The sequence below is a fragment of the Scomber scombrus genome, chromosome 9 (assembly GCF_963691925.1).
Source record: "Scomber scombrus chromosome 9, fScoSco1.1, whole genome shotgun sequence".
Classification (NCBI taxonomy): domain Eukaryota; kingdom Metazoa; phylum Chordata; class Actinopteri; order Scombriformes; family Scombridae; genus Scomber; species Scomber scombrus.
This window is the reverse complement of record NC_084978.1, coordinates 600,113-672,201: the sequence shown is the minus strand read 5'-3', so window position 1 is coordinate 672,201 and position 72,089 is coordinate 600,113. Positions and strand designations below refer to the sequence as shown.

Sequence of the window (72,089 nt, the reverse complement as noted above, 5' to 3'; positions counted from 1 at the left end):
AGTTCGCTGAAGCCCCGCCCCCTACCGAGTGTCACCTGTCAATCAAAGTCACCACCTCTAGCAAAACAGAATTAGCCAATCACAAAAAAGTAGCTCAGTTTCTGCCCAGCAACAGGTTGCTAAGGGCAGCTAAGGTACTACGGTTGCTACGGCGATGTGAGAATCTGCTTGGAAATTCTGAAAATGACTCCAGATTTTGGCTTCTGACAAGGTCCTGAACAATTGCAAACTGTGAGAAAACCGTAACTCCTGTCCAAAAACCGAAAGATAGATACACAGAAGCCGGCAGATTCTGACAGCGTTTATTTTATTCATATATTCCTTAAAATGAGCGAGTAAGCTCAGTGCGAAGACAGAGTGAGATTCTTTTGAAAAATAAGACGATTACATTAGGGTCAATGGGGAGCGAGACAGGTATTGCCGCCGGTCTCGGCCCCCCCGTTTAAATTTTGTGCAGACCCCGCCTGTCAACGTCACATTTTATGAATCCCAACACCTATGTCTACATTTTGATAAGAAATTATTTGTCTCCTTTTCATGGTTTGGCCGTGAGCTCGAGTTAAAAATAAAAATGAAGGTTATTTTTTACTGCTTCTCACACTCAAGCTAACTGGCGCTTCCAATGTTACTTTTCTTATGTCTAATGTAAACAACTATAAGTACATGGACTTAAACAATAGCTTAGAGTATGTTACATTTATGGGGGTTACAATTATATAATACATTTTGAACATTTATTTTACATTTTGAAAATGTCCTCCACATTGTCAGAAACTAATCGTGGCAGAGAAATACAAAATCTATTTACAATTTATTTAAAAGGGAATTTAAAAGAATGAAACAGAAACATAACAGATAGAAATTCGACAAAATTCAATAAAAAGATGTAAAAATGTGCTGTGTGATGAAAGATATGATATGAATGAAGAGTCCCAAACTGAATGTAATAAAACTCCCTGAGAGGTTTCAGACCTGATGAGCAGCTGTAACTTGTATGTGTGAGAACTTGAGTGCTGAGGTTCACATAGTTTTTAGCTTTGAATCTTCTGACATTTACACATTTTATTCAGACATCATCATCATTTACAAATACACACTGACAAACATCTTCATGGATGTACAAAGACTCACAGGCTTTGAATGATTTCTGAACATCATTTCACAAACTCCTGAACAGTGCAGGATGCTGTTGTAGTTTGTCACTGTGGCCACCAGAGGGCGCTAATATTCCTCAGCATTTATCATGGTATCTCTGTCAGTATGAACCAAAGGAATAAACAGTGACACCTGCTGGCTTTAATCACACATGACAGCTGAGTGCTGATGATGCACAACTTGTTTAGAAACAGTCAGTGAACAACAGCTGTCAGACTGAATGTGAGCTAAACACATTAAACTGACACTTTAAACAGTCCTGAAACTGGGAGCACTAGTACAACTCAAACATACCTTCAATCTACTGTATGAAATGACATGAATTAACATGCACACACACACAAAGACATGGAGAAAACTAACATCAGCTACTTCTCATCATGAACTTTATTCTCTACACAGGAACTAAATAAACTAAATACTTACTGTATGTCAAAAACACACAACAGCTCATGGACTTCTCCTCTCTAAAGCTGTGTTCACATCATATGGGATGGATAGTAGAGACGGGAAACATTCCCATGTTTACAACGTGTGAGCGTTCATGTCACAGAACAAATCAAGATGCTGCATGATTACAGAGTTGGTGGAATGAGTTTAATAATTAAGCTCAGGTTAATCAGGGGGCTCCACCTCCTTACTCAGGAGGAACAACTCATTCATTAAATGATTCATTAATACATCTCAATAAATCAATACATTTTGATAAATCAGTGAAATGTCTGAATCCGTGGTTCCCTGCATCACTTCAAAGAAAAGACAAACAACAATTAAGTTCATTTAAGGATTTTATTAACCAAGAAAATACAAATAAATGTGATGCTGAACTTGCATTACAATATGAATTCAACAGATTGTTATTCAATATAACAGCATGAATGAAAGATGGTGAATGATGAATTTAATGAAGGAAGCTAAGTAACGTTTATGTTTTACTGAGTTTTAAAGAAACTTTTAATGAATGGATCTGACATCAACCCTCGATTAAAGCCAATCAGATTCATCCCAGCTACCTGTGAGAATCTCATTTCCAGCTTTTTACCTCAAATGTTTTCATCATAATCTTCATTCAAGTCATTTGATCCTGATTATAAAATGCATAATATAATATAGTAACACAGAACACAGGATGCATTGTTCTGGCATTGATATGACATCAGCTTCATTCATTAAACATGAAAATAATAATTATGATCAAGCAGAACACGTTGTTGCTCTGCCATGTATGATAGATAATTACCATCATAAAGTAAACATCCTCCTACAGAGGACACAGAGAGACTGAGGAATCAGGCCAGTAGACCCCAAACCCAGCATACAGAGGTTCAGTGAATGTGGTGTTGAAGGTGTGGAGGTGGATCAGTGTGTCAGAGGAGACTCTGTAGAAGGACAGAGTGCCAGCAGCACAGTCCACATACACTGCTACTCTCTTAGAGACATAGGAGGAGGAGGGGGAGTCGGCCCACATAGCAATATCATCCCATTCATGATCATCACTCCATTTGTAATTCACTCTGTTACTGTGAATGACAGAGTAACCTTCATCAACATAGCACCTCAGACTCCAGGACTGATCATTACATCCAAACAAACAGTCAGCACTGTCTGCTTTCCTGTTGATTCCTCTGTAACTCACTGATATATCAACTCCTCTTCCTCTCCACTCGACCTCCCAGTAACATCGACCAGTCACATCATTTCTACACAGCAGCTGAGGAAAGTGATCAAATCTGTCTGGATCATCAGGATATGACTGAACCTCCTCCATCACATGTGTCACCTTCTTGTTGTTATCAGACAGTTTGAGTTTTCTGTTCATTGTGTTTGGATCCAGTTCCAGTTCACAGGCATCTGATGGAGAGAACGAGACACAATACAGCTGCAGTTATTGATGATGACATCATCTTCATCCTCAGTAGGATGTGAATGAGTGATGTCACAGTTTGATGAATGAAATGAAAAAACACACTTACACTTCCTCAGACCTGGTGTCAACCATCGGACTCCAGCAGGCTGCAGGCTGAAAGGAAGAGGGGGGTCAGAGCAGCAACACAACCGTCAATCACACATGACAATATCAACAGCAGCTACGTTCAGCCAATCAAAAACAGGCATCTCAACATCAAATCATGTGAGGGTCCACCTGTCTGTCCATACCTGAGAGTGTCCACCTGTCTGTCTCTACCTGAGAGTGTCTACCTGTCTGTCCATACCTGAGAGTGTCCATCTGTCTGTCCATACCTGAGAGTGTCCAGTCTCCAGTGTGGATCCTCCAGTCCAGCAGACAGAAGCTTCTCTCCTGAGTCTCCTGGATGATTGTATCTCAGGTCCAGCTCTCTCAGATGGGAGGGGTTGGAGCGCAGAGCTGAGGCCAGAGAAGCACAGCCTTCCTCTGTGATCAGACATCCTGACAGACTGAACACACACAAAACAACACACATGTCACATGATCTGAGATCACTGCAGGACTGGAAGCTCCTGTGTTTATTACTGTCATCACCAATGTGTTTCTGTCATCTTTACAGTTAAACTTCATACTTTCAGTCATTACTTCTCAATTCAAAAGGCCAACCACTGTAAAGCTTTTATTGTGAAGTACTTCCAGCTTCCTGTAACCTTAGTCAACTCTTCACTGCTAAAAATAGATGTACATAAAATAATACTCATTAGAAAGCAGCCACAGTGAGCTGATTAGATGAAGAGCTGCAGGTGACAGACTCTGACTACAGTTTGTATGAACATCAAACTTCCAACACGTCACAGAGGTAAATGACTCCGTCTCAGAAGCTCACAGTTTAATACAGAACAGGAATCACAACTAATGTGGCAAATAAGGACTGAACACTGGAAATAACAGTAACAAATAACAGAAACAAACATTTCTGACTCCTTCATTCAGTTTCAGTGATCATCCAGTTTTAAGGTTGTTTGAAACTAAAGAAGAATTAAATGGTGGTTAACCAGATAACAGCTGAGGTGAAGTATCATATCACCATGGTGAGTAACAATCACTATCATCCCAGCACAGATACTGCTCTGACATTAAAAGAAACTACAACTGTTACCAAAAACTGTTCACTGAATAACTGTCTGTGTGTTTTACTTTGGGCCAGTTACAAAGTTCTTCATTCAGTTTGTGAATCTTAAAACTCCTCTCTGGTATTTCAGGTTCCAACAGCAGAGACACAACAAAACTAATAAATATATATTAATAGAAAGTTATTCTCAGGGTCTAAACACATGCTGAAGATAATCTGAGTAGAGAAAATGTCCAGGTGTTTATCTCCTCATATAAATCAAAGTTTAAATGATGATCAGTTGAACAGGTTGATGAATCCTGACCTGAGAGTTTCCAGGGTGCAGTGTGGACTCTCCAGTCCAGCAGAAAGCTGCTTCACTCCTGAATCCTGCAGGTTGTTGTTACTCAGGTCCAGATCTCTCAGACTAGAGGACTGGGAGCTGAGAACTGAGGACAGAGCTGCACAGCTTCTCGCTGAGAGGTAACAGTGATTCAGTCTGAAGAACACATTTAGAAAAATATTTAAATAATAGATATTTTTCTCTCCTCTTGAAAAAATATGTTTGAGTATCTTCTGAATCAAGCAATCAATGAATACATTAATCTGGATAATTCTGTGTTGACTCTATTTGTGTACTTACAGAGCTTTGTTGGAGGCTTTGACCACTGGCAGCAGCCTCAGAAGAGCCTCCTCTGAAGCAGAGTATTTCTTCAGGTCAAACATGTCCAGATCTTCTTCTGATGACAGTAAGATGAAGCCCAGAGCTGACCACTGAGCAGGAGACAGGCTATCTGTGGAGAGACTTCCTGATCTCAGGTACTGTTGGATCTCCTCCACCAGAGAACGATCATTCAGTTCATTCAGACAGTGGAAAAGATTGATGCTTCTCTCTGCAGACAGATTCCCACTGATCTTATACTTGATGTACTCGACTGTTTCATGACTGATCCACCAGGTACTTCCTGTCTGTGTCAGCAGACCTCGTAGGAGAGTCTTATTGGTCTGCAGTGAAAGACCCAGGAGGAAGCGGAGGAACAAGTCCAGGTGTCCATTTGGACTCTTTAAGGCCTCGTCCACAGCACTCTGGTATAAACGTGTTGGTTCAGGTTTGTCTTTAAAGACTTTAGACCACCTGGATTTTTTTTGTTCTTCTTCCAGCAGATTGACTCCAGACTTGATGAATATCAGATGGACATGAAGAGCAGCCAGAAACTCCTGAACACTCAGATGGACGAAGCAGAACACCTTGTCCTGGTACAGCCCTCTCTCCTCTTTAAAGACCTGTGTGAACACTCCTGAGCACACTGAGGCTGCTCTGATATCGATACCACACTCTGTCAGGTCTGATTCATAGAAGATCAGGTTGCCTTTCTGCAGCTGCTCAAAAGCCAGTTTTCCCAGATACTTCATCATCTTCCTGCTCTTTTTATTCCAGTGTGAATCTGTCTCAGCTCCTCCATCATACTTGATGTTCTTCAGTTTGGCCTGAACCACCAGGAAGTGGATGTACATCTCAGTCAGGGTATTGGGCAGCTCTCCTCCCTTTCTGCTTTTCAACACATCCTCCAGAACTGTAGCAGTGATCCAGCAGAAGACTGGGATGTGGCACATGATGTGGAGGCTTCGTGATGTCTTGATGTGGGAGATGATGGTGCTGGCCTGCTCCTCATCTCTGAATCTCTTCCTGAAGTACTCCTCCTTCTGTGGGTCAGTGAACCCTCTGATCTCTGTCACCATGCCGACACACTCAGGAGGGATCTGATTGGCTGCTGCAGGTCGTGTGGTTATCCAGAGGCGAGCAGAGGGAAGCAGTTTCCCCCTGATGAGGTTTGTCAGCAGCACATCCACTGAGGTGGACTCTGTTACATCAGTCAGGATCTCATTGTTGTGGAAGTCCAGAGGAAGTCGACACTCATCCAGACCGTCAAAGATGAACACAACCTGGAATTCTTCAAACCTGCAGTTTCCTGCTTCTTTGGTTTCAGTAAAGAAGTGATGAACAAGTTCCACCAAGCTGTACCTTTTCTCTTTCAGCACATTCAGCTCTCTGAAAGTGAATGGAAATGTGAAGTCTATGTCCTGGTTGGCTTTGTCTTCAGCCCAGTCCAGAGTGAACTTCTGTGTTAAGACTGTTTTCCCAATGCCAGCCACTCCCTTTGTCATCACTGTTCTGATTGGTTCATCTCTTCCAGGTGAGGCTTTAAAGATGTCTTCTTGTCTGATTGTTGTTTCTGGTCTGTCTGGTTTCCTGGATGCTGTTTCAATCTGTCTGATCTCATGTTCATCATTGACCTCTGCATTCCCTCCCTCTGTGATGTAGAGCGGTGTGTAGATCTGATTCAGAAGGGTTGGGTTTCCTGCTTTAGCGATCCCCTCAAACAGACACTGGAACTTCTTCTGCAGGTTAGACTTGAGTTTACGTCGACACCTGCCAGCATGAGTTCCTGAATGAACAAACACAAAAAAAGAATATGCACATATTTCCCTCCATCTCTTGAGACTTCAGTAAATGTCTGATTTGTCCATCATGTTAAATCTTTATAGAAATCCTCTTACTGCTCTGCAGACAGTCAGCCAGCTCCTCCTGCTTCATTCTCCTCAGGAAGTGCAGTGTGATCTTCAGAAATGCCTCTCTGCTGCGCCTCCTCTGCTCTTCCTCCTCACCGTCCAACACCTCCTCATCCTCCCTCTGACTCTCTAAGCATTCTGGGTCATCTGGACTCAGAAGCTTCTGCATCTTCTTCAGCTCGTTCTTCACAAAAGTGACGATGTTCTCCTCCAGCAGCTGGAACAGAATAATATATGAATGACACAATCAAACTAACATCATGAAGCAAACATCAGATCCATGTTGGACACACTGACAATCCACTGGTCTACAAAGTGCAGCATAGAGATGATTGTGAACACAATAGATGTAAAAGTAGTTGTTGTACATGTACAGACCATAAATATGGAGTCCAGGTGTGTTTTATGCTGCTGGGCAGACTGACCACTGGGAACCTCTGAGCTCTCCTGGTCCACTCTGTGGAGGAATCATGAAGAATGAGCTCACATTATGTCTGTCCACACAGAGACAAACACAAGCTAAAGGTCCATCAAGTGATATTTGGATGTGAACAGAGAATCAGATGAGTCCCTGTAGTGGTAAAGCTTTACTAGTCCTGCTGATCCCACTGAGAATCAACAGCTCAGTCTGTTTGTAGCTTTCAGCTCAGTGTTTGGCTTCATCAGTCAGTTTGGTTTAGTCCCAACAGCTCTGAACAAACCTCCATACAGCTCTCCCTCCCTCACTGTACACTGCTGAAGTGCCCTGGAGCAAGGCAGCTACAACCTGCAGCTGCTGCAGTGGAGCTGCTCAGTGTCTGCTTGTATCAGACTGGTTGAACTGGGCAGCTCCCAGTATGAACATGACATTGAGGTGTGTGTAAGTGAGAAAGTAGCATAGACTGTATATAAAAATGGACGTAACGTCCGTGACGTCATCCATGGGTTTGTGGACTGCTGCTTGGAAGCGAATAGTTTCGGATCTGGGCAGCGCCATCTTGAAAATTTCAGGTGCATGCTGGGTAAAATAAAAAACAGGGATTCTACTTATATGGGCATCAGGAGGAGCATGAGGCGCCCTCCTGAACCTGTGAACCAATCAACCTGTCAATCACCACGTAGCCACGCCCTAATGCATACCCTGCTTTATCGTCACATATAAAGTCAGGGAGGCCAAAATGTCCCAAATGACCATCATACTGCATTGAAGAAGGCTTTAAACTAGCGATTGAGACCATAAACACATTTTGAAAACGTTTACTGAGGTTAGAAATCAAGTGAGAAGTTGGTGAATTCTCCATTGACTTGTATAGAGACGGAAATCCTTTTGACAACAAAACGGACGCCCCCTGGTGGCCTTTTGATAGAATGCAGTTTTAAGTTACTTCCACGTTGGCCTCATTTCAGAGGACCGGAACTCCCCGCCTGGAAAGTAGGCAGGTGTCATGTCTGAGGTGTTTGAGCAGGTTGAGTATTTAGTCAGACACAGTTTGTTGTATGAGCTTCAGTCTGGCTTTACAGCAGCAAACTCTACTGGCTCCTGTCTTATTCATGGGATGATTTTATGAGTCAAACCTTGATGGAGGAAATGATGCTGACTTGCAGAAAGCTGTTGAAACAGTCAATCATTGAGTGCTGTTGTCATAGTTACAGTGCAGGTGTTTGGACACACTGCTGTAAAATAGTTTTTTTCTTACATTACAGGAAGAAGTGAAGTGTGTGATGTTTAAGTGGTTTTATCAGAACCTCAGGATATTACATGTGGGATGCTCCACACTTCTATTTGATCCTCTTTTATTTCTTATGTATATAAATAATACGACAGCTGCTGTGACATCAAGCTGCTGCTGTGATGATTCTGCATTACTGCTATCTGGGAATGATGTCAGTGAAATTCACAACTCTTAGTAAAGAATCAGAAAGTGTCAGAGAGTGGCTCATAGATAACAAGCTTTCAATACATTTGGGTTAAAGCCAGTCAATCCTGTTTGGAACAAAGACGTCAAGAACAAATACATTGAAAATATTTTGTAATGAAACTGAAATTTGATGATATTTTGTCTCATATTTAGGAATAATATTGGACCAGTCACTGCCCTGTAAATCTGTTGTTGTTAAAAAGTTTGCCATCAAACTTCACTTCCTGTTTCACAGGCAAAGGCTGTTTTTGACTTTTCTGTTTAGAAACTTCTCATGTCCTCATTGGTACAGTGTCAGTTTGATTCTGATGTTCTGATTGGTTCAGTGGTTTAACATCTAAATTTAGGATCAAACTGCAGCTGATATAAAATAATATGATTCAGTATTAATGAAATGTTTCCTCTTTAACTCATGTTGGTTGTGATGAATTCAGAAGTGTAGGACTGCTGCCAGTACAGCTCAGAGTAGAACAACAGAAGCTGCATCATATGTTCAACATTATCAACGGCTTTGATCCTCAATACTTGACAGATAACGAAACATCCTCAGCATGGCTGTAACACCAGGGCCAGTGTGTGTTCATATAAAGTCCCTCCAGTGAATAATGGAGGAACAAGTTCCTTTTTAAAGCTGGTGCAGTGTTGTGGAACAGCTTCCTGTTACACATCCAGCTGTTAAACATGAGAGGAGCTTATAGAAGTCAGGTCAGGACTTATTTATGGAACAGGCTCACAGCTTTATAATGACATCTATCTTGTGTTTTGTCTTTTAACATCTTGGGACGATGTTGGAAATAAGTGTTCTTATCACTTTAACATGTTTTTTATGTCTGTAATGTATAAATAAATAAATCATGTCACTTATCATATGAACTGAGTGAAACAGCATGAATGTGTTCCAGGAGAGACTGTGTGAACATGTGATGTGTTATCTCCATATTTAAATGATCATCACGTCTCCTCTCTATGACGGCCGGCTTTTCACTGACGAGGTCGGACAACACGTCATATAAACCAGTTCATTTCTAACCCAACGTTTACTGTTAGTTACAGCTTACATCTGATCAGCTGGAGGAAAGATTGTTCAGTGTTTGCAGCTTTACATTCTTACCTTCCATCAGCTGGTTGTCCAGATTTAAAATTTATAGGTTTCCCCATGGACCGGTCACTCTTCAGGGACACACAGCTGGGTTCAGGTCCAGGATATTCTGGTCTCTGCTGGATCCTGAAATAACAACAGCTCTGATAAATGTGTATGTTGGATAGAAATGAAAAGTGTGGCGCACCCTGGTGGTTGAGTGTTAGAGAGCATGCCACATGATCACAGCTGCAGGTCATTCCTCTCTCTGACAGATACTGTATAAATAAAAGGCAACAACCTGAAAAATAACTCTTAAAAGAAATGAAAAGTCTTTACATTCTTACCTTCTATCAGCAGGTTGTACAGGATTAAAATGTATAGGTTTCCCCATGGACCGGTCACTCTTCATGGACACACAGCTGGGTTCAGGTCCAGGTTCTTGTCCAGCAGAGTCTGGTCTGTGCTGTTTCTTTGTTCTTCAACACAACACACACAGATGTTTGAGTGTGAATAATGATGGTGGAGTGATGTGAGTGGAGAACAGTGATGGACAGTTAGAGATCCTCATCTCACCTCTGAGCTTTGGCCTGGCTGTCATGTTCCCCACACAGAGAGCTTTTAGAGGGAGGGACTCCCTCCTCTCTGTCCTCACACTGATCCATAGCAGAGAAACACCTTCACACAAACACAACAACACATTATTTCTCTTCATTCCTCTCAGTCACATGACAAACACACACAGCTCTGACTGGAGGAAAGCAGCTCATTCACCTCAATACTAAATACACACATCTGACAGTTTCCATGTTGTTGGTACTTTGAGCTGCAGTGTCATATCCAACAAATCACTTCCACAAAGCTCACAATGGGCTTCATGCAAGAAGCACTCCAACCAACACATTTGTTCTTAAGTGACACGTACGAGTGATTTCAGAGACTTCTCTCTGAGGTACGAATGAAAGTGACGAGTTCAGAGCTGTCGTACGAGTCCTGAACAGACAGTCTGACTTTCTCACAGTTTAAATATGATATAGAAACCAAGTCAAATCAAATATAAATCTTTATATATAACAGAGGTTTAGGAGAAGACAGTAAAAAAAATGTGCAGCAAGCTTTTGGATGGTTTGAAGACTAGAGGGAAACACTTCCTGTTGCTGATCTTTGGCTTTCTTTGGGGATCACATCACTTTTCACTTCTATTTGACAGACTTTGAAAAGCTCTTCAACATTTGAAATGTTCCTCTCTTTCCAAGTCTACTATATCCAGTCAGAGCAAGCAGCAGCTCGTCCAATAATCCAAAATCAATCATGTTACCTGGACAGATGCTGCTGGATTCACATCCACATCAGCTCACAGAGACTTTCTACCTTCATCTGTAGAGGAAACACAGAGAGAACAGCTGAACGCATCAGTCCAATCACTGATCAGCAACTGAACAGAGATCATCACTCATTCATCCTTTACATCATTTCTGCTGGAAAAATACTAAATATCAGCTGCTTGTCCTCTGATTGGCTGCTTCTCTCTGCTTCATATCAGCTGAATCTCTCTGAGTCATTTGTCATTGGTCAGCCAACAGGAAGAATCAGAAAGCTGCAGCCAGTAATGTGACAGATCAATCCCTAAACTATCAATACCGATACTTGATTTGAGTATTGATACTCCTCTCTATCTCTGTGAATTGATCTAAGTAGAGATGTTTCTATGATTTATGGTTGAATGAATGGAGCATTGAACGTTGTTGTTGCACATTACCAAAATCATCTACAGTAAAGATTAAAACAGAATACGTTTCTATAATGTGACATTTATTTGATACTGATATAATATAAAGATACTGAATGAAAGGTAAACTTTGGTTTATATTGCTGCAGCTCTTAGTTTGGTTCAAATACTGAATATCATAAATGAAAAGATGTTTTCATCATTATGTCTGTGATATAGTTATAAAAGGTTTCAGAGAATATTATTTAATTAGTTTTTATTACCTGTTAATCATTAAAAGAAACAAAGGCTTTTTGTTGGACTAACAGCATGATACTGATTATTAAAACATAAACCAGTTCAAAGGTTTATGTCTGAGTTTATTTTATGTCTAACTGTCAGTATATGATCACATGACACAGTACTAGAGAGACTATGACACTAAATATTGGAAACATGTTTCTAAATGATGAAGTCCAGAACAACGTCACCTCAACCACAGAACCAATGAACCAGATTTTAATCAAACTTTTCTCTACAGAATGTAACACTTATTACATCACTGTTGTATTTCATGGTATTTTACAGGTGTTTCTATTTTTCTGGTCACTTAGTGTGTCAACAGACTGAATTATGACTAATCAAACGTTTCCAGTTTCCTGATGTTTCTGCTGCTGATCAGCGTCTTGTTAAAGCTAATTACAGTCAAAGAGGATTAATGAAGCTTCCACCAGTATTCAACAAAGCAACATAATAAATCTCTACTGCTGACACTAACATGATGAAACCTGCTGCTTACGTTACCTTTAGATGCTGAAAATCATTTTCATCAAGCTTCAACCAGGAAACCAAACGTAGGAAGAACAAACATGAAACTCACAGCAGGAAGATTCAACTCTGAATTAATCTTCAACCAGAAGTTCACTTTGAAGAAATATGATCAGCACAGCGCTGACCTTTGGAATAAAATACCTGGAGCAGCTAAAGTCAAACATTAACAGACTGTATTCATCTGTATCAGATTTAATCTTTATTGTTCACATCACAACCCTGACAGGAAACCAGGAGCTTTATTTTGGTAGCTACATTTTATTGTGAAATTGAAGTATACTCACATGTTGATGTTTTTTATGGTACAGGTACAAACTCAGTGTGATGACATTTGACAGCCTGTTTATTGACTGATTGATGGGCAGGTGCACTGAATGACTGGTGTAATGATGGTTTCTCAGTGTTGTAGTGAGTCAGTGTGTCCAGTAGGGGGCAGTGATCAGCCATTGTTCTAGTGACAGCAGCACTCACACCTTCAACACAAACATTCATGCTTCATATTAACATGGGTGGAAGTGGACTGTTAAAGTGAATCACTGATGAGTCTGACACCAGAGTAATGTTTAAGTCCTTCAACTCGATGCTTTATTGAACCACTAAATTATCACCAAGAGAAATACACAGGACTGCTGCAGTGTCTCACAGTAAAATCAGTCAGACTCAACAGTTACAGTCATACACCGACAGAAAAGTAACAAACAGACCAACTCAACTGTTTCATTAATCAGTACATTTTATTTCTCAGAGCGTAAACACATATTTTTGAATGCAGGATTTTTATTTGTCAAGCAGTATTGTACTACTTTTACTTAAGGATGAATTTGATCTGAACAGTGTGAAACTTAATGTAATGATACAATTATGTCACCACTACTTGTAATGAAATGCCAAATTAATACTTATACAAATATCTCACATATAGACCTTAAGGAGGATGATTTGTGAGATTAGTGAAAATAGAAAGAAGGAATTTATTCCAAACAGGGAAAAAATATGTAAACCAAGATTTTACCTTTTGTGTGTTAACTTAGATTTGGCCAATAATAATAAAAAATAGACCAATTTAAATGTATCCTTTTTTCAGAGCTTTTCAAATATTAAACAAAAATAAACAAATTAAATTGTCCACCCTTCAAAGTCTTGATTAAAACCCGAGTAGTATAACATTCAATTCAATATCGCTTTATTGTCCTTTATTTCCTCCTCAGTTGCAAATCGTTTATTTTCCTTGAAGGTTTAGTTCAGTTCAGTTTGGTCAGTAAGTTTCTTTTTTCCACAGTCAACTACGTAGTTTCAGTTCAGTTAGCGTCTCCTTTTTGTCTTTTATTTTGTTTGAGCTGATCTGAAATCCAAGTGGAGATCCAGAGAGTCCCAGTAGAGCAGCGTCTAGGCTCAGACTCTCCCACACAGACAGCAGTGGTGGTTGATGAATGTATGCAGATTAATATGAAGATCTTACGGTTATTCTCTAACCCTTTCTGAGCTTATTGCTGGTTTAAATGTTCACAAACAGAACATAAAAACATTCCTCACCGGAGAATTAGTCATCAAAAACACGTCTAATAGTGATCCTCCTCCATCCTCTGGTAAACTACTATATCCTGAACCAAGCTAAGTCTCTTCTGGACAACTTTAACACTGAACTTCAACAAATAGAACAAGTGTTTCTCTCTTTTTCTCATGTTCACTCAGACACACGCTGGACAGGCTCATTCTACAGGTGTTTACCGCCACCCTGTGGACGTTTAGTCAAACTACAACAATAACAATTAACAACACAGGTAACCCCAGCTTCTTACAAATAATGTCGCTGGAAAAGCAAGAGTTATCATTAAATTGGTAGACTGTCATATTTTATCAAATTTGATCAGCCTGACACCTGACACGAACTGCATCACCATTTCACAATTGATATTACAAGGATGAAGTAATCATAATTGCAACTACAAAACACCAGGGTAATGTTGAGTGCCACGGGGCTGCTGCCGGGACGAGTACACGATTCATTTCCAGTGTTCAAAAGTCACCCTGATCATATTCTGGTTTCGAGTATTAAGTACATCTTACTAGTCAGTATCAAGTGTAATGTACTTTATTCTCAACTTAACATCCCTGAAATATTAAGTAAATGTTAATCATATTTAAGCATAAATAATATTTATTTAAACTAATTAAGTAAAGTCTACTTCATTTTCTCAGAGACGGGAACATCACTGTTATGAAATTATTAAGTAATTCTTATCATTAATAGAGTAGATTTTATTATACTTTTTTATGACTGGAAATCTGCTTGGAAATTGACTGGAAATAAGTCCCCCTGATCATATTCTGGTTTTGAGAAATGTCTTGTTATATTGTAACTATAGCGTCCCCTATATATATATATATATATATATATATTACATTAATACTCTTACTTCACTTTTTCACAGATAGGAACATCACTGTTATGAAATTATTAAGTAATTCTTATCATTAAGAGAGTAGATTCTTTTATACTTTATTATTTTAAATGACTTAGTTGTATGAAATTATATTACTCATTATAATTATGTATGTTTTATTTCATCTTCTATTGATAAATGTAGAATCTTTTTATACACCACAAATCATACAACTACAATACAAAACAATACAATACAATAAAACTATTTATTTTGTCCACAGTAAACATGAATTAATCACTCCATTCAAATGACCTGACACAGTCACATTTATGTATTTATTTATTTCTACATTTATTTATTCATGAATTTATTTCTACATTTCCAATTACAGTCCGTGTAAAGTAAGAATAATGCAAAACAGAATTAGCCAATCACAAAAAAGTAGCTCAGTTTCTGCCCAGCAACAGGTTGCTAAGGGCAGCTAAGGTACTACGGTTGCTACGGCGATGTGAGAATCTGCTTGGAAATTCTGAAAATGACCCCAGATTTTGGCTTCTGACAAGGTCCTGAACAATTGCAAACTGTGAGAAAACCGTAACTCCTGTCCAAAAACCGAAAACACCGTGAGAGACACAGAAGCCGGCAGATTCTGACAGTGTTTATTTTATTCAGATATTCCTTAAAATGAGCGCGTAAGCTCAGTGCGAAGACAGAGTGAGATTCTTTTGAAAAAAAAAGACGATAACATTAGGGTCAATGGGGAGCGAGACAGGTATTGCCGCCGGTCTCTGCCCCCCCGTTTAAATTTTGTGCAGACCCCACCTGTCAATGTCACATTTTATGAATCCCAACACCTATGTCTACATTTTGACCAAAAATTATTTGTCTCCTTTTCATGGTTTGGTACGGAAGCCCTAAAGGGCCAGGTCCGTATAAATTTTTTTATTACCGTTTTCTCGTGATAACGACTTATTATTTCATTATCTCAAGATAACAAAGTCCGTTTTCTCGTGATAACGAATTAGTTTATTTCGTTATCTCGAGATAACAAAGACCGTTTTCCCGTGATAACGAATTAAATTATTTGGTTCTCGGCTTCCGTAGGCTACAGGAGACTAGCTTGGGCTCGGGTTCAACTCAACTCAGAGACTCAGGTGACTGCGAGCGAGGTGCTCCAAGTCAATCGTCACGGCTGGCTGCAGGCTGGGAGCACACCTTACCGGTAAGATACCATTTGTGTTAGTTTGTTTACTGGACCGGGTTTTTGTTTAGTTTAGTTTTTACCGGTTAGCCTAAACACCTACCGCGGCGCCACTTTCCGGAGAATGACGCTGGGTGTCGCCATGACACTCCATTCCACCGTAAATGTATTGTTGATAGCATAGACTGGTTGATAGACATTTGCCGTGATGACTTTATGTATAGCTTTATGTCACATTTTCACGTCACTATATCACCGTTGCGACTAATGTTTATGAAGTCTATAAAACGAATTGTTGAACAAACATTTTCGATTAGCTGGGCTAACCGTTAGCTGTTAGCCGTTAGCAGTGTGTTAAATAACTCAATAAACGGCCCATGAAAACAATATTTTCTCCAGTGGATATCCTAGTCTACACAGACAAAATCCTAACGAAGGCTAGTGCTAATTTAGCAAGATGTAGCCTGATAAAGTGTTTACTAGCAGTGATGTGATGAGTGTGTTTACATTATAGTGCGGCACAATACATTACAGTGACCAACTTAAAATGTGTCTATTAAATAATCAGAGGAAGTATGTCCTTTTGTATTTAAAGTTAATGAAGACACAGCCAAGACTTTAACAACTGTGTTACAGACGCTATGTTCTGACTAACGTTACATTTACTGTGTTGACTCTTATAGATCATCGGTCACCATGGACAATTTTCTCTCAGCCTTGAGAGAAAGGGGCGTTCCCGAGGAGAACCTAACAAGAATGGCAGAGGACAAGGTGAGGGAGATGAGATGAAAGTGACCATTGAAGAACAAGTAAATGATTTTGGTCCAATTTCATTTTTAGGTCAGCTTTGGCTACAGTGTAATTGGTTTTAAGCTGGTTGACCTGGTGGCTCTCTTGATGCCCAACTTAAACCAGCCCATATCAATTCTGTTCTGTTTTTTACTTACTACTCTCACAGAAATAAACATAAACTCAAAATACTACTCTAATATATGTAGACGCGGATGGTTAATTTATTCAAATACAATTCTCAACTCGGGTGTAAGATTTTTCTTAAAGTAGTGAACTGCACAGTAATATGCTGTTGCTGATTTTGGTCACAAGGTGGCAATATTGAGCCATATTGTGTTCATAGATTGCATATAAAAATGGAAGTAGGTTAGAAGTCACTTTATGTGCAACACCAGCGGGAACCGCTGGGGGCTGTCTTCAAAAACTACACATTCAAAAAACATCACTTTCAGTCATTAAATACTCACTCAATTAATGCATTACATAACTGATGACGGTGTCAACAGCAAAGGTTCCTCATCCTAACATGTTTATTTTTCTGTTCACATTGACGCCACACACTTTCAGGGTGAACAGAAAAACTGACTATGACTATGGATTTTTAAGTAGGTAACTTCATATTTCGGTTTTTACATTACGTACTGGGATTCAATTGTAATGAGTATTTCTTTAACTGATTTACCATAACATTGTGATCAATGTAATTGGTTACTTTGACAAATTAATGTTTTCAGTGTCATTAAAATTGATAAGTTGACAAGAATCATCAGGAAAATAGAAGCGCCATATTCTCCATTATGTCTGGATGCTTTCTTGTCCTTTCAAGGGAGATCTAAGTTCAACCACTTTTATTTTTCTTGTTGGTATTTAAAGCAATTACTGATTATAGCATTGTGTGGTGGTCTTTGTGTTGCTGTTAAAATTCGTACCAAATATGCTCCACTAAACCCCCCCCCCCCCAAAGCAAATTGTAATAAATAACGTAATTTCACATTTGAACAGATCACATAACCAGCATTGAATAAACCGACGGAAATCAACTGTCTTGTAACTCAGTCTTGGGGTTTGATGACCATCACCTTAAGGCAGGAAATGTGTCATTATTATACAGTACAGATGTTGTGACTGGCTAATGACTTTGAATTTTATGGCAAGGCCCATTTTTACAAGCAGTTTGTCTCAAAGGGCTTCATATAGCATCATAACAATGTTCTCTGCTCTTAAACCATCACATCACCGGAGGAAAAAACCCCAAGAAAACCCTGAACAGGGAAGGGAAAAAAAGGGGAAACCTTTGGTGAGAGACAGAGGAGGGATCTGTCACTTGTGTTTTATGCCCCTCAATGACCACACTCTTCCATCTTCCTTACCCTCCCAAGTGCTAAATATGAGAGCCACTGGCCACACTAAGCCACTAATACATTATTTCATTTACATTATTTGTTTGTTTATTTTTAATCACAGTTAGCAAACAAGTACAAAATGAATACTTCCAAACAAAGAAACTGGTTAGAGGTAAAACCCAATCTCTCTGTCTGAACTGCCCTGTCTGAATCTTCTTTTTCTGTAAGTGATGGTTACCAGTAGATGAATAATGTCAAAATATCTGCTTTGTGTTTCAGATCGATAAAGACATTGTAAAGTTTCTTGGAGAAGAGGAACTTTCTGTTTATATTCCTCGATATGGAGACCGCGTCTTTGCAAAAAACTGGAAGGACCTATCCTCCAGTGAAATGGGTGACAGAGAGGAAAGGAAAAAAAAGTTGATAAATAACCTTAGAGAGAAGATGAAACTTCCATCCACAGCAAACAGAAGCATTAACTCAAAAGAAAGACTTCATGGAAATAAGAATGCTGAAAAGAAGACAAGAAAAATAGAACTTGGCTGGATGAACTACAAAGACTCTATGTACAAACAAGTAAGGAAGCCTACTGGGGGTGGAACACGAGAGTTAGTTGTAAGCAAAGAAGATACAGTATCCAGCATTCTGGAAAAGGGGAAAACCCTTTTTTTCCCCAACGGGGAATCAACAAAAGGTAAAATAGAGGACTTTGAGTGCATGCTTTCTCTCATTGGCTCTGAGAAGCCACTTGAGAGTAGTGCCACAATTGGAAGTTTATATGAGCAAACTAATCACAAGATCCTCAGAGTATACCTCTGTACTAAACCAAAAGACTGTGATTCTGATCTTAGTGATGAAACTACAGACATGCCCCCTTCACCTACCACATCCTCATCCAGCACATCACCAGTCTCCCCCAGGCCTGCCAAAAGACGTCGCTATGGCAGTAGGCATTTCTCCTGGAGCAGTACAAATACCTCAACAGAAGCTACTCCTGCCTCCCAAGCCCAGCCTACTATAGATTTGTCAGATGATGATGAAGTTATTGTTTTTGGATATACGACAAACAGTGATTATGAGGAACTTGTGGATGGTCTTAGTGACACGCTTATATACTTACCTGAGCAGGATAAAGAGCGTCCATCCACCAGCACAGTCAGTACAGAGCGTCAGTCCCCCAGCACAGTCAGTACAGAGCGTCCGTCCACCAGCACAGTCAGTACTGAGCGTCCGTCCACCAGCACAGTCAGTACAGAGCGTCCGTCCACCAGCACAGTCAGTACAGAGCGTCAGTCCCCCAGCACAGTCAGTACAGAGCAGGCGTCCAACAGCACAGTGGTTAGCGATTTTTTTGCGAATCCCGAGAATGTAGTGGAGAAACAGGTCATTGTCATTCGCAAAACCCACTGTGTGGAGGACATGATACAGGCATTCACAAACAACAATATACTGGATGCTAACATTTTACTGAAACGCGTGCTTGAACGTGGGGAGGTTGAGGTTGGAGTGGGGAGTGGGGTCACGAGAGACTGCCTCACTGACTTTTGGGATGTGTTTTACGCCACAAAGACCTGTGGGACCACCTACAAGATCCCACTTTTGCACCACAAATTCAAAGAGAGAGAGTGGGCCGCTGTTGCTCGCATTTTGGCCTTTGGATGGCAGAAATTTAAGTTCTTTCCTGTCCAACTTGCCCCTCCATTCCTTACAGAGGCTCTATCTCTTTCCTCAGACAGCAATCTACTGGAGGCTTTCTTTAACTATATAAGCGCAACAGAGAAAGATGTGTTAACTGAGGCACTTAGCAACTTCAAAGGGGCAGATATGGATGAACTCCTCAGTATTCTCAGCAGTCACGACTGCTGTGTACTCCCAACTGAACACAATCTGCAAAGCCTGGTCGAGGAAATAGCGCACAAAGAGATGGTACAAGAACCAGCATTCATCATTAAGTGTTGGAAGCCAATTCTTGGGTCTATTGGACAATCCATCAGCACTGCAGAACTGAAGAAGATTCTGGATGATCTCAAACCAAAGGCAAGAAATGTTACCAAATGCATCAAGTTCCCAGGACGTATGTCACTGGACCAACAAACAACCTCAAATCATCTCTTGAGGTTTGTAAGAGAAAGAGATGAGAAGGAGCTTGGCCTGTTCCTCAGATATTGCACAGGGTCTGACTTGTTCCTGTCTAAGACCATTAAAGTCACATTTACAGTAGAACAGTCACAATACGCAAGGGCACCTTTGGCTCACACCTGCAGTTGTTCTTTGGAACTGGCATCTGACTACAAAGACTACACTGATTTTAGAACAGAATTCATCTCTGTGTTGAAGAGTGGAGTGTGGGTGATGGATCTGGCATAAGAAGGTTTTGTTGCAAATAAAAAAATTACAACACACACACACACACACACACACACACACACACAGAGAGAAGATTATTGCACTAACCATAGCACTTTATTCATACACCCAGAGTCACACAAACAGAGTGCAGTCAGAAAGGAAAACAATATTACTACCTATTCATTTATTTATGTTTCTGGTTACTTTCTTTTTCTTTTTCTTATTTATTTTCAATTCATGATCTCCTTTTCAATTCAAACATGACAGAAAAAGGCACTGTGTAAAAACATCACGCTTATTATTTCAATCAAGACAATTTATTGTGTTTTATAAGAAATAGAAACGTTACAGTACACTGTATTCTCGGAAAAATATTATGTGAAGACAACTGTTTGTGGTTGGTGTTTTTCCATGGTTTAGTGTTAAAATTAAGACAATGTATTGTGTTTTATAAGAAATAGAAATGTTACAGTACGATCTCCTTTTCAATTCAAACATGACAGAAAAAGGCACTGTGTAAAAACATCACGCTTATTATTTCAATCAAGACAATTTATTGTGTTTTATAAGAAATAGAAATGTTACAGTACGCTGTATTCTTGGAAAAATATTATGTGAAGACAACTGTTTGTGGTTGGTGTTTTTCCATTGTTTAGTGTTAAAATTACAACTAAACAGAGTTCAGAAATTACATTGTGTGGAAGGCTTTAGTATGGTTCCTGCAAAGGCAATTTTTGCATTAATGATGTTAATCTTATTATTTCACAGTCAAATCATATTTGGTGAGAGAATACTGATTTCCGGTGCTGGTTATGTAAAACAAATTGGACCAAAGAGGCTACAGTGCACACCTTTAGTGTATCAGTAAATATTATGTTCTTGTTTTGTCTCAAAACTCAAAACATTTCAAACAATTACTGAGTTGGAGATAGTCAGTTTTGATTTTCATGGTATTTACATGAATAAACTCACTTTGAAACAATGTTTCTGTTCATAGTCTGCTTTTTTAAGGGCATTCTTTTAGGCCTACATGAAGTCATTTCCTGGAGTGTGACCTGTCAACATCACCAAACTCGATGTATTATTTCAATTGTTCATTTTACAAAACACAATTTCAAACCAAACCACTGCTTCTACTGCAATACTTTAACTACACCAAGCTGATAATAGGTTAGGTAGTTTTAATGAAGTAGTAAAGTATTTTTACATTGCCGTATTGGTAATCTTTACTTATGGGACTGAATACTTTCTCCACTATTGCTCAGAGGTGACAGGAAATTTCTCTGCTCTTCCATCCTTCTCTGATCTGACTAATCTGTCTCTGACAGTTGTGCTCTTATCAAGGGCCTCAGCTGTCTGTACAGTCTGGTAACTTCAATAGCATTATGACCTGGCTCAAGATTATGCTCTTCCATGGTCAAAACACAGAGCTCATACAGATCTGAATCACAGGTAATGTCAGTTTTCCAAAGGCAAATATCCTCTTCTAGAATGATGTCCAGTCTTTCATAGTCCACTGGATGGAGGTAGTCCCGTGCCTGGTAAAGCTCTGGTGCGTGATACATGAGGAAAGGTTTTCCATGATACAAGTCACGACCATTTCCACTTGGCCGGATCCGATGGGTGTTCCACATTCTCACCACAGTGTCTAACTCCTCCTGTAAAATAAAACGCAAATTCAAATATGTCTGCCTGCCAACATCACGCTATTATTCAATAAATGCAAATATTGTTTGTGTGTGTGTGTGTGTGTGTGTGTGAGTGTGTGTGTGTGAGTGTGTGTGTGTGTGTGTGTGTGTGTGTGTGAGTGTGTGTGTGTGTGTGTGTGTGTGTGTGTGTGTGTGTGTGTGTGTGTGTGTGTGTGTGAGTGTGTGAGAGAGAGAGAGAGAGAGAGAGAGAGAGAGAGAGAGAGAGAGAGAGAGAGAGAGAGAATCAGTCAGTGAGGAAAAGACACGTTACCTGAATGACATCAAGAAAACAGAACTGAATGAGTCCCTTGTCAACCATATCGCCATTGAATTCGCCTGCTGACTGGAACTCCTGGAACAAGTCTCTCCAGTATTCTGCATTCTGTCTCCGATAGTTTCCCCACCAGCTTTCAATTCTTTGATTGGCAGTACTTCTTCCTTGAAGGACACAAGGTCCATGAACTGTGCCATTGTCATCCTCACGCAGAAAACACTGAAATCTGTTCACATGCACATTCTCGGTACCGAGATCCGATCTCATGATTTTTGGGCAGCCCCCTCGCTCACTGACAGCACCAATGAAATAAGCTGCAACAACCTCAGGTTTACTGTTCGTGACGTTTGCTTGCATCCAGATGATATGACGCGAGAAACCATCGATGCATCCATTCACTCCGATGCCAAAGGGTGTTAGTTTATCGTATGAGTCCATGTGCCAAATGTAATTTGGTCCCGGAACACTGTAATGCCTTCTTCTGAGTCTCCTAGCTCTTCTCTCTCGCACACCTTCCGGGTCCAAAACGGATTGCACTGCATACACTAGATTTCTAGTGACCCGCAATCCTGCTGCTCTGCATCTCTCAGTCATCATTCGGTATCCATGGAGACGCCCAGGGCCTCGTAGCTGGTCAGCGATGTAGTTGAAGACGACCTCAGGGTCAGTTAGATTGCGCCTCCGATAAAGCTGAAGCCTCGCTAACCGTCGTTTCAGATGACGCACACTAATGTGTACGTTATCTGTAATAGCGAGGCATGTAGCTATTTCAGCATGTGTCAGGCCTTGATTAAAAAGATATGTGATGCGGTCATTCTCCTGCTCCTGCTCCTCTGACATTGCGAGACTAAATGATCCCTACGGAAGCCGAGAACCAAATAATTTAATTCGTTATCACGGGAAAACGGGCTTTGTTATCTCGAGATCACGAGAAAACGATCTTTGTTATAACGAGACAACGAAATAAACTAATTCGTTATCACGAGAAAACGGACTTTGTTATCTCGAGATAATGAAATAATAAGTCGTTATCACGAGAAAACGGTAATAAAATTTTTTATACGGACCTGGCCCTTTAGGGCTTCCGTAGTTTGGCCGTGAGCTCGAGTTAAAAATAAAAATGAAGGTTATTTTTTACTGCTTCTCACACTCCAGCTAACTGGCGCTTCCACTCCTGCTGCAGCATTACTGCCTCGGAGCTGCACACGGCACTAATTACACTGAACAGCTGATACATTGAAGAAAATCACTGAATAATTTAGCTCCAGAATAAATGAATGCCATGTTAATAGAAGATAAACCCAGTACAGCTCTGAGCTCATTTAGCTGTTATGCTGCACACAACTGGAACAAACTACCAACTGAACTACAATCAGCTCCAAATGTGAATATCTTTTAAAACCAGGTTAAAAACATTTCTCTTTTCATGTGACTCTGATTGAGCTCTTTTAAAGCACTTTATATTTTAATCTTTCATTAACACTGTATGTTCTTTAAATCATTTTAAAGCAAATCATTATTTTATGCTGCACTCTCATATTTTATGCTCTATTTAGTCAAGCTTTTTGTTTTCTTTCTCTTTTTATTTTTCTTTACTTTTGTTTTATTTTTTATTGTAATTGTGGTTCCTTGGTTTTAATTGTGTGTTTTTATATTTCTGATTTTTACTGTTTAGTATTTTGTTTTTTTGTGAAGCACAATGAATTGCCTGTGTATGAAATGCATTATATAAATAAAGCTGCCTTGCTTAAATGGGAGATTCTACAAAATAAATAAATGAAGGTTTAACTGTAACTGTTACTTTTCTTATGTCTAATTTAAACAACTATAAGTACATGGGCTTAAACAATAACTTAGAGTATGTTACATTTATGGGGGTTACAATTATATAATACATTTTGAACATTTATTTTAAATTTTAAAAATGTCTTCCACACTGTCAGAAATTAATCGTGGTAGAGAAATACAAAATCTATTTACAAGGTATTGATATGGGAATTTAAAAGAATGAAACAGAAACATAGCAGATAGAAATTAGACAAAATGTAATAAAAAGAAGGAAACATTTGCTGTGAGGTGAAAGATATGATATGAATGAAGAGTCCCAAACTGAATGTAATAAAACTCCCTGAGAGGTTTCAGACCTGATGAGCAGCTGTAACTTGTATGTGTGAGAACTTGAGTGCTGAGGTTCACTTAGTTTTTAGCTTTGAATCTTCTGACATTTACACATTTTATTCAGACATCATCATCATTTACAAATACACACTGACAAACATCTTCATGGATGTACAAAGACTCACAGGCTTTGAATGATTTCTGAACATCATTTCACAAACTCCTGAACAGTGCAGGATGCTGTTGTAGTTTGTCACTGTGGCCACCAGAGGGTGCTAATATTCATCAGCATTTATCATGGTATCTCTGTCAGTATTAAAGTTAGGGTTGGTAATCCTGTTCAGAAGCACTTTTTGTTATACTGGGTGAAATGGTCCTTCTATTATCAGAGGTATCAATACATTATGACTTTAGAAAAAGGAACGGAAAAAATCAGACCTGATTTCAGGTCAGACTGATAAAACTCCGACCAATCCATGCTCTTCGCACCGAAAAGCAAAAACCAATCAGGTGCCTTCATGTCTAGTTCTGCATCCGCCCCCCTCTCTCCCTGCCTACTTCGCGCATGCACAGTCTTCACCTGTCGCTGTTGCCGGTTTGACGGGAGGGGGAGCAGCGGGGTGGAACTTAAAGGAGGCAGGAGGAGGTGATATTTTCTAATCTTGCTAGCTCTCTTGCTAGCTTTACAACACTACATACCCTAGCTTTAATGGTAGCTACTTTTAGGGGTTTAGGAAACGTGCCTGATTGAAGTGAGCTATTTATTATTTGTCGCAAATCTGTTTGGACAGAGTTCACAATAGTTTTAAAAAAGTCTGATGGCAAGACACACCGAGAGAGACACTTAAGGAATGTGTGTGTGTGTGTGTGTGTGTGTGTGTGTGTGTGTGTGTGTGTGTGTGTGTGTGTGTGTGTGTGTGTGTGTGTGTGTGTGTTCAATCTGATGGTAGAAAGGGGGAGTGCAGTCCTATGATCTGTCCCAATGTCCGAAGGAGACACCAAAATCTGTCTTATGTTACATTTATGTAGTTCTGTCACTTTGGGTTTCTTCATGGAATGTTAATGGCTTTTTGTTTGTCCAAAAGAGAAGCTGCTGAGCCTCAGCCTTCACCATTAGAGGGATTCATTTAAGCAGCCAATAGGTGGCATGTTGTTCTGACAATCATTTGTCATGTGATATCTAAAGAAGTGAAGGAATCAGGTGACACAGTTACTATGAAACTACTATAAGAACTACAAGAAAACATTGTGAAGATCTCATTCCCATTATCCCATTACAGTTCAAGCCTCTAATACACTAACAACAGAAAACAACAACAACTGGACTCCGTTTATCATTTGATTCATGTTACAAACAAACTGTCAATCATGTGGTAACCATGGTTACATTTACAAGCAGTGAGAGATCATGTTGGTACTAAATACCATCAGCTGTGTGTGATCTTGTACAGACTCTCCCTCCTACAGAGACACAGAGAGACTCTCCCTCCTACAGAGACAGAGAGAGACTCTCCCTCCTACAGAGACACAGAGAGACTCTCCCTCCTACAGAGACAGAGAGAGACTCTCCCTCCTACAGACACAGAGAGACTCTCCCTCCTACAGACACAGAGAGACTCTCCCTCCTACAGAGGACACAGAGATACTCTCTCTCCTACAGACACAGAGAGACTCTCCCTCCTACAGAGACAGAGAGAGACTCTCCCTCCTACAGACACAGAGAGACTCTCCCTCCTACAGACACAGAGAGACTCTCCCTCCTACAGAGGACACAGAGATACTCTCTCTCCTACAGACACAGAGAGACTCTCCCTCCTACAGAGGACACAGAGAGACTCTCCCTCCTACAGAGACAGAGAGACTCTCCTTCCTACAGAGGACACAGAGAGACTCTCCCTCATACAGAGGACACAGAGAGACTCTCCCTCCTACAGACACAGAGAGACTCTCCCTCCTACAGAGGACACAGAGATACTCTCCCTCCTACAGACACAGAGAGACTCTCCCTCCTACAGAGGACACAGAGAGACTCTCCCTCCTACAGAGGACACAGAGAGACTCTCCCTCCTACAGACACAGAGAGACTCTCCCTCCTACAGAGGACACAGAGAGACTCTCCCTCCTACAGAGGACACAGAGAGACTCTCCCTCCTACAGAGTCAATTTATGGTGCAGCCAGCAGCAAAATAATAGAAATGACAATAGCTATTACAGTTACAATTAAAAACAAACAATCCACAAAAGTACAATAGAGGATAACAATAAATAGTAAAAACAAAAAAGTGACCACAGCGTGTGCAATCCACCTTAAAATGGCTTAAAAAGGCTAAGAATCATCCGTTATTTAAAAGGCCTGTCACAGCCTCAGCTGTGACCTCCTGAGTTTCCTTGTTTGTCTGTCTTGTCTCCTCCCCTGTTTGTCTGTGTTTCCTTTGGCAGAGGCAGGGCTCAGTGGTGGAGGTTTGGCACACCTGTAATCAATCTCAATCAACAGCTGCAGCATAAAGACCAGGGGCCTCATGTACAAAGGGTGCGTACGCACAAAAACGTGGCGTACGTTCTTTTTCACGGCAAAGTTCAGATGTATCAAGAGTGAAATGACCGTGGAAATTTGCGGTGCCTCACGCCAACTTCATGGCTGGCGTACGCACGTTTCTACAGCTGTTGATCGTTTGGCGACACTTATAGGTTATGCCGGGAAACTGTTATAATAAATAAATGTGAAAACAATTAGTCCTCAGACTGAGTGATGTTCACATCAGAACATGAACAATTAACACTGGTGAACAATTAACACTGGTGAACAATTAACACACCCACGTGTCTGCAATTACATGAGTGGATATAAAAGCATGCGCAGAGTGGTGCAGAATATACCGTTAACAACAATGGCTGCTTTAGCAGTATTAGAAGAAATTGTACATGGTGTAATACGAAGAGAGCGTGTGTTCAGAGACAGAGGATTTAATGGCACATGATGACAACTGGCTCATCAGCCGCTTTAGGTTCCCGAGGGCAATCCTCCTGGAACTGTGCGCAGAGCTGCCGCCGGCCTTGGAGCGCGACACAGCGAGGAGCCATGCGCTGCCTGTATCCATACAGGTGCTGACCAGTGACCACACTGGGGTTCCTAGCAACCGGGGCATTCCAGAGGGAGCTGGCCGACCGATCGGGACTGTGCCAGTCGACCTGAGCCGAGCCATGCCAGCCATGTGGGACGGAATTATCCGCATGTCAGCCAGGTCTATATCAAATTCCCATACAATGCAGCTGAACAGGTCAACATTAAAGCGCAATTTGCAGCGAGAGCCGGTTTTCCTAATGTAATCGGAGCTATCGACTGCACACACATTGCTATTAAAGCGCCATCACATGATGAATTTGTATATGTCAACAGGAAACATTTTCATTCGATCAATGTACAGATCATATGTGATGCGCAAATGCAATTAACCAACATTGTGGCGAGGTGGCCTGGTTCAACGCACGATTCTGAGTAACAGCATGGTTGGGAACAGACAAGCTGGCACTGTGCGCGATGGGTAATATTAATCCCCGTGTATGGGGGCGCACATGCTCAATGCGCATCATTGAGCATGTGCGCCCCCAAATACTATCCCGTCTTCACAGCATCGTTACTAGTCAGGTTAAAGTTAGTGACTTGCTGGTTAAACTATAGCTTCAGATTTTTCTAACAAGCCCCTGATTGTCTCTGTGTGCAGAGTACTCATGTTAATAACCCTGTGCGTAAAGTGTGAAATGTCTTAATCAGCGTCACCTTTTCCCCTGCGCACTTCTGCATTAATTTGCAACAATACTGTGTGATCCTTGGGGGTAATCAGAGTCACCCACATGTGCTCCCACCACCCCTGAGAAAGCAGTGTCACCCACGATTGCGGCGACTCTCTGTTCAAACGGAGTGGGCCCCTCTTCTCTGTCCCCCCTGCCTGTTTTGGCAACATTTTGGCGTCGGGCAGCCGTTCTCCGCTTCACATCCACCTTGATGTCGGACCAAAGAGTACATTTTTGCGCGCCTCCACTTCAGTGAGTAGCGTCTCCAATTAGCTTTCTGTAAAGTTCTTCTTTTTTCCCGTTTTACTCATTCTTTTGTTTTAATTTTCTGATCGTGCAGAGAGGAGAATCTCAGGTGCAGGGCCCATTTAAATATGATTTGCGTATTTAAATGGGGGCGTGGACAGGGAGGGGTCGGGTGTGCGCTCAATTCCACGTTGATTGGGATGTACAAAGGAAATATGCTTGGATTCATGCGTACGCACAGATTCATACATCTGGATTTTTTTGTGCGTATGACGTTTTCTGGATTTGAGCGTACGCCATGTTTCAGTAGGAAATCCTCGCACGTCTTTGTAGATGAGGCCCCTGGTTCACCCTTCCAACCGCTCTCTCCTGTCCCCTCTACAGTTTTTGCCTTCCCCACCTGCTGGTGCCCTGCCTCTGTCCCCTGGATCCTTCTCCTCGTGCACTGCCTTCCCATCGTGGACCTAACCTCACCAACCTTCCCCAGACCCAGCCACTGCTCCCTCACTGCCCCACTCACACTGTTATTAAAACCCTGCTTTTTTGAGTTACCTCCTGTTTGTTTGCTCGTCTCTGGGGTCCTATTGTTTCTGGCTGTGACAAGGCCAATGGCCGCTGGAACCCAGGACTTTTTAAATCTGCCTGTCCTGGATCTGGGCTTACAAAATCTGCGTCCAGATGGGAGCAGTTTGAATTCCGATGCCAGGGGATGACTGGGGTCGGACGGGATGTGTTTTGCTTTCCTCAGGGATTTAGTTTTGCGCCAAAGGGAGATGTCTGTCAGTTGAGTACCAGCGATTTTACTACACACATTGACAATGCCCTGAAGTCTGTTGCAGTTCTTTAAGTTATTTGACTCGAACCAGCAGATAAAAGCAAATGTAAGAACAGATTCTATAAAACAGGAATAAAACATTCTCATGAACCGAGTGTCAATGTTCAAGTTCCTGAGCTTCCGAAAAAAGTACATGCGCTGGTTGGCTTTTTTGCACAAGGCATCGACCTGATATTCAAAGGACAGCCTGTCGTCAATCACTGTACCGAGGTATTTGTACTGCTGTCCTACAGAGGACACAGAGACACTGAGGAATCGGAAAAGAACCCAAACCCAGCATACAGAGGTTCAGTGAATGTGGTGTGGAAGGTGTGGAGGTGGATCAGTGTGTCAGAGGAGACTCTGTAGAAGGACAGAGTGCCAGCAGGACAGTCCACATACACTGCTACTCTGTTAGAGACAGAGGAGGAGGAGGAGGAGGAGATGGGTGTTACTCTGTTATTGTGCCAGACATAATAACCATCATCATCAGAGCAGTGCAGACTCCAGGACTGATCATTCCTTCCAAACACACAGTCTTCAATTTCTCCTCTCCTGCTGATTCCTCTGTAACTCACTGATATATAAACGCTTCCTCTCCACTCAACCTCCCAGTAACAATGACCAGTCAGATCATTTCTACACAGCAGCTGAGGATAGGAGTAAAATCTGTCTGGATGATCAGGATATGACTGAACCTTCTTCACACATGTCACCTTCCTGTTGTTATCAGACAGTTTGAGTTTTCTGTTCATTGTGTTTGGATCCAGTTCCAGTTCACAGGCATCTGATGGAGAGAACGAGACACAATACAGTTGCAGTTATTGATGATGACATCATCTTCATCATCAGTAGGATGTGAATGAGTGATGTCACAGTTTGATGAATGAAATGAAAAACACACTTACACTTCCTTGGACCTGGTGACAACCATTGGACTCCAGCAGGCTGCAGGCTGAAAGGAGGAGGGGGGTCAGAGCAGCACGTTTTCTTTCAGCATGCTAACATGGACATGACATCACTCTAGAAAAAGTCAGCCATATGTTTCCCCTGCAGCTCTGATCCTGATCACACTGAGGAGCTTTGATGTTTCTAGGCAACACAACCGTCAATCACACATGACAATATCAACAGCAGCTACGTTCAGCCAATCAAAAACAGGCATCTCAACATCAAATCATGTGGACAATGAGTGTCCACCTGTCTGTCCATACCTGAGTGTCCATCTGTCTGTCCATACCTGAGAGTGTCCATCTGTCTGTCTATACCTGAGAGTGTCCACCTGTCTGTCCATACCTGAGAGTGTCCACCTGTCTGTCTCTACCTGAGAGTGTCCATCTGTCCATAGCTGAGAGTGTCCACCTGTCTGTCTATACCTGAGAGTGTCCACCTGTCTGTCCATACCTGAAAGTGTCCACCTGTCTGTCCATAGCTGAGTGTCCACCTGTCTGTCCATACCTGAGAGTGTCCAGTCTCCACTGTGGATCCTCCAGTCCAGCAGACAGAAGCTTCTCTCCTGAGTCTCCTGGATGATTGTATCTCAGGTTCAGCTCTCTCAGATGGGAGGGGTTGGAGCGCAGAGCTGAGGCCAGAGAAGCACAGCCTTCCTCTGTGATTAGACATCCTGACAGACTGAACACACACAAAACAACACACATGTCACATGATCTGAGATCACTGCAGGACTGGAAGCTCCTGTGTTTATTACTGTCATCACCAATGTGTTTCTGTCATCTTTACAGTTAAACTTCATACTTTCAGTCACTACTTCTCAATTCAAAAGGCCAACCACTGTAAAGCTTTTATTGTGAAGTACTTCCAGCTTCCTGTAACCTTAGTCAACATGATGTTAGCGACTGCTAACTCTTCACTGCTAAAAATAGATGTAAATAAAATAATACTCATTAAAAAGCAGCCACAGTGAGCTGATTAGATGAAGAGCTGCAGGTGGCAGACTCTGACTACAGTTTGTATGAACATCAAACCTCCAACACGTCACAGAGGTAAATGACTCCGTCTCAGATGCTCACAGTTGAATACAAGAATTAAATGGTGGTTAACCAGATAACAGCTGAGGTGAAGTGTCATATCACCATGGTGAGTAACAATCACTATCATCCCAGCACAGATACTGCTCTGAGATTAAAAGAAACTACAACTGTTCACTGAATAACTGTCTGTGTGTTTTACTTTGGGCCAGTTACACAGTTCTTCATTCAGTTTGTGAATCTTAAAACTCCTCTCTGGTATTTCAGGTTCCAACAGCAGAGACACAACAAAAATAGTAAATATAAAGATACATTTATTGATCCCACAGTGGGGAAAATTCATTGCTACAGCAGCTCAAAAAATAGTGATACAGAAAAAAAACAAATGTATACAACAATAAAATTAAAAACTAAATAAAACGACCCTAAAATGTAGTCATAACACACACACACACATACAGTATATATATATATCTATATATATATAGATATATATAGATATATATATACACACACACACACATACATACATACATACAACAATACAAAGGACCTTAAAGTGCAACTATAGTGCAGCATTGTACAGTCTGACTACAGATAGAATGAAGGACCTGCGGAAGCGCTCCTTCTTACACTTGGGGTGTATTAATCTGTCGCTGTCAGATGCAGAGGGTGAGAGTTGTTGTCCATGATGGGGGACAGTTTGGCTAAAACCCTCCTCTCTCCCACCACCTCTAAGGGGTCCAGGGGGCAGCCCCAGACTGAGCTGGCTCTTTTAATCATAGTTAATAGAAAGTTATTCACAGGGTCTAAACACACACTGAAGATAATCTTAGTACAGAAAATATCCAGGTGTTTATCTCCTCATATAAATCACAGTTTAAATGATGATCAGTTGAACAGGTTGATGAATCCTGACCTGAGAGTTTCCAGTGTACAGTGTGGACTCTCCAGTCCAGCAGAAAGCTGCTTCACTCCTGAATCCTGCAGGTTGTTGTGACTCAGGTCCAGATCTCTCAGACTAGAGGACTGGGAGCTGAGAACTGGGGACAGAGCTGCACAGCTTCTCTCTGAGAGGTTACAAATACTCAACCTAGAGAAGAATATTATAAGTTAATTCCCAGATCCAATAAATAAAGACAATAGATTGGTGGGTAAACTTTTACAGAGAGTGTAATACTGACCTGAGAGTTTCCAGGGTACAGTGTGGACTCTCCAGTCCATCAGAAAGCTGCTTCACTCCGGAGTCCTGCAGGTTGTTGTTACTCAGGTCCAGATCTCTCAGACTAGAGGACTGGGAGCTGAGAACTGAAGACAGAGCTGCACAGCTTCTCTCTGAGAGGTTACATTACTCAACCTAGAGAAGAATATTATAAGTTAATTCACAGATCCAATAAATAAAGACAATAGATTGGTGGGTAAACTTTTACAGACAGTTGAATACTGACCTGAGAGTCTTCAGTGTACAGTGTGGACTCTCCAGTCCATCAGAAAGCTGCTTCACTCCTGAATCCTGCAGGTTGTTGTTACTCAGGTCCAGATCTCTCAGACTAGAGGACTGGGAGCTGAGAACTGAGGACAGAGCTGCACAGCTTCTCTCTGAGAGGTAACAGTCAGTCAGTCTGAAGAGACAATAATGAACAAGTCTAAACTTTGATGATATATAATCTCTGCCAAGCACCAGCTAAAACCTTTTTTGTTTCTGTTATAAACCAGTTGAAGATGTAATCATGGTGGTACAAGGATCAATCTGAAATTCATGTTTGAATTTGCAATGCACTCCCTAATTTCAGCTCAGCATGGTGCTGGCTAATCCAGGGAAAATCTTAGAGTGGAACCTTTAGTGCAAACTAAAACTGTATTTGTTGCAATAAATGGTTTGATCTATGACGAGAGAGTTCCTAACTGAACTTGTCCTGTATTATGAAGCACAGCAGACCAAAAACACCTACAGGTGCTTCTCAATAAATTAGAATATCGTGGAAAAGTTCATTTATTTCCGTAATTCAATTTAAAAAGTGAAACTCATATACTATATGGATTCATTACACACAAAGTGAAATATTTCAAGCCTTTATTTGTTTAACCTACCTGTCGTCCTCCCGGGTCAAATTGACCCCGTCTGTTTTGACTGTTCCTTCTTTCCTCCCTTCCTTCCTTCCATCTGTCCTTCCTTCCATCCCCTTTTCTTCCTTCCTTCTGTCCTTCATTCCTCCCTCCATCCTTCTTTCCTTCCCTCCTTCTTTCTTTCCCTCTTCCTATCCTTCTTTTCTCCCTCCCTCCATCTCTCTTTCTTTCCTCCCCCCTACCTCCCCCCTTCTTTCTTTCCTCTGTCCTTCTTTCCTTCCCTCCTCTTTTCCTTTCTCACTCCCTCCCTCCTTCCTTCCTTACTCCCTCCCTCATACCTTCCTTCCCTCCTTCTTTCCTCCCTTCCTTCTCTCCTTCTGTTGTTCTTTCCTTTCTCCTTTCCTTCCTTCCTTCTTCCTTCCTCCCTCCCTCCCTCCCTCCCTCCTTTCCTTCCTTCTACCTCCCTCCTTCCTTTCCTTCCTTCTACATCCCTCCCTCCCTCCTTTCCTTCCTTCTTCCTCCCTTCCTTCCTTGACTCGAGGACAACAGGAGGGTTAAATCTGGATGATTATGGCTTACAGCAAATGAAAACCTAAAATTCAGTATCTCAAAAAATTAGAATGTTACATAAGACCAATAAAAAAACAAGGATTTTTTAATACAGAAATGTCACCCTTCTGAAAAGTATGTTCATGTAGCCCAAGCCCAAGTTGCTTCGATAGTGGCCTTCAGCTCGTCTGCATTGTTGGGTCTTGTGTCTCTAATCTTCCTCTTGACAATACCCCATAGATTTTCTATGGGATTCAGGTCAGGCGAGTTTGCTGGCCAATCAAGCATAGTAATTCCATGTTCATTACACATGTATTGGTACTTTTGGCAGTGGGAGCAGGTGCCAAATCCTGTTGGAAAATGAAATCAGCATCCTCATAAAGCTTTTCAGCAGAAGGAACCATGAAGTGCTCTAAAATTTCCTGGTAGACGGCTGCGTTGACTCTGGACTTGATAAAACACAGTGGACCAACACCAGCAGATGACATGGCTCCCCAAATCATCACTGACTGTGGAAACTTCACACTGCACTTTAATCAACTTGGATTATGTGCCTCTCCTCTCTTCCTCCAGACTCTGGGACCTTGATTTCAAAATGAAATGTAAAATTTACTTTCATCTGAAAATAGGACTTTGTACCACTGGGCAACAGACCAGTTCTTTTTATCCTTAGCCCAGGTAAGGCGCTTCTGACGTTGTCTCAGGTTCAGGAGTGGCTTGAAACGAGGAATGCAACAGTTGTAGCCCATGTCCTGGATACGTCTGTATGTGGTGGCTCTTAATGCAGTCCAGCCTCATTCCACTCCTTGTGAAGTTCCCCCAAATGTTTGAATGGCTTTAGCTTGACAATCCTCTCAGGACTGCGGTTCTCCCTGTTGCTTGTGCACTTTTTCCTTCCACTCAACTTTTTCTATGGATATGTTTGGATACAGCACTCTGTGAACATCCAGCTTCTTTAGCAATGACTTTTTGAGGCTTACCCTCCTTGTGGAGGGTGTCAATGACTGTCTTCTGGACAACTGTCAAGTCAGCAGTCTTCTCTATGATTGTGAAGCCCACTGAACCAGACTGAGAGACCATCTAAAGGCTCAGGAAACCTTTGCAGGTGTTTTGAGCTAATAAGCTGATTAGAATATGACACTGTGAGTCTACATTATTGAACTTTTTCACAATATTCTAATTTTCTGAGACACTGAATTTTGGGTTTTCATTAGCTGTAAGCTATAATCATCAAGATTGAAACAAATAAAGGCTTGAAATATTTCACTTTGTGTGTGATGAATCTATATAATATATGAGTTTCATTTTTTAAACTGAATTACTGAAATTAATTAACTTTTCCACAATATTTTAATTTATTGAGATACACCTTTAGATGTGTTTGTATGGGTGTCAGAGTGTGTGTGTATATACAGTGCATCCCTTCACTTTCCCCACATGTTATGTTACAGCTTTATTCCAAAATGGATTAAATTCCTTTTTTTCTCATCAATCTTCACACAATATCCCATAATCACAAAGCCAAAAAGTTTTTTTAGAAATTCTTGCAATTTCATTAAAAAATAGAGAACTATAATATCTCATGTTCATCAGTATTCTCCCTTTACTCCTTTACTTATTGAGGCTCCTGCAGGCTTCACACCTGTATTTTGGGGATTTCTCTCATTCTTCCCAGCAGAGCGTCTCCAGCTCTGTCAGGTTAGATGAGGAGCGTTGGGCTCAGGTCTGGGTTCAGGTCTACCATAAAGGCCTGATTGTTGCTGCAGAGATGGTTGTTATCTGGAAGCTTCTCTCATCTCCACAGAGGAACACTGGAGCTTTGTCAGAGTCACCATCAGGTTCTTGGTCTCCTCCCTGACCCTAACCCCTATCCCCCCGATGGATCAGTTTAGCAGCCAGCTCTAGAAAAGTCCTGCTGGTTCCATTTACCAATGATGGAGACCACTGTTCTCTTCTTCAATGCTGCAGACCTGTGATCTGTGCCTCCATACAATCCTGTCTCTGAGGTCTACAGACTCTTCCTTTGACTTCATGGTTTCTGCTCTGACTGTCAACAGTGAGACCTCAGACAGCTGAGCCTTAACTAATCATGTCCAATCAGCTGATTTACTACAGCTGGACTCTGATCACGTTATAGAAACATCTCAATGATGATCAGTGCAAACAGGAAGCACCTGAGCTCAGTCTAGACTCATAGAAATGGGAGAATACTGATGTACATGAGATATTTCAGTGTTTTATTTTTAATACATTTGCAAGAACTGACACGCCTTCCGGTATGGAGGCAGGGCCTGGGGACCCGGGCGTGAGCTCTCCTATCTCTGGGGCTGAGGTCGCCGAGGTGGTCAAAAAGCTCCTCGGTGGCAGAGCCCGGGGGTGGATGAGATCCGCCCGGAGTTCCTCAAGGCCCTGGATGTTGTTGGGCTGTCATGGTTGACACGACTCTGCGCGTGGACATCGGGGGCAGTGCCTCTGGATTGGCAGACTGGGGTGGTGGTCCCTCTTTTTAAGAAGGGGGACCGGAGGGTGTGTTCCAACTATAGGGGGATCACACTCCTCAGCCTCCCTGGTAAGGTCTAATCGGGGGTACTGGAGAGGAGGGTCTGTCGGATAGTCGAACCTTGGATTCAGGATGAGCAATGTGGTTTTCGTCCGGGTCGTGGAACTGTAGACCAGTTCTACACCCTCTGCAGGATCCTTGAGGGTGCATGGGAGTTGGCCCAACCAGTCTACATGCGTTTTGTGGACTTGGAGAAGGCATTCGACCGTGTCCCTCGGGGAGTCCTGTCGGGGGTTCTCCGGGAATACGGGGTATCGGACCCCCTGATATGGGCTGTCCGTTCCCTGTATGACCGGTGTCAGAGCCTGGTCTGCATTGCCGGCAGTAAGTCGGACTCGTTTCCAGTGGGGGTTGGACTCCGCCAGGGCTGCCCTTTGTCACCGATTCTGTTCATAATTTTTATGGACAGGATTTCTAGGCGCAGCTAGGGCGTTGAGGGGGTCCGGTTCGGTGCCCTCAGGATTGGGTCACTGCTTTTTGCAGATGATGTGGTCCTGTTGGCTTCATCGGACCGTGACCTCCAACTCTCACTGGATCGGTTTACCTGCTTAGGCTGCTGCCCCCGCAACCGGACCCCGGATAAGCGGAAAGAAGATGGATGGATGGACATTTGCAAGAATTGTAAAAAAACAAACATTATTGCTTTGCCATTATGGTGTATTGTGTGTAGATGGATGAGAAAAAAAAGGAATTTAATCCATTTTGGAATAAAGCTGTAACATAACAACATGTTGGGGAAGTGAAGGTGAGAATACTTTCCAGATGCACTGTATATTGTCTTGCAGGTCTTCATTTATAGGGTTATGTCTAAATCTCTCTCTCACATACACTCACTCATTTGAAGTGTTATATATTATAGTTTATTGAGTTTGACGACCTGTGAATGCACATGCATGTCTGTGTGTGTGTGTGTGTGTGTGTGTGTGTGTGTGTGTGTGTGTGTGTGTGTGTGTGTGTGTGTGTGTGTGTGAGTGAGTGAGAGATTTAGACATGATGCTATAAATACAAACCTGCAAGAGACACACACTCTGACACCTATACCAACACATCCAGGTCATGTTGGTCTGCTGTGTTTCATAATACAGCACAAGCAGGGGTCCGTTCCATAAAGCAAGCTCAGAAAAGCGACGCTTATTGTTGAACACCTGACTTGAACGAGCCTAACAAATGAGACCAGGCTAAAGAAGTTCCATAAAGGCCGATCCACGTTCACGCTATCAAGCTAATTCAAGACAGGCTCAAGTATTCAGACTAATTGCGTGTGCATGCCATTCACATGCAGCCCATGACGTTGAACACAGTTCAAATGGATTCACAATGACAAAATCCTCCACAAAACAGCCACAGAGCAGTAGTAGTCTGCAGCACACACTTCTGCTGGAGACATATGAAGAATTTAAACATATGATCACAAAAAACTATAAATAAAATCCAAGAGAAAGGCAGGAAACAGCTGATGGACTGAATGGGTCTGATCTGTCTCTTGTTGCATCGCCCAGCAGACTATAGCAGCTCTGCCATTTACAAGCTCCTCAATCAGGGGACACGCCTTGACTAATAGAAACAGTGCATGGCTCGAGGTTGTTATAGACTGGACCTTAATCAATTAACAGAAAAAGGGAAACGCCTAGACATGGATCCACTAAACACATCTTAGTTGACTTTTTAACATTATTTGAAATGTACTAATCAATAACCAATACCTTTAAAACAGCGCTTCCTACCAGGGAAACAGCAGTTAAAGACATATGGATTTAAATATTACATCTCTTGTCCACATATTTTTGCATACATACACACGTTAAGTTGACTATGTACTCTACTATATATAGTGCTGTGAAAAAGTATTTGCCCCCTACCAAATTTCTTCTGTTTTTGCTTTTTTGTCACACTTACATGTTTCAGATCATCAAAGTAAAATGCAGCTTTTAAATGATCATTCCACTTATTTAAAGTAAATAATTATTCAAAACCTATATCACCAATGTGAAAAAGTAATTGCCCCCTTAACTTAATAACTGCTTGTTCCTCCCTTTGCTGCAACAACTGCAATCAAGCGTTTGCGATAACTAGCAATGAGTCTTTCACATCGCTGTGGAGGAACTTTGGCCCATTCTTCTTTGCAGAACTGCTTTAATTCAGCCACATTAGAGGGTTTTCGAGCATGAACAGCCCGTTTAAGGTCATGCCACAACATCTTGATTGGATTCAGGGCCGGACTTTGACTAGACCACTCCAAAACCTTAATTTTGTTTTTATTTAGCCATTCAGAGGTGGACCTGCTGGTGTGCTTCGGATCATTATCCTGCTGCATAACCCAAGTGCGCTTGAGCTTCAAGTCACGAACTGATGGCCGGACATTCTCCTTCAAAATGTTTTGATAGAGAGCAGAATTCATGGTTCCGTCAATCACAGCAAGTCGTCCAGGCCCTGAAGCAGCAAAGCAACCCCAGACCATCACACTACCACCACCATGTTTGACTGTTGGTATGATGTTCTTTGTATCAAATGCTGTGTTAGTTTTGCGCCAGATGTAACGGGACACACACCTTCCAAAAAGTTCCACTTTTGTCTCATCAGTCCACAGAATATTTTCCCAGAAGTCTCGGGGATCATCCAGGTGTTTTTTGGAAAATGTTAGACGAGCCTTTGTATTCTTTTTGGTCAGCAGTGGTTTTCGCCTTGGAACTCTACCATGGATGCCATTTTTGCCCAGTCTCTTTCTTATGGTAGAATCATAAACACTGACCGTAACTGAGGCAAGTGAGGCCTGCAGCTCTTTAGATGTTGTTCTGGGTTCTTTTGTGACCTCCTAGATGAGTCGTCGATGCGCTCTTGGAGTAATTTTGGTAGGCCGGCCACTCCTGGGAAGGTTCGCCACTGTTCCATGTTTTCTCCACTTGTGGATAATGGCTCTCACAGTGGTTCGCTGGAGTCCCAAAGCCTTAGAAATGGCTTTGTAACCCTTTCCAGACTGATAAATGTCAATTACTTTGTTTCTCATCTGTTCTTGGATTTCTTTAGATCGCGGCATGATGTGTGGCTTTTTGAGATCTTTTAGCCTACTTCATGTTGTCAGACAGGTTCTATTTAAGTGATTTCTTGATTGTACAGGTCTGGAAGTAATCAGGCCTGGGTGTGGCTGGTGAAATTGAACTCAGCTTTCCAAAAAATTTGGTTAATCACAGTTAATTCATGATTTGACAAGGGGGGGCAATTACTTTTTCACATAGGGCTAGGTTGATTTGGATAGTTTTTTCCCTTAATAAATGAAATCATCATTTAAAAACTGCATTTTGTTTTTACTTGGGTTGTCTTTGTCTGATATTAGAATTTGTTTGATGATCTGGAACATTTAAGTGTGCCAAATGTGCAAAACAATAGGTAATCCGTAAGGGGGCAAATACTTTTTCACAGCACTGTATATATGTATATGTATATGTGTATATATCCATATATATATATATATATATATATATATATATATATATATATATGCATATGATTATTATTAACTCGACTTCATTTGAACTGATTTTCTTTTTAAATTATGGTGATTAATGAAGCCATATAATATATTAAATCATCTCTTTTCTTTCAGGCTAAGCCTGACAGTTAGCCTGGTCCGGACCAAGTTAGTTTACAGCATAAGTTGCGGTGGTAACTGAGCTTGAACTATGCTGAGCTTTCTTTATGGAACCGAATCTGCTGGGAAATGAGCCAGACTAACGAAATAAACCTGGCTTATTTGGTAATCCTGCTTTATGGAACAGGGCCCAGGACTGGCGAACACTGCATTGTATTCCGCCATAGAGATAAATACAGCTACATGATGTTTATATCTGCTGAAAAACCCTGGCTCTAAAATGACAGCCAAGAACACAGGAATGCATGAAAGAGTCATATTTTGGCAGGGGGATCAAAAATGTAGTTTTAATGGGTTTTAACTGGGACATTTTTTTCTTAAGGATCCCAGACAGTGTCTTTTTTTAGCTGACACTGCACACAAAGTAATAATGCATCAAAATCAATGTTGTCACTAATCATTGACATATCCCATACTGTGATAATCCCCCCTAAAATAATTGCCATTGCATTTAGTATATGGAAAATAATTATTTAATTATTTTTTTGTGTTTTCATTTTCAACTGTTGTTATATGTAAACAAAATGGCTTTTAAAGGGTTAAAATCCAGAAAATGAAAAATGAATATGTATCCCTTAAGTGAGGCACAAAGGTTAAACTGTATGGTGTTTATAGTTTAGAAAGTATCTTGAATCAGTTGAAACAAACATGATCTGACCTGAGAGTTTCCAGTGTACAGTGTGGACTCTCCAGTCCAGCAGAAAGCTGCTTCACTCCTGAAACCTGCAGGTTGTTGTTACTCAGGTCCAGATCTCTCAGACTAGAGGACTGGGAGCTGAGAACTGAGGACAGAGCTGCACAGCTTCTCTCTGAGAGGTTACAGTCAGTCAGTCTGGAGAATACATTTAGAAAAGATATTTAATCAAACATTTATTTTTCTCTCCTCTTGAAAAAAAAAGTAATATCTTCTCAATCAATAACTATCTGAGTACTTACAGAGCTTTGTTGGAGGCTTTGACCACTGGCAGCAGCCTCAGAAGAGCCTCCTCTGAAGCAGGTATTTCTTCAGGTCAAACACATCCAGAACTTCTTCTGATGACAGTAAGATGAAGCCCAGAGCTGACCACTGAGCAGGAGACAGTTCATCTGTGTAGAGACTTCCTGATCTCAGGTACCATTGGATCTCCTCCACTAGAGAACGATCATTTAGTTCATTCAGACAGTGGAACAGATTGATGCTTCCCTCTGCAGACAGACTCTCACTGATCTTCTTCTTGATGTACTGGACTGTTTTCTGATTGGTCCACCAGCTACTTTCTGTCTGTGTCATCAGACCTCGTAGGAGAGTCTGATTGGTCTGCAGTGAAAGACCCAGGAGGAAGCGGAGGAACAAGTTCAGGTGTCCATTTGGACTCTTTAAGGCCTCGTCCACAGCTCTCTGGTAGAGATGGCTTGATTCAGGTTTGTCTTTAAAGACTTTAGACCACCAGGATGTTGTTTGTTCTACTTCCAGCAGATTGACTCCAGACTTGATGAATGTCAGATGGACATGAAGAGCAGCCAGAAACTCCTGAACGCTCAGGTGGATGAAGCAGAACACCTTGTCCTGGTACAGCCCTCTCTCCTCTTTAAAGACCTGTGTGAACACTCCTGAGTACACTGAGGCTGCTCTGATATCGATGCCACACTCTGTCAGGTCTGATTCATAAAAGATCAGGTTGCCTTTCTGCAGCTGCTCAAAAGCCAGTTTTCCCAGAGACTCAATCATCTTCCTGCTCTCTGGACTCCAGTGTGGATCTGTCTCAGCTCCTCCATCATACTTGACCTTCTTCAGTTTGGACTGAAGCACCAGGAAGTGGATGTACATCTCAGTCAGGGTCTTGGGCAGCTCTCCTCCCTCTCTGCTTTTCAACACATCCTCCAGAACTGTAGCAGTGATCCAGCAGAAGACTGGGATGTGGCACATGATGTGGAGGCTTCGTGATGTCTTGATGTGGGAGATGATGGTGCTGGCCTGGTCCTCATCTCTGAATCTCTTCCTGAAGTACTCCTCCTTCTGTGGGTCAGTGAACCCTCTGACCTCTGTCACCATGCCGACACACTCAGGAGGGATCTGATTGGCTGCTGCAGGTTGTGTGGTTATCCAGAGGCGAGCAGAGGGAAGCAGTTTCCCCCTGATGAGGTTTGTCAGCAGCACATCCACTGAGGTGGACTCTTTAACATCAGTCAGGATCTCAGTGTTGTGGAAGTCCAGAGGAAGTCGACACTCATCCAGACCGTCAAAGATGAACACAACCTGGAACTCTTCAAACCTGCAGATTCCTGCTTCTTTGGTTTCAGTAAAGAAGTGATGAACAAGTTCCACCAAGCTGTACTTTTTCTCTTTCAGCACATTCAGCTGTCTGAAAGTGAATGGAAATGTGAAGTGTATGTCCTGGTTGGCTTTGTCTTCAGCCCAGTCCAGAGTGAACTTCTGTGTTAAGACTGTTTTCCCAATGCCAGCCACTCCCTTTGTCATCACTGTTCTGATTGGTTCATCTCTTCCAGGTGAGGCTTTAAATATGTCTTCATGTCTGATTGATGTTTCTGGTCTGTCTGGTTTCCTGGATGCTGTTTCAATCTGTCTGATCTCATGTTCATCATTGACCTCTGCATTCCCTCCCTCTGTGATGTAGAGCGGTGTGTAGATCTGATTCAGAAGGGTTGGGTTTCCTGCTTTAGCGATCCCCTCAAACAGACACTGGAACTTCTTCTCCAGGTTAGACTTGAGTTTACGTCGACACTTTGCAGCATGAGTTCCTGAATGAAAAAACACAAAAAAAGAATATAAACATATTCTCTATTAAGACATCAGTAAATGTCTCATTTATCCATCATGTTAAATCTTGATGGAAATCCTCTTACTGCTCTGCAGACAGTCAGCCAGCTCCTCCTGCTTCATTCTCCTCAGGAAGTGCAGTGTGATCTTCAGAAATGCATTTCTGCTGCTCCTCCTCTGCTCTTCCTCCTCACCGTCCAACACCTCCTCATCCTCCCTCTGACTCTCTAAGCATTCTGGGTAATCTGGACTCAGAACCTTCTGCATCTTCTTCAGCTCGTTCTTCACAAAAGTGACGATGTTCTCCTCCAGCAGCTGGAACAGAATAATATATGAATGACAATCAAACTAACATCATGAAGCAAACATCAGATCCATGTTGGACACACTGACAATCCACTGGTCTACAAAGTGCAGCATGGAGATGATTGTGAACACAATAGATGTAAAAGTAGTTGTTGTACATGTACAGACCATAAATATGGAGTCCAGGTGTGTTTGATGCTGCTGGACAGACTGACCACTGGGAACCTCTGAGCTGTCCTGGTCCACTCTGTGGAGGAATCATGAAGAATGAGCTCACATTATGTCTGTCCACACAGAGACAAACACGAGCTAAAGGTCCATCAAGTGATATTTGGATGTGAACAGAGAATCAGATGAGTCCCTGTAGTGGTAAAGCTTTACTAGTCCTGCTGATCCCACTGAGAATCAACAGCTCAGTCTGTTTGTAGCTTTCAGCTCAGTGTTTGGCTTCATCAGTCAGTTTGGTTTAGTCCCAACAGCTCTGAACAAACCTCCATACAGCTCTCCCTCCCTCACTGTACACTGCTGAAGTGCCCTGGAGCAAGGCAGCTACAACCTGCAGCTGCTGCAGTGGAGCTGCTCAGTGTCTGCTTGTATCAGACTGGTTGAACTGGGCAGCTCCCAGTATGAACATGACATTGAGGTGTGTGTAAGTGAGAAAGTAGGCAGGTGTCATGTCTGAGGTGTTTGAGCAGGTTGAGTATTTAGTCAGACACAGTTTGTTGTATGAGCTTCAGTCTGGCTTTACAGCAGCAAACTCTACTGGCTCCTGTCTTATTCATGAGTTTGATTTTATGAGTCAAACCTTGATGGAGAAAATGATGCTGACTTACAGAAAGCCGTTGACACAGTGAATCATTCAGTGCTGTTGTCATAGTTACAGTGCAGGTGTTTGGACACACTGCTGTAAAATGATTTATTTCTTACATTACAGGAAGAAGTGAAGTGTGTGATGTTGAAGTGGTTTTATCAGAACTTCAGGATATTACATGTGGGATGCTGCACGCTTCTATTTTATCCTCTTTTATTTCTTATGTATATAAATGATATGATGATGATGCTGCTGTGATGATTCTGCATTACTGCTATCTGGGAATGATGTCAGTGAAATTCACAACTCTTAGTAAAGAATCAGAAAGTGTCAGAGAGTGGCTCATAGATAACAAGCTTTCAATACATTTGGGTTAAAGCCAGTCAATCCTGTTTGGAACAAAGACGTCAAGAACAAATACATTGAAAATCTTTTGTAATGAAACTGAAATTTGATGATATTTTGTCTCATATTTAGGAATAATATTGGACCAGTCACTGTCCTGTGAATCTGTTGTTGTTAAAAAGTTTGCCATCAAACTTCACTTCCTGTTTCACAGGCGAAGGCTGTTTTTGACTTTTCTGTTTAGAAACTTCTCATGTCCTCATTGGTACAGTGTCAGTTTGATTCTGATGTTCTGATTGGTTCAGTGGTTTAACATCTAAATTTAGGATCAAACTGCAGCTGATATAAAATAATATGATTCAGTATTAATGAAATGTTTCCTCTTTAACTCATGTTGGTTGTGATGAATTCAGAAGTGTAGGACTGCTGCCAGTACAGCTCAGAGTAGAACAACAGAAGCTGCATCATATGTTCAACATTATCAACGGCTTTGATCCTCAATACTTGACAGATAATGAAACATCCTCAGCATGGCTGTAACACCAGGGCCAGTGTGTGTTCATATAAAGTCTCTCCAGTGAATAATGGAGTTCCTTTTTAAAGCTGGTGCCGTGTTGTGGAACAGCTTCCTGTTACACATCCAGCTGTTAAACATGAGAGGAGCTTATAGAAGTCAGGTCAGGACTTATTTATGGAACAGGCTCACAGCTTCATAATGACATCTGTCTTGTGTTTTGTCTTTTAACATCTTGGGACGATGTTGGAAATAAGTGTTTTTATCACTTTAACATGTTTTTTATGTCTGTAATGTATAAATAAATAAATCATGTCACTTTTCATATGAACTGAGTGAAACAGCATGAATGTGTTCCAGGAGAGACTGTGTGAACATGTGATGTGTTATCTCCATATTTAAATGATCATCACGTCTCCTCTCTATGACGGCCGGCTTTTCACTGACGAGGTCGGACAACACGTCATATAAACCAGTTCATTTCTAGCATTACCCAACGTTTACTGTTAGTTACAGCTTACATCTGATCAGCTGATGGACGTCCTCCTTTAAAATCAATCAAACGTTCATTTGACCGGTTGCTGCTACAGACGGTGCATTACAGATAAAATAAATAAAATATAACACTATATAACAGAAGAGGTGCAGGTAATAAATAATAAATAAAATAAGATGAGTAAGGCAGTAAATGTATTGTACATGAGTTAAAGTGTCCTGATGAGCCACAGAAAGAAGCTGTTTTTAGTCAGTTCATTGTGCTTTTTCTGCTTCTGTACCTCCTTCCAGAGAGCAGCAGGCTGACGGCTTTGCATCATTTATGTCCTTTAACAGGTTGGAAAACAGTCCACTGAAGTATTAATAACCTTTTACACTTTCTCTTCTAATGACACATTGTTGGAAATTGTTCTTTAAATATTTTGTAACATTACTGACATTATGAAGTCATCTGATAGTGACTTACCCTTTCTTTGAAGAATGCTGTCTTTTAAAATATATTGGTTCCTCCATGGAAAAGTCGCTCTTCATGGACACACAGCTGGGTTCTGGTTCAGGTTCCAGTGAATCTGGTCTCTGATGGATCCTGTTAGACAGAGAAGACGAACCACCATGGAGGGAAATTCACTGTTAAGTCTTCAGACACGGTTAGGGTTGCAAAGAGATGGAAAATGTACAATACATTTACAGAAACTTTCCAAGGGAAGTTAAGCTGGGGAATTTTGGAAACATTCCAGGTTGGAAACTTTCCATGGAAATGAACAGGAAATTTGGGGTAATTTATAAAAACTATATCAAATGTATACAAACATAAATATAAACTTTTTTTCGCCATAAGCAGACATGCAAACTAATCATTTCAAAAAACATTAGAACTTCAATCAATTCTTTCATTGTATTCCCTATGACCCCCCCCCTCCAAAAAAAAAAAGTCCCATTCAAAATATAAAATGAAAGGAGCCTGCTTTCAACAGGTGGAAGATAACCAGTGATAATTTCATTGATAAATCATTTTCATCATAGTTGTCATCAACAACCTTTTCTTCCTGCCGAAAACAACGGATAAAAACAAGACTCACCCTTTCTTTGAAGAATGTCTTTTAAAACATAAAGGGTCCTCCTTCGACCGGTCACTCTTCATGGACACACAGCTGCATTCAGGTCCAGGTTCTGGTTCAGGTCCAGGTTCTGGTCCAGGTCCAGCAGAGTCTGGTCTGTGCTGCTTCTTTGTTCTTCAACACAACACACACAGATGTTTGAGTGTGAATAATGATGGTGGAGTGATGTGAGTGGAGAACAGTGATGGACAGTTAGAGATCCTCATCTCACCTCTGAGCTTTGGTCTGGCTGTCATGTTCCCCACACAGAGAGCTTTTAGAGGGAGGGACTCCCTCCTCTCTGTCCTCACACTGATCCATAGCAGAGAAACACCTTCACACAAACACAACAACACATTATCTTCATTCCTCTCAGTCACATGACAAACACACACAGTTGTATCTAATATCATCCAACCTTCATACAACCAACAGTGTGATCTAATAATTCATGTAAAAATACTGATTCAAAGTATTTGGCCTCGTGCTAATTAATACTTTGAGTTTTCCAGATGACGGTCAGAGTACGAGAGACCTGAGAAGGATTCAGACGCTTTGAAGACAAAGAAGCTTTGCTGATGAACAGCTGTTTACCTATGTTACCTCCTCAGAACTACAGATTTCTACTGGAACTAAACTAACAACATGAACAAAGAGTCATTAAAGTTATAATAAATACCTTCACTATACAAACTGAATAAAGTTATAATGAATACCTTCACTATACAAACTGAATAAAGTTATAATGAATACCTTCACTATACAAACTGAATAAAGTTATAATAAATACCTTCACTATACAAACTGAATAAAGTTATAATAAATACCTTCAGAAGAAGCTGCAACACAACGAGCAGACAAAGAGGATCCAGGGATACACCCAAGGCCTTTTCCCACCGGGACCGTCAGCAGCGCGGAATGGCTGCGTCCGGTTACCGGAGCTGATCGCTGCCACTGATCAATAAGAGTGACGTCACCGGGAGCTCCGCGGCTCGTCTCACCTCAGCAGCGTCTCTCTGCGCCGCAGTGCTGTCAATCAGCAGCAGCTCTTCTTCTGACGGAGCTGTTTCTAAATCACATCAAGCTCAACAGAGCGGATCGCACCAGAAAGGAAGTCACAGAATCAACATAATAAAATAATTCCTGTCAAACTGCAGTGATTTATCTGATCAGCTGCAGCAAATCAATCAATCAATAAAGTGTGTGTCGGCCGGTGAAGACGTCAGAGGAGGCTGCTCTCCTGTTTCCTCACTCAGAGCTCTTCAGAGATCCGTCGATGATCCTCAGAGCTGAAATAAGAGACTTGGGACGGACGTGAATAAACTCTTGTAACACATAAATGCTCAAAACCTGAAACTTCAACAGGAAACAGACAGAGGAGGCTGGATGGAGATGTGGCGCCATCTGGTGGCACAAACACAAACTGCAGGAGGTCTGTTTAACGGATCAAAAGTTATTTTTTTAATCATAAAAATATCAAGTTATAGATAATTTAGTGATGTTTTTAAATATTACATCATTCTGCTGAGTAGTTTGTTTTATTTCCTTAATTTAAAACATTTAACTTATTTATAATTTATGAAAATGACCCACACAAAGATGAACAAATAAAACAGCAGATTATGAAATCAAAATATATTTTATTATCATCCTTCATAGAATAATGTTCAACATATAGATAGTGAATATACACCATCATCAAACCAGTGAGCCCACTGTTAGATTCATACTGGGACCAGTTAGACTGTGTTATGGGAGGACTGGTCAGAGAGAAACACTCAACTGTTTGATTCTTCACTACATTTGATTTCTCACAGCTTCAATAGATTTTAAATGCAGGACTTTTACTATAAAGGATTATTTCCTGGTAGTTTTACTACTTTTACTAAAGTAAAGGAAGCGTTTTATTTCTTCCACCTCTGAACAGATAAACAGAAACATGAGCGTCTGCTGCCACCTGCTGTTCACTCACAGCATCACATCCTGTCAGAGGAGGAGCTGTTTGCTTCACTCACACTTTCCAAACATGAACACAGGAACATTTAGGCTTTAAAAAGAAATGAATGTTAGAAATAATCCGATCCAGTGGAGTCACTGAGCCTCAGCAGCTCTCTGTGGATCAACTGTTTGCTTCAATAAATAAACACAGAGACAGTGTTGCTGTGAAGAGTATCACTTATTAAACACATTTATATTCACAACACAATGACAACAAAGTGTTTTAATTCACCATCACAAATCAAACTGTCTCTTTACACTGTGTCACCATTAAAACCATTAAAACCAGTTTGTTCTTCCACTCTCACATCAGCAGTTTGACTGCATGACATCATCTATCTTATGATGAACATTTACAGTTTACACAGTAGATCAGATATGTTGTAAAGTATTACACCACTCGATGTACAACAGTTTGGTGGAATAAGTTCAGGACTGGAAACATGCAGCAGCTTCTGTTACTGAGAGTTCCACTCTGCCCCCTGCTGGTGGGTACAACTACACACATTTAACCCAAATAACTGAATATTACTGACAACACTGAACAACATGTGAATAAATGATATTAACATGAACTTTAAAATAACATATATTTTCAGGTGCTACTAAAGCTCCTTTACAAATATCACATGATGTTTGTTTAGACTGTGATTATGTATCTCAGTGTGTCTGTTCAACATGAAGCCAATCTATCTTTGACTGTCATTAAACAGATCTGATCAATAAACATCAGAACTGATCATTTTGAGTCAATCTGACAAAAACACAAAAAAGTTTTACCGGCAATGTAAAAAGATCCAAACAGACTTTAAGATCAGTTGACTGTGTGAACTTTAAAGATCCTCTGCACATGTTTGGAGAAGATAAAAATACTCTGCTTGGAATAATAATGTAATAATAAATGTATTTGCACAGTTGACCTACTTCACTGTAAAGTCCATTCTCAGTGTTTGTGGAGGCTTCATGTTTCCTCATCACACTGTGGGAGTCACATACTGGACCACGATTGGCTCCTAACTATCTGTGACATCATCAATCCTGCAGGTGTTAAACTGAGATTTAAGGTGAGCTCAGAGAAACAGAGAAGAAGAACTCAGGAATGAATCATGGTGGATAATAAATCCATTATTAGTTATTTAAATAGGAATTTAAAAGAATGAAACAGAAACATAGCAGATAGAAATGAGACCAAAGTGAATAAAGAAGGAGAAATCGCTGTGAGGTGAAAGATATGATATGAATGAAGAGTCCCAAACTGAATGTAATAAAACTCCCTGAGAGGTTTCAGACCTGATGAGCATCTGTAACTTGTAAGAAACGAGAGCACATAATTCCAGTGCTCTCTTCTCTTCACTGGCTTCCGGTTAAATACAGGATTGATTTTAAGATTCTTTTATTTGTTTTTAAGTCTCTGAATGGGCTGGCCCCAGAATACCTGTCTGACCTTATTAAACTCCATCAGCCCTCCAGAGCCCTTAGGTCCGCTAACCAGGTTGTACTGGACGTTCCTCGATCCATCAGAAAAACTAGAGGAGATCGAGCCTTCGCAGTTGCGGCTCCCACCCTGTGGAACACATTACCGCTCACTGTGCGGACTGCAAACAGCCTCTCCACTTTTAAAACACTACTTAAAACGCACCTTTTCACTTTGGCCTTTGGTGGAGGATAGCCGCTTTTATAGGGTCTTTTATCTGTTTTATTTCTCTATATTATTATTATTTTTTATTTTATTTTTTTGTTTTTATTGTTTTTATTGTGTCTACTTATTTTGCTGTAAAGCACTTTGGTAGGCCATTGGCTGTTTTAAATGTGCTATATAAATAAAGTTGACATTGACATGTGTGAGAACTTGAGTGCTGAGGTTCACATAGTCACAAAGATCTCAAGTCTCACACATTTCAAGCAGTTCACAAGCCACACCTGACATTTCTCACGCTGAGCAGCGATAGATCCCACCTTCATTTATAAAATATGAACAGCGAGGCGTACACACATCACTGTTTGTTTGGGGGTTTTCCCTCTTTTTTTATTGAAAAAAGAGCATACAGACAGTATACAGTGAACAGTATACAAGAAAGACATCAAATAATAGATGAGCCAGAGTTACATTAAACAAAATGTTGTAATGGTTACAGATATTTAGCGTTTTAATAATCTTTTGATCAGTCAAATTATTCTTATTAAATTACTCTTATGGATATAAACACACATCACTGTTAGCCACAGCACAATTCATATGCAGTATTTGAACAAATGTTGGATTGAAACCCTAACCATTAACACTGCATCTAAAAATCCAGTTAGCCAGGGGGCTAATCGCTAAGCTAATATGCTAATAGGAAGCTAATATGCTAATATACACACTTACACACTTTGTCAAGAAAAAGGTCCCCATAGGTGTTTGACCTCTGGGGTTCACACAAAGTCAGGAAAACCAACCCTGTGGGTAAAACTGCACCAGCCAATCAGGAGGCTGCTTGCTATTAATTCCAATGCTCGTGCCTGTGGGGACCGACCCACGGGTTATTAATATGTCAGGCTGCGGTCCCCACCAGGATAGCAAAACGAGAGGACACACAAACACGCACACTACAAACTTTTAATGAAACTTGAGAGCCTTGACTCAGTCACAGTTTTTAGCTTTGAATCTTCTGACATTTACACATTTTATTCAGACATCATCATCATTTACAAATACACACTGACAAACATCTTCATGGATGTATAAAGACTCACAGGCTTTGAATGATTTCTGAACATCATTTCACAAACTCCTGAACAGTGCAGGATGCTGTTGTAGTTTGTCACTGTGGCCACCAGAGGGCGCTAATATTCCTCAGCATTTATCATGGTATCTCTGTCAGTATGAACCAAAGGAATAAACAGTGACAGCTGCTGGCTTTAATCACATGTTTACAACGTGTGAGCGTTCATGTCACAGAACAAATCAAGATGCTGCATGATTACAGAGTTGGTGGAATGAGTTTAATAATTAAGCTCAGGTTAATCAGGGGGCTCCACCTCCTTACTCAGGAGGAACAACTCATTCATTAAATGATTAATTAATTAATCTCAATAAATCAATACATTTTGATAAATCAGTGAAATGTCTGAATCCGTGGTTCCCTGCATCACTTCAAAGAAAAGACAAACAACAATTAAGTTCATTTAAGGATTTTATTAACCAAGAAAATACAAATAAATGTGATGCTGAACTTGCATTACAATATGAATTCAACAGATTGTTATTCAATATAACGGCATGAATGAAAGATGGTGAATGATGAATTTAATGAAGGAAGCTAAGTAACGTTTATGTTTTACTGAGTTTTAAAGAAACTTTTAATGAATGGATCTGACATCAACCCTCGATTAAAGCCAATCAGATTCATCCCAGCTACCTGTGAGAATCTCATTTCCAGCTTTTTACCTCAAATGTTTTCATCATAATCTTCATTCAGGTCATTTGATCCTGATTATAAAATGCATAATATAATATAGTAACACAGAACACAGGATGCATTGTTCTGGCATTGATATGACATCAGCTTCATTCATTAAACATGAAAATAATAATTATGATCAATCAGAACACGTTGTTGCTCTGCCATGTATGATAGATAATTACCATCATAAAGTAAACATAACATTAATGTAACATTAGCTTGTGTTAGGTAGGCATATTCATACCAACATTAGTGTTTATGAAAGAAGAAAGAACAATGACAGTTCATCAAATATCCATTTATCTGTTACAGCTGTGACAATGGACGTTTCTTAAGGAACTGGTTTTGATTTTAAAGATGTGTATGTATAAGTTTGTTTTGGACTGCTATCCATACATTCTCAAGATGTATTCATGTATTCTCATGTACTTTATAGAGTTTGGGAGAGATTAAGTATGTTTAAGAGTAATAAAAGGAGTGATGGGCAAGTCCAGGAGGCGTTAGAAAAGATTAAATAAAAATATATATTTAAAAGAAAAGAGAACACAGAGACACTCTCCCTCCTACAGACACAGAGAGACTCTCCCTCCTACAGAGGACACAGAGAGACTCTCCCTCCTACAGAGACACAGAGACTCTCCCTCCTACAGAGACACAGAGAGACTCTCCCTCCTACAGAGACACAGAGAGACTCTCCCTCCTACAGAGGACACAGAGAGACTCTCCCTCCTACAGAGACACAGAGACTCTCCCTCCTACAGAGGACACAGAGAGACTCTCCTTCCTACAGAGGAAACAGAGAGACTCTCCCTCCTACAGAGACACAGAGAGACTCTCCCTCCTACAGAGGACACAGAGAGACTCTCCCTCCTACAGAGGACACAGAGAGACTCTCCCTCCTACAGACACAGAGAGACTCTCCCTCCTACAGAGGACACAGAGAGACTCTCCCTCCTACAGACACAGAGAGACTCTCCCTCCTACAGAGACACAGAGAGACTCTCCCTCCTACAGACACAGAGAGACTCTCCCTCCTACAGAGGACACAGAGAGACTCTCCCTCCTACAGAGACACAGAGAGACTCTCCCTCCTACAGAGACACAGAGAGACTCTCCCTCCTACAGAGACACAGAGAGACTGAGGAACCAGACCAGTGAGACCAGACCCCAAACCCAGCACACAGAGGTTCAGTGAATGTGGTGTTGAAGGTATGGAGGTGGATCAGTGTGTCAGAGGAGACTCTGTAGAAGGACAGAGTGCCAGCAGGACAGTCCACATACACTGCTACTCTGTTAGAGACAGAGGAGGAGGATGAAGAGGAAGAGGAGGAGGTGGAGGAGGAGGAGATGGTTGTTACTCTGTTATTGTGCCAGACAGAGTAACAACCAGCGGGAGAGCAGTACAGTCTCCAGGACTGATCATTCCTTCCAAACTCACAGTCATCACTGTTTCCTTTCCTCCTGATTCCTCTGTAACTCACTGATATATCAACTCCTCCTCTCCACTCGACCTCCCAGTAACATCGACCAGTCAGAACATTTCTACACAGCAGCTGAGGCCGGTGATCAAATCTGTCTGGATGATCAGGATATGACTGATCCTCCTCCACACGTGTCACCTTCCTGTTGATGTCAGACAGTTTGAGGTTTCTGTTCATTGTGTTTGGATCCAGTTCCAGTTCACAGGCATCTGATGGAGAGAACGAGACACAATACAGCTGCAGTTATTGATGATGACATCATCTTCATCCTCAGTAGGATGTGAATGAGTGATGTCACAGTTTGATGAATGAAATGAAAAACACACTTACACTTCCTCAGACCTGGTGTCAACCATCGGACTCCAGCAGGCTGCAGGCTGAAAGGAAGAGGGGGGTCAGAGCAGCACGTTCTCTTTCAGCATGCTAACATGGACATGACATCACTCTAGAAAAAGTCAGCCATATGTTTCCCATGCAGCTCTGATCCTGATCACACTGAGGAGCTTTGCTGTTGCTATGCAACACAACCGTCAATCACACATCACAACTATCAACAGCAGCTACATTCAGCCAATCAGAAACAGGCGTCTCAACGTCAAATCATGTGGACAATGAGAGTGTCCACCTGTCAGTCCATACCTGAGTGTCCACCTGTCTGTCCATACCTGAGAGTGTCCACCTGTCTGTCTCTACTTGAGAGTGTCCACCTGTCTGTCTCTACCTGAGAGTGTCCACCTGTCTGTCCATACCTGAGAGTGTCCACCTGTCTGTCTCTACCTGAGAGTGTCCACCTGTCTGTCTATACCCGAGAGTGTCCACCTGTCTGTCTCTACTTGAGTGTCCATCTGTCTGTCCATACCTGAGAGTGTCCACCTGTCTATCTCTACCTGAGAGTGTCCACCTGTCTGTCTCTACTTGAGAGTGTCTACCTGTCTGTCCATACCTGAGAGTGTCCAGTCTCCACTGTGGATCCTCCAGTCCAGCAGACAGAAGTTTCTCTCCTGAGTCTCCTGGATGATTGTAGCTCAGGTCCAGCTCTCTCAGATGGGAGGGGTTGGAGCTCAGAGCTGAGGCCAGGGAAGCACAGCCTTCCTCTGTGATCAGACATCCTGACAGACTGAACACACACAAAACAACACACATGTCACATGATCTGAGATCACTGCAGGACTGGAAGCTCCTGTGTTTATTACTGTCATCACCAATGTGTTTCTGTCATCTTTACAGTTAAACTTCATACTTTCAGTCACTACTTCTCAATTCAGATGGCCAAACACTGTAAAGCTTTTATTGTGAAGTACTTCCAGCTTCCTGTAACCTTGGTCAACATGATGTTAGCAACTGCTAACTCTTCACTGCTAAAATGGATGTAAATAAAATAATACTCATTAAAAAGCAGCCACAGTGAGCTGATTAGATGAAGAGCTGCAGGTGACAGACTCTGACTACAGTTTGTATGAACATCAAACCTCCAACACGTCACAGAGGTAAATGACTCCGTCTCAGATGCTCACAGTTTAATACAGAACAGGAATCACAACTAATGTGGCAAATAAGGACTGAACACTGTGGAAATAACAGTAAAACATAACAGAAACAAACATTTCTGACTCCTTCATTCAGTTTCAGTGATCATCCAGTTTTAAGGTTGTTTGAAACTAAAGAAGAATTAAATGGTGGTTAACCAGATAACAGCTGAGGTGAAGTGTCATATCACCAGGGTGAGTAACAATCACTATCATCCCAGCACAGATACTGCTCTGAGATTAAAAGAAACTACAACAGTTCACTGAATAACTGTCTGTGTGTTTTACTTTGGGCCAGTTACACAGTTCTTCATTCAGTTTGTGAATCTTAAAACTCCTCTCTGGTATTTCAGGTTCCAACAGCAGAGACACAACAAAACTAATAAATATATATTAATAGAAAGTTATTCACAGGGTCTAAACACATGCTGAAGATAATCTGAGTAGAGAAAATGTCCAGGTGTTTATCTCCTCATATAAATCACAGTTTAAATGATGATCAGTTGAACAGGTTGATGAATCCTGACCTGAGAGTATTCAGTGTACAGTGTGGACTCTCCAGTCCATCAGAAAGCTGCTTCACTCCTGAATCCTGCAGGTTGTTGTTACTCAGGTCCAGATCTCTCAGACTAGAGGACTGGGAGCTGAGAACTGAGGACAGAGCTGCACAGCTTCTCTCTGAGAGGTAACAGTGATTCAGTCTGAAGACACAATAATGAAAAAGAAGAACAAATAATATTTGATTTTTTTAAGGGGGACATAGATCTGACTGTCATCTGCATAGCAGTGAACATAAATGCCATGTTTAAGTCTAAACTGTGATGATATATAATCTCTGCCAAGCACCAGCTACAATCGTTGGTGTTCTGTTCTGAACCAGCTGGAGATGTGACAGTTAATAATAAAGTAATCAGAATAAATAGTAATACAGTAATATAAATCACATGGTATTAAACATGATGAGCTTCTTTATGTCAGTCAAAGATGATATCTGTGTGCTGAACTGTTCATGAAGTTAAAGTAGAGAAACATGTCAGATTTTCTAAACTGTGACATTTTAAAACCTGATGAAGAAATACTGACATGAGAGAGGCAGTTTAAACTGTATGGTGTTTATAGTTTAGAAAGTATCTTGAATCAGTTCAAACAAACATGATCTGACCTGAGAGTTTTCAGTGTACAGTGTGGACTCTCCAGTCCAGCAGAAAGCTGCTTCACTCCTGAATCCTGCAGGTTGTTGTTACTCAGGTCCAGATCTCTCAGACTAGAGGACTGGGAGCTGAGAACTGAGGACAGAGCTGCACAGCTTCTCTCTGAGAGGTAACAGTCAGTCAGTCTGAAGAGACAATAATGAACAAGTCTAAACTTTGATGATATATAATCTCTGCCAAGCACCAGCTACAATCTTTGGTGTTCTGTTCTAAACCAGCTGGAGATTTGACAGTTAATAATAAAGTAATCAGAATAAATAGTAATACAGTAATATAAATCACATGGTATTAAAACATGATGAGCTTCTTTATGTCAGTCAAAGATGATATCTGTGTGCTGAACTGTTCATGAAGTTAAAGTAGAGAAACATGTCAGATTTTCTAAACTGTGAAATTTTAAAACCTGATGAAGAAATACTGACAGAGAGGCAGTTTAAACTGTATGGTGTTAATAGTTTAGAAAGTATCTTGAATCAGTTCAAACAAACATGATCTGACCTGAGAGTCTTCAGGGTACAGTGTGGACTCTCCAGTCCAGCAGAAAGCTGCTTCACTCCTGAAACCTGCAGGTTGTTGTTACTCAGGTCCAGATCTCTCAGACTAGAGGACTGGGAGCTGAGAACTGAGGACAGAGCTGCACAGCTTCTCTCTGAGAGGTAACAGTCAGTCAGTCTGGAGAATACATTTAGAAAAATATTAAAATAATTATTTATTTTTCTCTCCTCCTGAAAAAATATCTATGAGTATCTTCTGAATCAAGCATTAATCTGGATAATTCAGTGTGTACTTACAGAGCTTTATTTGAAGCTTTGACCACTGGCAGCAGCCTCAGAAGAGCCTCCTCTGAAGCAGAGTATTTCTTCAGGTCAAACACATCCAGATCTTTTTCTGATGACAGTAAGATGAAGACCAGAGCTGACCATTGAGCAGGAGACAGTTTCTCTGTGGAGAGACTTCCTGATCGCAGGTACTGTTGGATCTCCTCCACTAGAGAACGATCATTCAGTTCATTCAGACAGTGGAACAGATTGATGCTTCTCTCTGCAGACACATTCTCACTGATCTTCTTCTTGATGTACTCGACTGTTTCATGATTGGTCTTTGAGCTTCCTGTCTGTGTCAGCAGACCTCGTAGGAGAGTCTGATTGGTCTGCAGTGAAAGACCCAGGAGGAAGCGGAGGAACAAGTCCAGGTGTCCATTTGGACTCTTTAAGGCCTCGTCCACAGCACTGCGGTAAAGATGTGTTGATTCAGGTTTGTCTTTAAAGACTTCAGACCAGGATGTTGTTTGTTCTTCTGCCAGCAGATTGACTCCAGACTTGATGAATGTCAGATGGACATGAAGAGCAGCCAGAAACTCCTGAACACTCAGATGGACGAAGCAGAACACCTTGTCCTGGTACAGCCCTCTCTCCTCTTTAAAGACCTGTGTGAACACTCCTGAGCACACTGAGGCTGCTCTGATATCGATACCACACTCTGTCAGGTCTGATTCATAGAAGATCAGGTTGCCTTTCTGCAGCTGCTCAAAAGCCAGTTTTCCCAGATACTTCATCATCTTCCTGCTCTCTGGACTCCAGTGTGAATCTGTCCCAGCTCCTCCATCATACTTGATGTTCTTCAGTTTGGACTGAACCACCAGGAAGTGGATGTACATCTCAGTCAGGGTCTTGGGCAGCTCTCCTCTCTCTCTGCTTTTCAACACATCCTCCAGAACTGTAGCAGTGATCCAGCAGAAGACTGGGATGTGGCACATGATGTGGAGGCTTCGTGATGTCTTGATGTGGGAGATGATGGTTCTGGCCTGCTCCTCATCTCTGAATCTCTTCCTGAAGTACTCCTCCTTCTGTGGGTCAGTGAACCCTCTGACCTCTGTCACCATGCCGACACACTCAGGAGGGATCTGATTGGCTGCTGCAGGTCGTGTGGTTATCCAGAGGCGAGCAGAGGGAAGAAGTTTCCCCCTGATGAGGTTTGTCAGCAGCACATCCACTGAGGTGGACTCTGTTACATCAGTCAGGATCTCAGTGTTGTGGAAGTCCAGAGGAAGTCGACACTCATCCAGACCGTCAAAGATGAACACAACCTGGAACTCTTCAAACCTGCAGATTCCTGCTTCTTTGGTTTCAGTAAAGAAGTGATGAACAAGTTCCACCAAGCTGTACTTTTTCTCTTTCAGCACATTCAGCTCTCTGAAAGTGAATGGAAATGTGAAGTGTATGTCCTGGTTGGCTTTGTCTTCAGCCCAGTCCAGAGTGAACTTCTGTGTTAAGACTGTTTTCCCAATGCCAGCCACTCCCTTTGTCATCACTGTTCTGATTGGATCATCTCTTCCAGGTGAGGCTTTAAAGATGTCTTCTTGTCTGATTGTTGTTTCTGGTCTGTCTGGTTTCCTGGATGCTGTTTCAATCTGTCTGATCTCATGTTCATCATTGACCTCTGCAGTCCCTCCCTCTGTGATGTAGAGCGGTGTGTAGATCTCATTCAGAAGGGTTGGGTTTCCTGCTTTAGCGATCCCCTCAAACACACACTGGAACTTCTTCTGCAGGTTAGACTTGAGTTTATGTCGACACTTTGCAGCAGGAGTTCCTGAATGAACTAACACAAAAAAGAGATTATAAACATATTTCCTCCATCTCTTGAGACTTCAGTAAATGTCTCATTTATCCATCATGTTAAATCTTTATAGAAATCGTCTTACTGCTCTGCAGACAGTCAGCCAGCTCCTCCTGCTTCATTCTCCTCAGGAAGTGCAGTGTGATCATCAGAAATGCCTCTCTGCTTCTCCTCATCTGCTCTTCCTGCTCACCGTCCAACACCTCCTCATCCTCCCTCTGACTCTCTGAGCATTCTGGGTAATCTGGACTCAGAACCTTCTGCATCTTCTTCAGCTCGTTTTTCACAAAAGTGACGATGTTCTCCTCCAGCAGCTGGAACAGAATAATATATGAATGACAATCAAACTAACATCATGAAGCAAACATCAGATCCATGTTGGACACACTGACAATCCACTGGTCTACAAAGTGCAGCATGGAGATGATTGTGAACACAATAGATGTAAAAGTAGTTGTTGTACATGTACAGACCATAAATATGGAGTCCAGGTGTGTTTGATGCTGCTGGGCAGACTGACCACTGGGAACCTCTGAGCTCTCCTGGTCCACTCTGTGGAGGAATCATGAAGAATGAGCTCACATTATGTCTGTCCACACAGAGACAAACACAAGCTAAAGGTCCATCAAGTGATATTTGGATATGAACAGAGAATCAGATGAGTCCCTGTAGTGGTAAAGCTTTACTAGTCCTGCTGATCCCACTGAGAATCAACAGCTCAGTCTGTTTGTAGCTTTCAGCTCAGTGTTTGGCTTCATCAGTCAGTTGGTTTAGTCCCAACAGCTCTGAACAAACCTCCATACAGCTCTCCCTCCCTCACTGTACATTGCTGAAGTGCCCTGGAGCAAAGCAGCTACAACCTGCAGCTGCTGCAGTGGAGCTGCTCAGTGTCTGCTTGTATCAGACTGGTTGAACTGGGCAGCTCCCAGTATGAACATGACATTGAGGTGTGTGTAAGTGAGAAAGTAGGCAGGTGTCATGTCTGAGGTGTTTGAGCAGGTTGAGTATTTAGTCAGACACAGTTTGTTGTATGAGCTTCAGTCTGGCTTTACAGCAGCAAACTGTACTGGCTCCTGTCTTATTCATGTGTTTGATTTTATGAGTCAAACCTTGATGGAGGAAATGATGCTGACTTGCAGAAAGCCGTTGACACAGTCAATCATTCAGTGCTGTTGTCATAGTTACAGTGCAGGTGTTTGGACACACTGCTGTAAAATTGTTTATTTCTTACATTACAGGAAGAAGTGAAGTGTGTGATGTTTAAGTGGTTTTATCAGAACCTCAGGATATTACATGTGGGATGCTGCACGCTTCTATTTTATCCTCTTTTATTTCTTATGTATATAAATGATACGACAGCTGCTGTGACATCAAGCTGCTGCTGTGATGATTCTGCATTACTGCTATCTGGGAAAGATGTCAGTGAAATTCACAACTCTTAGTAAAGAATCAGAAAGTGTCAGAGAGTGGCTCATAGATAACAAGCTTTCAATACATTTGGGTTAAAGCCAGTCAATCCTGTTTGGAACAAAGACGTCAAGAACAAATACATTGAAAATCTTTTGTAATGAAACTGAAATTTGATGATATTTTGTCTCATATTTAGGAATAATATTGGACCAGTCACTGTCCTGTGAATCTGTTGTTGTTAAAAAGTTTTCCATCAAACTTCACTTCCTGTTTCACAATAATAATATTCAGTATTAATGAAATGTTTCCTCTTTAACTCATGTTGGTTGTGATGAATTCAGAAGTGTAGGACTGCTGCCAGTACAGCTCAGAGTAGAACAACAGAAGCTGCATCATATGTTCAACATTATCAACGGCTTTGATCCTAAATACTTGACAGATAATGAAACATCCTCAGCATGGCTGTAACACCAGGGCCAGTGTGTGTTCATATAAAGTCCCTCCAGTGAATAATGGAGGCACAAGTTCCTTTTTAAAGCTGGTGCTGTGTTGTGGAACAGCTTCCTGTTACACATCCAGCTGTTAAACATGAGAGGAGCTTATAGAAGTCAGGTCAGGACTTATTTATGGAACAGGCTCACAGCTTTATAATGACATCTGTCTTGTGTTTTGTCTTTTAACATCTTGGGACGATGTTGGAAATAAGTGTTTTTATCACTTTAACATGTTTTTTATGTCTGAAATGTATAAATAAATAAATCATGTCACTTTTCATATGAACAACTGAGTGAAACAGCATGAATGTGTTCCAGGAGAGACTGTGTGAACATGTGATCATGGCCGTAGCTACCATTGAGGACACCGAGCTCATGTCCTCGGTATTTTTTTCTTGAAGTTTTGTTTCATTGTGAAGTGAAAATAGCCGACAAGACAATTATCCTTGCATCAACGGACCGTCACGTGACACGTACTAGCAGATACCGCTGCCATGTCAAAATGAAAGTAGTCGGCTATAGTCAGCGGCGGAGTGAGGCAATGAAATCCTCCGGTGTTATGTCCCAACCGGTTTCCAATTGAACTGGTTTCCTTACCAAACAGCTCCAGCTGTGTAGTGCTTCCGTCAGCAGATTCATCACAAATTCACAAAATTACAGCCAGCAGCATATTACTGGAGATGATTAAGTAGCAGTTATATAGTGCTCACTTCCAGAAAAAATATTTGCTGCAGTACATGTGAACTGCGACTTGAAAATATAAACAGAAATATATTGTCTACTTTTGTGAATTCTTGCAAACTGTTCATTCATTGGACGAGCCCTTTTCTCCCTTTCCCAGCAGGCCATGCTCCATTCCACATTTTGGACGTTGTAGAAGACTGACATGTGAGTTGATTTAAGTTGCAAAATTGGAAGTGATAAGAAAGAACTGTACCACAAGAGTGGATTGGAACTTACTGATATGTATGTCCTGGTCTTATTTTTGACCTCGGTATTTGAAAAATCCTGGCTACGGCCTTGCATGTGATGTGTTATCTCCATATTTAAATGATTATCACGTCTCCTCTCTATGACGGCCGGCTTTTCACTGACGAGGTCGGACAACACGTCATATAAACCAGTTCATTTCTAGCATAACGTTTACTGTCAGTTACAGCTTACATCTGATCAGCTGATGGACGTCCTCCTTTAAAATCAATGAAAAAGTCCTTCGATCAGTCAGCTTTACATTCTTACCTTCCATCAGCTGATTGTCCACGTTTAAAATGTATAGGTTCCTTCATGGACCGGTCACTCTTCATGGACAGACAGCTGGGTTCAGGTCCAGGTTCCAGGGAGACTGGTCTCTGATGGATCCTGTGAGACAGAAGACGAACCACCATGGAGGGAAATTCACTGTTAAGTCTTCAGACACAGTTAGGGTTGCAAAGAGATGGAAAATTTACAATACATTTACAGAAACTTTCCAAGGGAAGTTAAGCTGGGGAATTGTGGAAATATTCCAGGTTGGAAATTTGTCATGGGAATTAACAGGAAATTTGGGGTAATTTATACAAACTATATCAAATGTATACAAACATAAATATAAACTTTTTTTGCCATAAGCAGACATGCAAACTAATCATTTAAAAAACATTAGAACTTCAATCAATTCTTTCATTGAAGAACAAAAACATGAATGACCCCTCCCTCCCCCAAAAAAAGTCCCAGGAAAGGAGCCTGCTTTCAACAGGTGGAAGATAACCAGTGATAATTTCATTGATAAATCATTTTCATCACGCCCGCCGATAGGGGGGGACAAACGGGTCTGTTGTCCCGGGCCCAGGGTAGGGGGTATTTTTTTTAAAAGGCCTATTTGTGGAAAAACTATGTAATATTTGAGTTACGTAAAAGCTTTTTATTTGTTTTCTTCCTAATTGTCCTTGAAATAGTGGCCAAGAACCCCCCCCACCCCAACACAAAAATGGTTTGGCCACTGATCAAAATTTGATGTTGTCATTTGATTTGAAGTTCAATACGCTCAAAATGTCCGGTCAGCACAAGTCCGGTGCTCAGAAAAGGAAAGAAAAGAGAAAAAGAGAAGAAGAAAATAGAGGCCTTAGAGATTTTCTAAACAAATATTTTTAAAAAGGTGGTGACGGTGAAGCTGGAACTAGTAAAGTCAACGTAGAGCAAGGTAAGAAACAGCGCAGCCAACGTTTACCGGCAGCCTTGTAACGTAACCTAACAGGTCAGCTCTAATGTTAAATTTCATTAGCTTGTATAAAAGCCTGACACACAACACGTTATCTTTGACAGAAACAGTTGAGTTTGGTAGCTCCGTCAGAGAGGAGAGAGATCCAGCTGCAGTCAGGTCAAAGAGAGAGTGATGCGGGAGGGGCCCGCTGCCCCGGAGCGGAGGGACAGAGTCAGGCTAGCGGTGAGAGAGAAGAGAGTCACAGTGGAGCGGGAGGGGCCCGGCCCCGTCGGAGAGTCTGAGCAGGATGGATCAGAGACTGATCAGACACTTAATTTCAGCGATCCTGCATTATGGCCAACTAGAATTACCGACTCTGATAGAGTGAACATCGTACGTGTGATGGCAAAACGAACGCCTTTCTCAGAGAGGGCAAAGGAATTGCCAGCAGATGCAGAGGGCAGGGAATTCCCAAACTATTTGACATATTCGACATCCCACAATGGAAGGGAAACAATAGATAGGGACTGTATAGTATATAGCAGCTCAAAAAAGGCCTTATTTTGCCTACCATGCTTGCTGTTCTCCTTTGAAGTAGAGAAAAAGTCAACTAGTGCACTAAATTCCACAGATGGGATGAAAATATGGAATATAAAATACAGAAAGCTTTATGAAAGATTTCCAGAACATGAAAGAAACCGTGCACACAAACATTGTTATTAGAAATGGAAGAACCTACAACATTGTGTCCTACAGACTTCTGGAATTGACAGCCAACAACAAAAATTGATGGAGACAGAAATCGAAAAAAACAAAGCACTACTGAAGCGGCTGCTGGATGTAACACTGTACTTAGCCTTCAGGAATCTGCCATTCAGGGGCAGCACGAATACACTGGATGAGCCAGACAATGGAAATTTTCTTGGCATAATTGAGCTGTTGGCAAAGTATGACAGTATCCTAAATGACCATTTACAAAACATTATAATAATAATAATAATAATAAATCAAACTTATATAGCGCTTTATGCGGTGCTCAAAGACGCTTTACAATTTCCCTATTTCCCTATTTAAAGCTATGAAAGAAATGTTTATAAGTTATAAAAGGTTAAAAAACAAACAACGAAAGAAGACAAAAACAAAGGTTAAAAACATGACGAGTCCAGTGGGAGCTAGGAGTTGAAGGCTAGTAAGAAAATGTGTGTTTTTAGTGCAGATTTGAAAGAGGAGAGGGTTGGGGAGATTTTGATGTGAGGGGGGAGTGAATTCCATAGGGTGGGGGCAGCAACAGAGAAGGCCCGATCACCCCAGGTCCGGCACTTAGTCCGGGGGACTTGTAGCAGGTTGGCAGAGACCGACCTGAGGGATCGGGAGGGGGCGTGGTGATGAAGGAGGTCAGCAAGGTAGGGGGGTGCTAAGTTGTTGAGGGCCTTGTAGGTGGTGAGGAGGATTTTAAAGTTGATTCTGTGTTTGATTGGAAGCCAGTGAAGTTCACGGAAGACAGGTGTGATGTGTTCTCTGGAGCGGGTACCGGTGAGGAGGCGTGCAGCAGAGTTCTGGACGTATTGGAGTTTATTGAGGACTTTGGTGGTGGTGCCGTAGAGAAGACTGTTGCAGTAATCGAGCCTTGATGTAATGAAATCATGAATGAGTGTCTCAGCAGCGGTAGTAGACAGGTTGGGGCGGAGGCGGGCGATGTTTCGTAGGTGGAAAAAGGCGGTTTTGGTGATATGGTTGACATGGGGGAGGAAGGAGAGAGTGGGATGCAGGATAACTCCAAGGTTACGGATTTTGGTAGAGAGCACCGGCAACAGGGAAAGAGATTCCAAGCTCATTACCTTTCACCTGATTTATTGAACTTTGTGCTCAGCGTGTCCTAAACACTATTTTGAGGGAAAGGCAAGAAACAACATTCTATTCCATAATGTGTGATGCAACCCCAGATGTGTCAAACTTGGAGCAAAATGTACTGTTGCTGAGGTATGTCAGTCAAACTTCCCCTGAGGGTGGGTGGGAAATAAATGAACTTTTCCTTGAATTTAAGGACTTCTCAAAAAAGATAGGAGAGGAAATCGCCACAATGGTGGAACAATCACTAGGTGAACATGGGATAGATATAGCTGATTGCAGGGGTCAGTGCTATGATAATGGGGCTAACATGGCAGGGAAAGTGAGAGGAGTGCAAGCTCGCATACTGAATAAAAATCCCTTGGCCACATACTCACCATGTGCATCTCACACTTTAAACCTAGTTGGTGTCCATGCAGCCCGGGCCTGCTCAGAAATAGATAGATTCTTTGGCTTCATCAATCAGCTGTACAAACTATTCAGTGGCAGCCCTCACCGATGGGAAATCTTACAAAGAGTTTTGGGTTGTTCTCTGCACAGCTTGTCTGACACACGATGGAGTGCGCGGATAGAGGCAGTGCGCCCAGTGGCAAAACATTTGCCTGGTGTGATCCAGGCATTAGACACCTTTATCACTACAGGTAACCTCACCAGTGAAGCCAAAGCTGAAGCACAGGGTCTAAAGACCTACTTTCAGTCCTTTAATGCAGTTTTGCTCCTCACTTTTTGGGTCAAGGTGTTACAATGCATAGAGGATAGAAACCTTACCAGCCAGTCCTCAACCATCTCACTTGATGTGCAAGCTGTCAATATAAAGGAACTGGAGGAGGAGATTGCCTGCATGCGTGCATCATGGGACAGTTTTCTGACAGAGGCAACTGCTGTTGCCACGTCCATGGGCATCAAATCCCAGTTAAAATTGGGACAGAGAAAGAGGAAGCATTTCTTTGATGAGTCAGAAAAGCAAGGTACAGAGAAGCAAAGCCCAGAGACCCTATTCAGAGAGTGTTTCATGTTGCAATGGACAGCATAATCTCTCAACTACATGTACGGTTCTCATCAATGCAGCAGATATGTGACGAGTTCTGCGTCCTGTGGAAATTCAGAGATATGCCACAGGACAGCATCAGTGCATCATGCTCAAAGCTCTCTGAGAAATATAAGAATGACCTCACAGAGTCCCTTGAAGACCAAATTCAGCACTTAAAGAAAATATATAGTGCAACTTTTGAAGACGGTCTTGGACCTCTGGACCTACTTAATGCCATATACACAATGGGACTACAGAGCATTTATGGAGACCTGTGTGTCCTGCTGCGTATTTTCCTGTCTCTGCCTGTGACTGTGGCTGGAGGTGAGTGGGCCTTCAGTAAAATGAAGATAATAAAAAACTACTTGCGCTCTAACATGTCCCAGGAGAGGCTCAACGGTTTGGTAATGCTCTCCATAGAGCGTCAACTTGCCAAGAAACTGGACTTTAAAGACATCATAGATGATTTTGCCACAAGGAAAGTTCGGCGCATGGCATTTGGAGTTCAAATCTAAACATGTCACACCAGCAGTAGCCTAAAATACAAAGGTAAATATTTATTTATTTCCTGCCAGTGTCCGAATTCCAATACATATGAAGAGTGTATTTGGCAACAGCTTATGTGTAGTTTGTTAATGTTAACCATTATTGTCAATGCCTGTCACTTGTCTTTTGCAAAGAGAGATGTGAGGAGAGGAGAGGAGAGGAGAGGAAGAGCAGAGGAGAGGAGAGGAAGAGCAAGGGAAAAGGAGAGATCTGGGCGAGGGGGGGCCCATCTAAGATTATTTCGTCCCGGGCCCAGGCAAGACTATCAGCTGGCCTGATTTTCATCATAGTTTTCATCAACAACCTTTTCTACCTCCCGAAAACAAGACGATTAACTAAATAAGAACTAAACCACGAGAACGGAAACTATGATGAAATGTAGGGACACATTCATCAACGGATAAAAACAAGACTCACCCTTTCTTTGAAGAATGCTGTCTTTTCAAATATATTGGTTCCTCCAATAGAGCCTGAAGGCGAAGCGCTCGATTTACCGGACGGTCTACGTTCCTCATGAGCTCTGGGTACTGACTGAAAGAATAAGATCGCGGATACAAGCGGCTGAAATGAGTTTCCTCTGACGAGTGTCTGGGCTCAGCCTCAGAGAGGGGGAGAGGGTTAGGAGATCGGACACCAGGGGGAGACTCGGAGTAAAGCTGCTGCTCCTTCACATGGAAAGGAGTCAGCTGAGGTGGTTTGGGCTCCTGGTCAGGATGCCTCCTGGACGCCTCCCTCTGGAGGTCTTCCAGGTAAGTCCAAATGAGAGGAAACCCAGAAAACACTGGAGGGTTCTGGCTTGGGAACAGCTTGGGATCCTCCAGGAGGAGCTGATGAGCGTAGCTGGGGAGAGGGAAATCTGGGTGGATGGGTGGTTCATCCATGGACCAGTCACTCTTCATGAACACACAGCTGGGTTCAGGTTCAGGTCCAGCAGATTCTGGTCTCTGATGGATCCTGAAACAACAACAGTTCTGATAAATGTGCATGTTGGATAAAAATGAAAAGTCTGTTCAGTCTTTGCAGCTTTACATTCTTACCTTCCATCAGGTGGTTGTCCACGTTTAAAATATATACGTTCATCCATGGACCCGTCACTCTTCATGGACACACAGCTGGGTTCAGGTCCAGCAGAGTCTGGTCTGTGCTGCTTCTTTGTTCTTCAACACAACACACACAGATGTTTGAGTGTGAATAATGATGCTGGAGTGATGTGAGTGGAGAACAGTGATGGACAGTTAGAGATCCTCATCTCACCTCTGAGCTTTGGTCTGGCTGTCATGTTCCCCACACAGAGAGCTTTTAGAGGGAGGGACTCCCTCCTCTCTGTCCTCACACTGATCCATAGCAGAGAAACACCTTCACACAAACACAACAACACATTATCTTCATTCCTCTCAGTCACATGACAAACACACACAGTTGTATCTAATATCATCCAACCTTCATACAACCAACAGTGTGATCTAATAATTCATGTAAAAATACTGATTCAAAGTATTTGGCCTCGTGCTAATTAATACTTTGAGTTTTCCAGATGACGGTCAGAGTACGAGAGACCTGAGAAGGATTCAGACGCTTTGAAGACAAAGAAGCTTTGCTGATGGACAGCTGTTTATACTCAATATTCATGTTCCCTCCTTTGTAATCATCTACATTTCCATCAGTAACTGTAGTTCAATGACACATTTTCTCAGTGTAACAGATTACAAGACAAATGTGTGAAGTTATTGATGAACACTGACTCAGTACTGTCAGCTGTTATCAGACACTTTAAAATGGAGGAAAACTTCCTGTTGATCTGTTGACTGATAGTAGAGTTCAGAACTACAGATTCCTGCTTCTAGTTTCTACTGGAACTAAACTAACAACATGAACAAAGAGTCATTAAAGTTATAATAAAAACCTTCAATATACAAACTGGATAAAGTTATAATAAATACCTTCACTATACAAACTGAATAAAGTTATAATAAATACCTTCACTATACAAACTGAATAAAGTTATAATAAATACCTTCAGAAGAAGCTGCAACACAACGAGCACACAAACAGGATCCAGGGATACACCCAAGGCCTTTTCCCACCGGGACCGTCAGCAGCGCGGAATGGCTGCGTCCGGTTACCGGAGCTGATCGCTGCCACTGATCAATAAGAGTGACGTCACCGGGAGCTCCGCGGCTCGTCTCACCTCAGCAGCGTCTCTCTGCGCCGCAGTGCTGTCAATCAGCAGCAGCTCTTCTTCTGACGGAGCTGTTTCTAAATCACTTCAAGCTCAACAGAGCGGATCGCACCAGAAAGGAAGTCACAGAATCAACATAATAAAATAATTCCTGTCAAACTGCAGTGATTTATCTGATCAGCTGCAGCAAATCAATCAATCAATCAATAAAAGTGTGTGTCGGCTGGTGAAGACGTCAGAGGAGGCTGCTCTCCTGTTTCCTCACTCAGAGCTCTTCAGAGATCCGTCGATGATCCTCAGAGCTGAAATAAGAGACTTGGGACGGACGTGAATAAACTCTTGTAACACATAAATGCTCAAAACCTGAAACTTCAACAGGAAACAGACAGAGAGAGGAGGCTGGATGGAGATGTGGCGCCATCTGGTGGCACAAACACAAACTGCAGGAGGTCTGTTTAACGGATCAAAAGTTATTTTTTTAATCATAAAAATATCAAGTTATAGATAATTTAGTGATGTTTTTAAATATTACATCATTCTGCTGAGTAGTTTGTTTTATTTCCTTAATTTAAAACATTTAACTTATTTATAATTTATGAAAATGACCCACACAAAGATGAACAAATAAAACAGCAGATTATGAAATCAAAATATATTTTATTATCATCCTTCATAGAATAATGTTCAACATATAGATAGTGAATATACACCATCATCAAACCAGTGAGCCCACTGTTAGATTCATACTGGGACCAGTTAGACTGTGTTATGGGAGGACTGGTCAGAGAGAAACACTCAACTGTTTGATTCTTCACTACATTTGATTTCTCACAGCTTCAATAGATTTTAAATGCAGGACTTTTACTATAAAGGATTATTTCCTGGTAGTTTTACTACTTTTACTAAAGTAAAGGAAGCGTTTTATTTCTTCCACCTCTGAACAGATAAACAGAAACATGAGCGTCTGCTGCCACCTGCTGTTCACTCACAGCATCACATCCTGTCAGAGGAGGAGCTGTTTGCTTCACTCACACTTTCCAAACATGAACACAGGAACATTTAGGCTTTAAAAAGAAATGAATGTTAGAAATAATCCGATCCAGTGGAGTCACTGAGCCTCAGCAGCTCTCTGTGGATCAACTGTTTGCTTCAATAAATAAACACAGAGACAGTGTTGCTGTGAAGAGTATCACTTATTAAACACATTTATATTCACAACACAATGACAACAAAGTGTTTTAATTCACCATCACAAATCAAACTGTCTCTTTACACTGTGTCACCATTAAAACCATTAAAACCAGTTTGTTCTTCCACTCTCACATCAGCTGCTCCGCTCAGCTGCTCCTCTCGGCTGCTCCTCACGGCTGCTCCTCGGCTGCTCCTCGGCTGCTCCTCTCGGCTGCTCCGCTCGGCTGCTCCGCTCAGCTGCTCCTCTCAGCTGCTCCGCTCAGCTCCGCTCAGCTGTTCCTCTCAGCAGCGTCCGCTCAGCTGCTCCGCTCAGCTGCTCCGCTCGGCTGCTCCGCTCGGCTGCTCCGCTCGGCTGTTCCTCTCAGCTGCTCCTCTCAGCTGCTCCTCTCAGCTCCGCTCAGCTGCTCCTCTCAGCTGCTCCGCTCAGCTGCTCCGTCCTCACTGCACTTTTCTTTTATGCACTTTCTAATAATATCCGTCCATCAGCTAACCTGAGTGATGCGCCGGCTGGGCTCGATGCTAGAGGCTCGATGCTAGAGGCTCGAGGGTTCGAGGGTTCGAGGGTTCGAGGGTTCGAGGGTTCGAGTCCCTCCAGAAATTTTTATCAAATGTTTGTGACAAGCAGAGAATCCAGAATCCTGGTTTGTGTCCTTCAGAGTCTCGTCCAGCAGGAGTCAGGAGGAATCAGTCCAATCAATGATTCACTACATTTAGACGTGTTTCTCCTGATTCGTCCTCACAGTTTTCAGGCTGATAATTTGACCCTTAAAACTCTCAGACTCAATATAACATGATAAATATCACAGATGCTGCTCTCTGCCTCTGCTTAGACAGTTTAATGATCTATATTTCATAGTTTGTAGTGATTAAACATATTCTGTGTTTCAGTCTATCTACATTTGAGGTATGAAGATTTATCCTGAAGTCTACACGATTCATTCTTCTATAATTTGGTTAATTTAAATGTGATTTAAAGGTAACGTTACTGCACTTAATCAGCTGTATCCAGGTCCAGTCTTTATAGATATTTTTACACAGTTTAAAAGTCAAAAAGTCAGATTTTAATGATATGAAGGCTCATAAATACAGAGATTTAAATGTAAAAGTAGTTTCTGATCCTGTTTATTAATGTTGTGTTTCTATTTCAGTGTTTTACTCTCTTTGGTCCTGATAGTAATTATTCATTTGTTATTGATAATTTAGGAATATTCTCCATGTAAGAATAGTAAGCTGAGATCTGGTGTTGTTCAGCTGTCACATGTCAGAGTTTATTCATAAATCTAAATGAGATACAGACTCTGTCCTCCTGACTCCGCCAGAACAAACTGATTTAACTCTGCTGTGATAAAAACGTCTCAGACATCATACGGCCTCTCCTCTTCCTCCTCCTCCTCTTCCTCTTCAGTCTTCTTGTTGAAAGCAGACGACAGCTCCAGCAGCAGCAGCTCCTGTGACGGTGTGCAGACTCTCTGCTGCCTCCTGCTGGCTGCAGGCCGCTGCACAGCGTCTGAGTCCGCTGCTCCGTCTCCTCCGCTCGGCTCCGGAGCGTCCATGGAGCCAGCGATGCTCCGCACCGGGTCGGGGACCACGGAGAGGTCCGGCCGAGTGGTTTCCACGGGAACGAGCCTGAGCGGCAGGCGGTGCGGGACTTCCTGGGTCTCTGCTGTGCTGCTGGACAGGAAGCTGGTCTCCAGAGATTTGAGGACCTGCAGGCCGAAGTCGCCGACCTCCTCGTAGAGCGGCTCAGGAATGTCTAGAGACTCCGAACGCTCCTCGAACGAGTCCTGCTGGACCTTCATGGGCTGAACACACACACACACAGTCAGAGAAACACACACTTCCTCCAGGAAATAAAGATTTAACCACAACCCTGAAAAGCATCACTGTTAATAAACTCCTGAAATGTGAGTGTGAGCAGCTGCTGCTGATTGGCAGCCAGATGTTCTAAAATGTTCTAAAATTAGTTTTGGTTCAGTGAGTCAGAAGAACAAACTGATGGACATGAAACTAGATGTTCAGTGTTTTCTTTGTAAGACAACTTTGATCTCCTGGTAAATAAATAAATAAATTCAACATAAACTCTGAAATAAGGTTTGTGTCATATTCAGGAAGTACCAGGCAGGGAAGCTCCGGTCCTCTGAAATGATGCCAACGCGGAAGGTAACTTAAAACTGCATTCTATCAAAAGGCCACCAGGGGGCGACCGTTTTGGTGTCAAAAGGACTTCCGTCTCTATACAAGTCAATGGAGAATTCACCAACTTCTCACTTGATTTCTAACCTCAGTAAACGTTTTCAAAATGTGGTTTATGGTCTCAATCGCTAGTTTAAAGCCTTCTTCAATGCAGTATGATGTTCATTTGGGACATTTTGGCCTCCCTGATTTTATATGTGACGATAAAGCAGGGTATGCATTAGGGCGTGGCTACGTGGTGATTGACAGGTTGATTGGTTCACAGGTTCAGGAGGGCGCCTCATGCTCCTCCTGATGCCCATATAAGTAGAATCCCTGTTTTTATTTTTCCCAGCATGCACCT

At 41.7% G+C, this 72,089-nt stretch overlaps 2 protein-coding genes and 1 pseudogene across 2 annotated transcripts; all 3 read right to left on the bottom strand.

Annotated features, from left to right (window-relative positions):
* Positions 1-1,925: 1,925 nt before the first annotated feature.
* On the bottom strand, positions 1,926-3,514 carry LOC133985989 (cytolytic toxin-beta-like). Its single transcript, XM_062425751.1, has 3 exons — positions 3,397-3,514; positions 3,129-3,175; positions 1,926-3,006 (listed from the first exon to the last, which is right to left on the bottom strand). Exon 3 carries the CDS (start codon positions 2,972-2,974, stop codon positions 2,417-2,419), a length of 558 nt encoding a protein of 185 aa, XP_062281735.1. The 5' UTR covers positions 2,975-3,006; positions 3,129-3,175; positions 3,397-3,514; the 3' UTR covers positions 1,926-2,416.
* Positions 3,515-29,510: 25,996 nt separating this feature from the next.
* On the bottom strand, positions 29,511-48,426 carry LOC133986365 (NLR family CARD domain-containing protein 3-like; annotated as a pseudogene).
* Positions 48,427-49,135: 709 nt separating this feature from the next.
* Positions 49,136-61,797, bottom strand: LOC133986363 (NLR family CARD domain-containing protein 3-like; the record flags this gene model as incomplete). Its single annotated transcript, XM_062426187.1, has 10 exons — positions 49,136-49,150; positions 49,841-49,960; positions 52,982-53,532; positions 53,654-53,700; positions 55,377-55,550; positions 56,012-56,185; positions 56,852-58,649; positions 58,762-58,990; positions 59,150-59,228; positions 61,745-61,797. Coding segments are annotated over 10 exons (3,240 nt in total), but the record flags the coding sequence as incomplete, so codon positions are not given.
* Between the last annotated feature and the right edge of the window lie 10,292 nt (positions 61,798-72,089).

What these genes read in the sequence shown, in the direction of transcription:
- LOC133985989 (XM_062425751.1), bottom strand. Translation starts at nt 2,974, where the DNA reads ATGAACAGAAAACTCAAACTGTCTGATAACAACAAGAAGGTGACACAT.